This window comes from Arvicanthis niloticus, chromosome 10 (genome assembly GCF_011762505.2).
Source record: "Arvicanthis niloticus isolate mArvNil1 chromosome 10, mArvNil1.pat.X, whole genome shotgun sequence".
Taxonomy (NCBI): domain Eukaryota; kingdom Metazoa; phylum Chordata; class Mammalia; order Rodentia; family Muridae; genus Arvicanthis; species Arvicanthis niloticus.
In genome coordinates, this window is record NC_047667.1 from 74802697 (window position 1) to 74863644 (window position 60948).

The 60948-nt window shown below is 42.6% G+C and overlaps 1 long non-coding RNA gene across 1 annotated transcript; it reads right to left on the minus strand.

Moving 5' to 3' along the window:
• Positions 1-37809: 37809 nt before the first annotated feature.
• Positions 37810-51874, minus strand: LOC143443826 (uncharacterized). Its single transcript, XR_013113122.1, has 3 exons — positions 51683-51874; positions 43711-44019; positions 37810-38029 (listed from the first exon to the last, which is right to left on the minus strand). It is a non-coding gene; the product is annotated as an uncharacterized LOC143443826 (long non-coding RNA).
• Between the last annotated feature and the right edge of the window lie 9074 nt (positions 51875-60948).

The following is a 60948-nucleotide window of genomic DNA, read 5'->3' on the forward strand; positions in this document are numbered from 1 at the left end:
TAATGTGGCGGTAGAGTCATTGCCTTGCATGTATGAGTCCCCAGGTTCAATCCCCAGTACCACAGCAAACAAACACACAGTGGGACAATGGTAAATGAAACTGAATCTGAGACTTGGAAAATAGTTGACATGGGGAGACTCAGATTTTCTTTCTGCTTCCTGGAACCCAAAAGTACAGCTCAGATTGGCCTTTGAAACATGGGAGGCAATCCACCACCCAGAAAAGACAGGGCCCATCTTAGTGGATGACACTGGCCAATTCATGTGTGGAGAATTTTTCATGGGAAGAAGACCAGGGATTGACTAAACTATTCCTGAAGGAAATCTCCACAGATGGAAGGAACTGTGAGGTAAATTGAATGGTAATTGTTTTAAGCTATTTAATTTAAGGGAGGCTTGTTATTCAGCAGACGCTAACCAGGGGCATCAGTGTCCTCTATTAAATAAAGATCCATTTGTGCCTAACAACTTTTTAAAATAAACTGTTTGTCTTTCTACTTAATTAGACCAAACGTACCTGTAAGCTATAACCTTATGAAAGGAATTCCATTTCATCCTCAGGACTTATGTGATCAATAATATATACTTTAATGTTTTACCTCTTGTAGCTCACCTCTATCAAATTTTTTCTAAAGTCAAAGTTCCAAAAGTAATCGATCAACATTTAATTAATCCATAATTAATTGCCACCAGTGGCAAAAGCCTTGTTTGAAGTTTTTATTTATTTATCTTTAATTTAAAAAGATTTATTTGCTTTTAATTCTTTGTCCATGATTGTGTGTCTACTACACGTGTGTCCATGCATCATATTGTCCCTCGTACCCACGGAGGCCAAAAGAAGATATCAGGTCCCTTGGAACTGGAGTTGCAGACAGTTGTGAGTTGACACCTGGGTGCTGGAAACTGAACCTAAGTCCTCTGCAAGAACAGCAAGTGCTCTAAAGTCCCCTCAGTGCTTCTATTTTTTTTTTTTTTTTTTTTTTTTTGTCTCTAGTCCTTCAGGTCTTTAATTTTTAATTTTTTCCTATTAAACAGCCCAGAAATTGTTAAATTTATTTGAAAGGAAACAGAACTCTTCTTAGGTGCATTTTGATAGACTTAGTAAATTTTCTTTAGGGTAGCTCGGTCAGGAAAGTGCTTGCCACACAAGGGCCTGAGTTCAACTACTGGCACTCACATAAAAAGCTGGGCATGGTGCCACAGGCTTGGAATCCCAGTTTTAGGAAGGCTCCCTGGGGCTTTCTGGCCATCTAGCCCAAAGCTAATCTGTGTGCCCCAAGTCTAGTAAGAGACTTGATACAAAAACAAGATAGAAGGCTCCTGAAAATGACACCCAAGGTCCCCATGTAGGAGCACACACTACATGTAATAAAGGATCTCTCTTCTAGGGATCATACATGAAGATGGCTCAGGGCAGGAGACACCCAAGCCTACTTCCCTACATGGTCTTAGCTCCTCAAACTTTCTGGGGTCCAGTGTCTGTCCTTGAAAAAGTTTATACTGTTTTTGTTTGTTTAAAATGGTCCCAGTTCTTCTAAGCCTCTTTTTCCCATCTTTTGCTGTTTAAAATCAGACACCAAGGCTTGGTCTGTTTCTCCTTTTCATGTTAAGAATCCTTGCTTGCAATCAGTCCTTTCCTTTGGAAAGAAGCCATTGCAGTTGCTGGTAACACATTCAGTGCTGCTAAAGGTGCTCTGTTCTTCAACCATCTGAACATTCGGTGCTGATGCTGCCGATCACGGGTTTCTCTGGTGCATTTCCCTACATGTCTTTCCGGTGTCAACAGGGTACACACGTTGCCATCAGTCAAGCCCAGGCGTTGGGGGTAGACTCTTCTAACTGAGGTGTAAACCTTCTTAGACTAGACCAGGAATCTCCCAGGAATATGGGGCTCAGTTGTTCTGGAGAATTCTCTCTCCATGCCACTGCCGAGTCTTTTATTTTTAATCTTAGTATTCATATGATGAGGGTCCTTAATAACATAATGTTTTGAGGTTATAATATTTCACATTTCCAAAAATAGTGAACTGGTCTTAAGCGTGGTGAGCAGTGGTAACGAATGGCTCTCTATTCTAATGCTGTCTGGATGGTAGCTCCCCACAGCCCTGTGCTTCGCTGGTTCCCAGCACCTATAATACACATGGTAAGTGCTTAATGTATTTGTTTAATGAGTAAGTGAGTAACTGAGAATCTGTAAAGACTCCATTAAATTATAGCCCCCTTTAAGGTATGAAAGATGTTTCTTCAGTTTCTCTATCCTTTGTCAAATGGATTGTTGCCTGCATTCTTACTTACTTATTCTTCCTGCTTGATTGGTAATGCTAGAAGATGTTCAGATAGCCTCCTTTTCAGAAGTAAAATGGTCATTTTTCTTAAGTTCAGAAAATCACCAAGCGTTCCAAAAGAGCTCTAGATGGACACTGCAGGAATTCTCTCTATTTATACTCCCTTTAATCTAACAAGGAAGCGAGCCCGCCAAGACCTGTAATAACTGATAAGACCATTCATTATGCAGTCTCCAGGCACAGTTCTCGGTGGCAGTGGTGAGCACAGACATCTGCCAGGGACTTAATGCCAGTCACGTGCTCACATGGGCTGCTATATTAAGAAAAGGTATTGAGGAAAGTGTAAACGTTGAGCTGTAGTTTAATCAGAAATCATTTTCACAAAGGGCTGTTGGATTTGGCTACATGGGAATTGTCAAACGGTTGCATTAAAACTGAGATTTTAGTACTGCCTGCACATTAATATCCCTCAGGTTATCTATAACAAAGCTTCTATGTGGTATTTTGGTGTAGTAACAAGGCAAAAATTTCCTGCTTAATTCTTCTATAAAGTAAACCACTGTCTACCAGTGCTATAAAAGGAAGAATAGGAAATAAGTGTGTGTGTGGAGGGGGGGGGTCGGCAACACACAGAGATACATCGGAGAGACAGAGACAAAGAGAGACACAAAGACTGATGATGTCTGGTACCCATCTCAAACTAAAGGAATGAGGATTTCTGATGCCAGGCCTGGGCATCAGAATTTGGAATTTATTGATGCTCCCTTCGTGTAACTTGAGAATTTCTTTGAAAGTGGGACTTACTGTAGGTTCTCTGGATAATGCAGTAGCTTCCTGGTAGGAAATAGGTAAAAGTGCTTGAGGTTGGGTTTTGGGGGCTGGGGTGGTATTCTGTTGCAGTCCACTGATGTGATGCACAGAGGCATTGTGGGTGTGGATGGTGCCAATCTGTGGAAATAAGAAGCACTATGAAGCAGTGCGTCACTGCTGAGCCTCCATGAGCGTTATCAATGGATCTCCTCATCTGATTCACAGCTTGGCTGCCTGTCTGTGTCTATACAGGATAATGGGCTTGGCGTCTCATCGCTGAGCACAGTGGCTTCAAGGAGGCAAGCCCCTTCTCCTGCATGTTGCAGTGAGACAGTCTAAGTTGGTCCAGGGTCCTAATTACAGCAATAATGGAGCACCCTTCACAATACGCTGTTGGTAGGAGCCTAATTAAAGAGCTCAGTGCATCTGAAGGGAAGTCCTCCTACTGTGTACGAGAGATGCATATCTATCATGCCTGAATGAGATGTGGGGCCTGCAGAACGTGCTCTGTTAATATCATTTTAACATCTTTACCAGCGTCTCTCGGAACATTTTGTAAACATTAACTCTCTTGTACTCTCGGGAAAGTTTATAATAGCGTACTGTCTGGCAGGCGTGTAAACCGGAGCCTTGGACCACAGCAGGAGCGCTGCTCTGCAGTGGCTGAGGGCTCAGGAGCTTTGGCTGAGGAGGCTCAAGGAAGGATTCAGCAGTGTTGCTCTGGGCAAAAGAAAGTGTGGCAGGCAGTGTTGCAGACGCACGATTTGATTCTTGTCAGGACAAGGGGCAGTCCCTGTCCCGTGTTTCTGTTGAGGAATGAGGATAGGGGCTGGCACAGTGGGCACAAAAGCTTACAGTTTAATCCCCAGGACCCACACAATCAGGTGTGGCTGCAAACATCTGGCATCTCAGTGCTTTAGAACTATAGGCAAGAGAATGAGAAATTCAAGGTAACCTTTAGCTACATAGCAAGTTAGGGGCCTGTACAGGATACGTGAGACCCCGTCTCCAGAGGGGGTGGGGAATGTCTTCTGTGTTCCCCCCCCCGCCCCCCGCCCCCGCCGAGGTTCAAAGGTTCTTTGGAGATACATGCTTTGTCTTAAGGGTTCCATTTGGCTCTTTGAGCCGTGAACTGTGACTCCTCCAGAGAATATCATAGGACATTAGTAACGTCACTGTTGCTGTGACCGAATACCAGACAGTAGCAATCTAATTATTTTGACTCACAGTTTGAGAGTCCTGCCCATCATGGCAGGGAAGGCATGTCCGCAGGGATACGAGGCAGCTGCTCACATTGCATCTGGAGTTGAGAAGAAGAAACACATGAATGCTGGTACTGAACTCTTCTTTTTCCTTTCTACTGAGTGTGGGACGTGGTCCCTGGGACGGTACCTCTCACAACTAGAGTTGGTTTTCGCTCGTTAATTATACTAATCTATAAAACCCCTCACAGACGTTATCTCCTTGATGATTCTAGATCTTGTCAAATCGGCAATTGACATTAACCGTCACATACAGCAAACACTGGGTCAGTCAGTGCGGGTTTGAATTCTATCTGTGTAGCCCTGGTCTCACGACCTAGTTCTGATCTGACTTCTCTGGTTGGTGGCATCTTTACGGCCCTCAATGAAATGCATTGTGCTACCGGTTACAAGGGGTTACAATGCTGTGACAAATAAGGCCAAGGACAGTGACTCCTTAGGAAGAGTCTGCACTTCACACATAGTGTTTGCTACTTAAGACATTCTAGCCAAGTAGCACTAAATGAATATGATTACAGTGAAGGCAAGCTTCATTCTCTCCTTGTATGAGACTAAAGCAGAGAGGGCATCACAGAGCCCACCATACAGTTCAAGAAAGGTGACTTGAAAGTCCCGAAAAACAGGTCTATAAGCTACCTGAGAAGCCCAAGGTTGGTTAGGTTGTTACTTGGCCTCTGAGGAGTTTTGACAGTCTGTCTTTCAGCTACTATTTTTTGCCCCATCTAAGGATAAACCACTGTATTTATTTCTGGGAGTTTCTGAAAAAAAAAAAAAAAAAAAAAAAAAAAAAAAAAAAAAAAAAAAAAAAAAAAAAAAAAAAGCACACAGAGAGTGGCTTAAAAACAACAAAAACTTGTTTAGTTCTAGAAAGTCAAAAGTCTAAAAACAAAGCTTTGTTTGAGTTTCTGTGGAAGAGTTTCTCTCTAAGCTTTTGGTAACCACTGGTGTGCTCTGGTTTGTGGTCAGATGTATCAGATCCCTTTATCCATATTCTTTCTGCATGGCTTTTTTCTCTCTGTGCTGTGGCTCCCAGGTTTGCTCTCATATGGTCATTGGATTCAGATCACCTCTACCACAGTGTGACCTCAATTTGACTGTAAAAACTTTCCATCTAAGGCTGTATTTACACCACACAGAAATGAGGACCTGGGCATGTTTTGTTGTTGTTTCAGGATGGAGGAATATGTTTACACTTATAACACCCTTGGAGAAGTGTCAGTCATAGCAGAGGCAACCCGGTGACATTATCCTCAATAGGACCTAGAAAAGGGCTCTGGCAGATAGGATGCTGGAATCTCCTTGGCTGCCTCTGAGACAAGTGTTTGATCATTAAAGGGCTCACAACATTTGTGTCTGCCTGTAGCTGGCACCTTACCACCCCTTCCCCAAAACAACCTCACAGGCAATTGTATCCTGGCTTCTGGACTTTGAGGCATTAAAACTGGGTACCTTATCACCCAATAACAGTTGTTACTCCTGAGGGTTCCAGAAGTAACATCACAGTTATCATATTAAATGTGTGTTTACAATAGGTACAATTCTATTGCTTCAAAAGCAGATTTCCAAGAACACATTTAATATTCGGGTTTCTATGTCATTCCCAAAATTCCCTTTATTATGAATAAATGTCAATTCAATTGAATATGAAATCTCATTTTCTCAGTACACAAACCATACACCATCACTTAAGCGTCTCTTCTTCACATGCTACTGAACTTATCAGTTGTTTTCCAGAAGATAAAAAGAATTATAAACTTTCTTTTTAGAAACTCTGGCTCCCCTGGAATTCTAATGCACGAGAAAAGGTGCAATGAACAAGATTGTACCTGATAGGAAGTGAACAGGGGCAAGAGAAATAAGTTAAAGATGGTGTATGCTACCAGATATGGACAGTTATAGGTATTTTGGCCATCTTATTAAATGGCATAGTGAATGAGGAGTTTGAATATTTGGTGGAGATAAGCCAAAATAAATGAAAGATTGAACAAGTTCCATTTAAGATGAATATGGTCACGTGAGTGGAGATGTTCAGAACGCCAATTATTCTGAAGAGTTCTCCAAAGAAGACCTCTGAAAGTCTTTGTTCCAACTGCCCGAGATTACACTCAGGTGTTCATGACCCAAATGTAATGCTAAGTGTTTAGGGTGAGAGGTTTTTAAAAGCAAAAACCACATCCTGGTACCTTGCTTGGCAGCTGCAGGAGGAGAATTTTTGAAAGCAAGTAGTTTAACAGAAGCCAAGGGGCATCTTGACTTCAGCTTCCTAGAATAGAGATGAATAATCAAAGAGGTTCTCCATCAAAGAGATAATTAAACTTAAAACGACCTCAGCAAGAAAGAATACAAGTTGGAGAAATCCCTGCCCTGTCCTTCCCTGTCATACAATCTCTTTGTTCTGGAATGATACTGACTTAACCCAAAGAGTAAAATGTACAGAGCAAGAACAAACTTGTACCTGGGATTGAACTGCGCTCATTTATGCACAGAGAGTGAGGAGGCCATAATGAGGACAGAGAGCATCAGGCAGGGAAGATACAGTGGCACCAAGGAGGAGATAGACCTGATATTGGTCTGACAGGGAACATAAACAATTAACTACTTAAGGAAGAGAGGATCAGGCAAGCCAGGCAACGAGCAAAAGGCTCTCAGTGACTTTCAGGAGCAATGTGTGCTTAGTAGAGCAGAGAAGCATCAGGCTGTCTAATTGAACACATTGGGTTCTCCTCTTTGTAATTGCAAAGCCAATAAGCACAACCAGAAGGTGGAAAAATGGAGTATTTATTAACTGAATCAGGTAAGAGGAACACCAAAGCTATTCTAAATGCCCGACAAATGCAACATCGGCATTTTATTTAGGAAGCCTATGCAGACTCATATAAGGATGCACTTTGCAGGTGGGCCACATTACTGAACATGCACAGTTTACGACGTCTCTCATGCATCATGCTCAGTTTATCCTAATTCAAGAAATAAGATGGACAAATTCCTGAGCATGCTCAGCTCAAGGTTATGGAGCAAGTTTGAAAGCTTAAAATGGCAGAGAAGAATTCTAGGAATGTGCAGCCTGCATCATACTGGCAGTGGATAGGAACAGTTGGGGAGAGGGCGGGAGGCTCAGGCATTTCCATACATGCAGATGGTGGAAAGCAGCTGGACAGAAAGGTTGGAAGGTCCGGGGGAAAGGGATGACTCAGGTTCCAGACAAGCCTGTGGAACGTGGATCCAGAGCCTTGGACTGAGGCAGGTCATTTTTTGTTTTCATAAAGAGGTGTTTCCCACAGCTGGGGATTTAGGATAGCCTTTCATACTTGGTTTCCCATCTAGCACTGCAAAGAGATTTTTTTTTCCTCCTCTGCCCTCTCCTCCCCTTCTTTCCACCGTCCTGCTTTCTTTAAAACACTTTTCATATTTATTTATTTCATGTGTATAAGTGTTTTGCTTATATGTATGTATGCTCACCACGTGTGTGCCTGATCAGAAAAGAGGTTAGATCCCCTGGAACTGGAGTTACAGACGACTGTGTTCTGCTATGTGGTCACTAGAAACTGAACCTGTGTCTTCCACAAGAGCAAGCAGTAAGTGCTCTTAACCACTGAGCCAGCTCTCTAGCCTGCACGTTCCCCTTTTATGTCATTCCCTACCATGTCTCAAGAATTCCCACTAGTCACAGGCAACAATTTACTACTAACATTTTGCTACCTGGATGTAGTATCAAACCACCTCCTAAATACTGATTTTTCTACCTACAGATGAGCACAGCCCCCAGCCCTCGTGGGAGAAGCTTCTTTGTGCAATGGATGGTGGTTAACACAGAAGCTGGTCAAAGTGTGTTCGTCTATAAATGGGACATCAATTTCCCACTAACTTTCCTCGAGGCTCAGGAAGCATTTTGGATAGATTCTAAGAGCCAGAAACCAGGGGAAATGCAGAAGTATTTTCTGTTCACGATAGGCTATGGCATTTTTGAACTCACAGAAGCTCTGGTTGCTTATAGAAGACCTGTGCAAGACCAAGATGATTCATGTCCCAGCATGGATGGCGTCTCCTGTGTCCCCACCTTAGCTGAGGAACTATTGACAGCTGACAGCTGCTGGTGCAAGAAGAGTTAGTTGCCCATAAGGATGTGGCTCTTACTAGATTGTCATGCTCCAGTGGATAGCCCTATGCTCATGTGCAAGCGGTGGCATTAAGTGGCCTCAGTTGTATATAAAAACACAAAGAAGACATGAAGTTGGGAGGAGATGTGGTAGTAGGGTCTGGCAGAGGTTGGAAGAGTTAGATATAAGCAAAATATAATTGTATACATGTATAAAAGTCTCAAGGGATAAATAAAACATTATGCTAAAAATAATTTATGTTAAACAATTTCCACTCTTTGCCCTCCATCTGCATCAAGTGTAACTGTCCAAGGTATTCAGTGTCTTGGATATGGCTCGCTATCACCTATCGTGTCAGCCTTATACCCGAGGACTCACCAGTTTTATATCATGCATATAAGTTATTGTTCCCTTCAGAAAACATATTTTTTCCTGACTCCATTTATGCCACTCTCAGTATTGGAACAACTTTCCTGTGCCCCATCCCTAACAAGCCCTAAGTATCTTAGATAGCTCAACTCAAGTATCAGCAGAGTTCTCATTTGATTGGCTTTGTTCGGCCTATGCTTTCTTCTTGATATGGACTTTTTTTTTTTTTTAATGACATGGGAAATCGGTTAGTTTGATGCAATGGGCAAAAGGTAGAGGGTAAAAAGTGAAAAGTCTGTGTTAGCTCAGAGGAGTAAAAAATCTTGTATAAGACCCTACAGTTATTTAGTGGCAAAGATAGGATGTGAACTCAGAACTCCAAGCTGTCCTTAAAGCTCCCAGGCAAATGTTTGAGGTAACAGGAGCTTCAGGCTGGGTTTGCTTTCATCTGACGGGTCACAACTGGTTGCTTTCATGTCACCCGTCCACGTGTGCAGCTCATCTCTCACTTAATGCCATGTATGTAGAGAACGAGGACCATGGTTTGAAGATTCCTCTACATATCCTTAGCTCATTGTTAAATATTTCTGTCACTGAGCAGCTTGGGTCTCCCAAGAGGATGTCATGTCAATTACATTGACATGGCCGTCTTATTAAAAACAGAACAAAAGCTATCAACTGGGGTTCATTTAGAAAATCACCTGAGACTTGTCTTGGGAGTGCAGTGAGCAGTGACAGTCTGTTAAGTTTGTGACCATTAGGCAATCCAGAGTGAGTCTTGTTGAGATGAACATCCTTTGTCAAGTTACCAGATGAGGTTGATGGCTGTGTGAAACGAGGCCACCTCTTGTGGAACTTAGCTCCTCCACAACCACCTCCTCAGCAGAAACTGAATGTTAAGCACTTTCCTGCTAATTTAGCCAACCTGGGTTACCTTAATAGGTCCCCATGACTGTCCAACAAGTTAGTCATGTTAGAAGTGACAGAAAGCTGGACATGATAAAACATGCTTCTAATCTCAGCACTCAGAAGGCTGAGATCAAAGTAGGGTCTTGAGTTTCAGGTCAGCCTTTACTGAGGACTTAGACTTCAGTCCCTCAAAAAATAAAATACAGATGTCACCATTGAGGGTGTAACAAAAATATAAAGTCTGACTTAAATTTTGCCTAGCATTTAATCTCTCCTAGCAAATCAATACTTGATTCCAGCAAATGACAACTCCCTGTTTTTGTATATGTCACTTTCCTTTTTTGTGTATGAGAGTATTCTTGTCTTCTGTTCTCCAGCGGCATAAATGTACACTGCGCCTGCTCTGTTTTAAAAGAAATCTTCATTTGAATGGTTTTAATTTCTTAGCTAAAGGAAGAAACATTTCTGGAGCCTATCAGCACTTCCTAGAAGACAGGCAGCCTCTACAGAGGAAAAACCCAGTCTGTACACTAGTGAATGAGAGCACTGTATTTCTTCTTAGTTGGTGATATGTAATCTCATTTGTTTCTAGTGCCTTCTCTGCTTCAAAGTTACAATTGAATTTTAGTTTTCCTATGGAAAATTGTTGAGATTTTACTGCTATTGACACTGCTCCTCAAATTATAAACCAGAGGACACACATTCTAATCCCATTAAATATAAATCTGGCATTACAAATTGTATGTAGAAAGAATTGTTATGAAGTGTTGCAATTTATGGCAATTTATGATAGCCATAAAGCAAGTTATCTTTTCTTATGAGAACAGTGCCATAACTTGGGTCGTGTTTCTGATACAGAATGCAGTATCTAAGAAATAACAGATATGTGAAATATGTGCCCTAAAGTCTAATATACAAAACAATTAACCTCTTCAGTTAATTAAAATAGGAAGGCCTATAAATCAAGCATGATCTACTGTGCAGTTACATAACAAACTCCCAGTGGGTGATAAAGTACACCAAAAGCTCATAAAAATCATGAGCAGCAACCAACCCAAAGAAGTGATCTAAAATAGGAGTTGAGGTTCACTTTGTCACACATCAACCATAACTTCTCTATGTTTTGGTAGCCTGAGCATAAAGCTCCTGTGGGTGTTTATTCTACAGGATTAAAGAGATAATTTCAGAGGACAAGAGTTGGGGGTCTGTGACTATCAGTCTCTGCTATGACAGGAACTAGAGAAGTACCCTGGGATTCCAGGGCACTTGAATTCCTCCCAGTGTGAAGTAGACAACGTACAAGCTTCAGAGCTGGGTGGGCTAAAGAGTTTGCAGCCTACCTTTCTTAGTTCAGAGATGAAATGTGAAGGAATGTTCTTCCACCCCACCCTTCAGTGAATCTAGAACCTAGAAAACTCTGTGAGTCTGATTGGATGCATAGGTTTCATGAGAAGTCTTTTAAAGGTTTTTAGACCTGTGTTGATATTTTTCTGGATAGTCATTTCATTCATATTAGGGTTATTAAACACTTTTAGCCTCGCTCCTCTTCGTAGAGATGGATGTTGGGTGAGGTTGAGTACTGAGACTCAAATCTTCGTAAAATGTTTCTTTTTGATGACAGGAAAGTAGAGTGAACTTCCCTTTCCCCCAAAGCTCCATTTGCACATGCTTTGACAAATCTGCGTATGTGTCACTGGAAAACAATAAAGCCTTTAAGTGATTTTATTAGACCCATAGTTGAATATTCTAAGATTAGTTAACACTTCATTAGAAACCTGCAAATATTGAAGAATATTTTTTGGTTTCTGGAAAAAGGCTGCGGTCAATCCCATACTACTATTATAAGCAATTACATTTTATTTCAACTCCATTAGTGAGCTAGTGAGAAGGCAGTAGTGTCATGACTAAAATCTAATGCGAGCTTTAATTTGTCGAACAAGATGGACCATTAACCAACTGAGCCTCACAACTTGAGCAGCATATCTCTGGCTTACTGAAAGGGAAGGAGGTGTCCAAGCCTGGAAGGGCTGGAGACCTTGAAAACCTAGGACTCACCTATCAGCATCTGAGATAGAGTGTCTTATAGAAGGTGAAATATCAGCAGACAGTGTCCTGGTGGTATTGACAGACTAAGAATAAATCTATACAAGGACTGAAAGGAAGAAGCGTTTATGAAGAGGCTGCAAATCTTGAATGTTAGAGGTGAGCTGAGGGAGAACAAATCTTCCTTAAAAATTCAGAAGAATAGTCCTACCTTCTTAGGTTATTTGATTCCAAAACTTAGAATATTGTTTGGTGATGCCTAAGACCACAAGGCGAGGGTTGGTTAAGGTAGACCAGGATCTACTGGTGCCCAGGTGTCTGGCAAAAGAATTAGATTGTTTTCTGAGGAACAAACTGTCTTGACCATGGGCCTGAAAAAGTCTCCACATCAATGTTCTGTGCACTGTAACTATACAGATAAACATTACAGACTAAGGAAACAGTGTGTGGCCAAAGTAAACCGGCAGGAATGTCAGAGCCTAGAGAGGCACGAAAGTTCAGACAATAGAATGAGTAAGTTTACCAAATAGTTAAGGAAAAAAAATAAGCATAGACTGAGAAATGAAAATTCCCTAGAACAAAGGAAATATTTGAAACAATAAAATCTGTAAATTTTCTATTGCAGCTTTCTTTTAAGAGAGGAAGGCCAAGGTGCAGGCCTCCATTCTTTTATGATCTAGCTATAAAGATGATGTCTTACCAGTGGTGTAGTGTTTTGTTCTTTGGAAACCATCAAGTCCAGTTAAAAACCATTTTAGAGTATGCCAAACAGGTTATCAGGATATTTTAAACTAAAATCAAAGTACAAATGCATTGGATGTGGTCTCTCTTTCTGTCCTCGTCCTCGTCCTCCTCCTCCTCCTCATCTTCCTCCTCTTCCTCCTCCTCAACCTCCTCCTTCTCCTCCTCTTTTCCTTCTTCTTCTCTCTATATGAAAAGCTTTTTTCAAAAAGAACAACCAACCAGCCAACACACTAAGGTGGAGTGTGGGGCTGTAGCACAGATGTGTCCTGCTCATGTCTTGAGTTTGAACTCTGTTACTGCAGATTTGCTGTACATCAATAAGAACCACTAAAATGATTTTTAAAATTAGAATAATTACCTTGCCAAAAGTATAAGGCAAATGAAGTTGTTGATATGAATATATAAGATGGCAAACCTTTTAAAAAATTCTGGTTCTTAAATAGTTAACCAACACTTACCTTATGTCATTTTACTATTGTGTATGTATGCCAAAAAAAAGTGTGTGTGTGTGTGTGTGTGTGTGTGTATGTGTGCATTTGTTACAGAAAGATTTAATAAGAATGATCTTATCATATTTATTATGCCAAAACACTAGACCTAATTTAATGCCCATCAAGAAATAGACATAAACAAGCTGTATCATGTTTACACAATGGGGTGTGCTGCAGTCATAAATATGAACAATTGTTGATATATACAACAATGCAAGTAAACCTTGAAATAATTACAGTGAGACTGAGAAATCAGTTCTGATAGACTGCAAAATTATTTTATTTATAAAAGATTCCACGGAAAAGAAGCTGATCTACAGTTGTAATAATACATTGATTGTTGACTGGTGATTGCTGGAGACTGCTGTATGGAGGGGATTGAAAATTTGGTGCTGATAAAAATTTTCTGTATCTCTTGGTGACTTAACATTCCTGTTAAATCCAAAGAATGGTTGACTTTAAATATGTGCAACTGATTATATTCAAATTACACTCTATTAAAGTTGCAAATAGAAAAAAAAGAAAAGAGAAGATAAAATTTTAAGACAGAATAAAAATGTTCTTATATGGAGGGTCTGGTGTGAAACAGAAATAACAAACAAGTGGATAATATTTGGTATATTCGAGAATACTTCATTATACAGAGGAAATGCCACATGTTTGATCTTAGGGGTTAGAGTAGAGCGAAAATAGTACCCAGCAGAGACATATAGTTTAAGGAGGGGCCAATAGGTGTATAGTTATGGTCATTATTGTTCACTAGTCGTACAAAGACTAAATAATCTAGGCTTTAAATAAATGTAGTTTTTAAAAAGGACTATCCAAAGAATGTAAATACAGTGTAAACCTTCCCAAACAGAAAAATGAAATGATTAAAGCATAATGTTGGGCCTGGGAAGATGAGATGTTCAGTTGTTAACATGTTTGCTGTGCAAGGATGACGATCTGAGTTCTGATCCAAAGCACCTCCGTAAAAGACCAGCTGTGTCTGAGTACCAGAGAGGTAGAGGCAGGAGGATTGCTGGGCTAGCTAGCCAGACATTCTAGTTGAATTAGTGACACTCCAGCTTCAATGAAAGACACTATCTCAAACAATAACAGCAAGAACGACGACAACAACAATGACAATGACAACGACAACGGGGAGAGTAATAGAGAAACATGCCCAGTGTGCATCTCTGGTCTCCACACACATCTATGCACATGTGCTCACAAGCATATAAGCACCTCCCCCAAACCTCATATTGTGCCAAAGACAAGGCAAGGCAAGAAAATAACAAATATGACTTTTTTCTTTTTAGAAAATGCCGTCAAAACAACAAAAAACCCCACAAAGGTCTTAGTTTCCGATGGTTATTAGAGCATAGCAGGGCTTCTTATTATGAGAGTTGAATGGAAGATTTTAGTTTCCTATCCTTATATCAGAAGAAGGGCATTAGCAGTGTCAGGCTAGGATTGTCTAATGCAAAACTCAGAAAAGGACTGGCAGAAAAGTCTAAAGAAAAAGTAATAACAGTAAAGAAGCAGGATTTGGCCTTAAAGAGTAAGGTAGGAAAAGCACAGTGGGTGGGGTTAGAGGGGTAACCACAGTGAGCTCCTGCTGGGAAGATCCCTTGCCTTGGATGCATGAAAGCTATCAGTACTCTGTCAAAGAGAGGTATTGTTCTTGCCATTTTGTAATTGCCAGTGTGAGAGAAAGTCTCGGTGAGGTGAGAGGTGAGGTAGGCAGGCATTGTCCTTGGAGAACAATAGTGGTCATTTTCCATAACTTTCTGAAAAGTCACATCCGGTGTGCAGAAGGAGGTCTCCGGAAACTGACTAGACATAGCAGTAACTTCATAGGAAACAGAATGTATTCCGCTGCACTCATAGGCAGGTAATTTTAGCTCCTGTGTGCTTTCTTCCATCAGGCACATCTGATCTTGTTGTTGTGTTTTTTAAACAGGGTTTCCCCGTGTAGCTCTGACTGTCCTAGCGCTCTCTCTGTTCAAGGCTGGCCTTGAACTCACAGAGATCTGCTTGCCTCTGCCTCCTGGATGCTGGTACTAAAGGTGTGCTCCACCACTGCTCAGCAACATCTAATCTTTTGACATCATGCTATGATGTTGTCTTTGACAAAGTCCATACTCAAGAACTATGCAATCAAGTTACAAAACTAATGGAAAAAATGCAAAAAAAATTAGAATTCACATGTTTGAAGTCAGCGTATAACCTTGGCTGGGCTGCAGTTGTAGGCGCGCTGGGCCTCACGTGGCCCACGGACTACAGGTTGGACAAGCTTGGAAGTGTTCCTCATCATCTTGATGGAAGATAAACAAAATTAAAGGTACTACTACAATGTGAGGAATATTGGAGGGGACATAACAGTTGGATAGCTCCACATGGTTCCCGTGATATGATTTCTTGTGTAGTCCTTCACTCACCTCCATGTCTCTATCTTCCCAAGTACTGGTGGGGGAAGTTTGCATTCCATGGCCACTTTTATATAACAGTTTAAAGTGTTAATCTAGTTGTCTTGTTTAGGCATACAGACAGGGCATGAAATTAAAATTATAGATAAAAAGCTAGGAGAATGAACCCCAAATTAAAATATTTTTTATCTGGTGGAGAGGGTGAAGTGGGGATGGGGGCTCGCAATGATCTGTGGATTCCATTCTTAAACTGATTCATGTGCCACTGTGCTGTTATTTTTTTATACCTTAGATGCACATGAACATATGCACACATGGACACATACACATATGCACACACACATGCATTTTGTTGCATATATGGTATTTAAACAATGAAAAACATGAGCAGTGAGCAGGCTAGGTAATCAGACTCCAGGCTGTGACTATAAAGACACTGACCTTGATTAAGGGGTCTAGCTACTTGGGGTATTTTTTTTTACTTACATCATTTTATTGTTCCTAATCTTTCTTTGAAACAAGTCTCATGAACGTGACTTTAGAGCAAAGCCATGTGGAATTATAGTTCAGTCAGGGACTTGACTGGGATGATCAGCGGCAGAGGACAGTGTGGGAATTCCAACTGACACCTATTGACACTGAATAAAACAGCTCTCACCTCAAAGAAATAAAAGACATGGTTTATTCTGGAATCAAATTTGAGTGGCTGTGGCCTGCTAATCTAGATTTATGTCTCCCTAAATACAATGTTTTAACAAGGAAGCAGTTTCATGAAATTTTTATAGTAACAGAACAGAGAGTTATATATATATGGGATTTAAAACATGGAGTGGTTAAGCCTTGTACAATAGCACATGCCTTTAATACCAGCACTGAGGAGACAGAGGCAGGCAGTCTCTAAGTCTCACGACAGTCTGCCCTACACAGTGAGGTCCAGGCCAGCCAGTGCTGCCTAGTGAGACTTGTCTGAAAGTGTATGTGTGTGTATATGTATGCATGTGTGTGTTTGTGTGTGTGTGCATGTGTGTGTTTGTGTGTGTGTGTGTGTGTGAGAGAGAGAGAGACAGAGAGAGAGAGACAGAGAGACAGAGAGAGAGAGACAGAGACAGAGACTGAGAGACAGAGAGACAGAGACAGATACACACACACAGAAAACAGACATGTACACATACACTGAGAGACAGAGACTGGTAGATAGATAGACAGACAGACACACACACACAGTGGGGGGTGGAGAGAGAGAGAATGCATTGGTAGAAGCAATAAGTGGGGAGTTCCAGCAGAATAGGGGATCTCATTCACAGGCTTCAGATATCACCTGATAAAATTCTTAGCCCTTCAATTGACGGTGAATAGAATTCTGTTGTTTATACATCTCAACTTTCAAAAATCTGTTTATAAGGATGCTAGGTATGAGAGAGATGGGCAAGGAATGGCTCTTTAGGGGCTAAGGATAGCCTGCGAGCATAGCCTGTGAGGATAGCCTGCGAGCATAGCCTGCGAGGAACTGTAGTTGGATCCCAGGTTTGCGACATTCCACACCTACTGCGAGATCACTGAAACTTTAATCAGTCTTTGGATGCATGGCTCTTCTTTAGGAATTTTCTCTTCAGAATCCATCTTTCACTCCAAACACGTGTAAAAGCTAAACCATCTGAGGAAAACAAGGCATAGCTCTCCCCTTGGCAGATGAAAGCTGGGGTCTCTAACTTTTTCCTTTTGAGACAAAGGTTATGTTCTTCAGACTGGCCTTGAACTTGAGATGGAAATGACCTGAAGCTTCTGACCCTCCTGCCTCTACTTCCCCTAGGGCTCCTTCAAGTCAGCAGAGAGCCTAGCCATCCACACTGCCACTACAGTCACTGAAAATGGCAATTTGCCAGTGGGGTGGGAAAACCCTCTTCTATAAATACTTCTGTAAAACCAACAACAGGAGACCCCGCGGATAAAGCAAACAGAGTCTAGCACAGTTGGCCCGCAAAAAGTGCATGCTCAGAAAGCCACAGAACAGCCCAGGTAAGCGGTGGGGAGTCAGGCTGCTTCCTTGGTCTCATGTAAGGGGCAGTCAGTCCCCAGCTGAGGTTGCAAAAGCAAAGACTACAGATGCTGCTGGTTGTCCTGAGGCTGCTCTGCAGGTTAGGCCATTCATCAATGCAGGCATCCCCCTAGCTTTCTGAGGAGAGCAATTAGCATCACTCTTGGAGATGGATCTCTTCTCAGAGCTGCATCTTTTAACAGTGAGCAGGAAGAGAACAACTTTCAGAGGTGATGTAGGGTGGCAGAATTTAGCGAGAGGCAGAGGTTTCTGATCTGGTGTGTCTACTGGAGACGTTGAAACGCTTTTCCTGGGGCAAGTTTTATTTTATTTGACATGCAGGCTCGAGTCTTCAGATCCTCTTGTCTTTCCTTCTGTGACCCATTTTACTCTCCACGCCACCTTTAAAAAACTTGGCACTGAAGTTGTGACTTTTCCCGAACTGTGGCTCAAACACACTTCTGTTTTGAAGTGGGACTCTGGAATTATTCAGTGTTAAGTCTCCCTGTGGCTGGTTCCCTACATTAGTGAGGCAACAAAACTCCAGGCTCTCCCATTAGTTGGAGTCCCTGGATTTCCTGTTGCTCACTCCTTCCTGTTTCCTGCAGAGTTCCACAGCCCCTTCCTCCCTCAGAGCAGCAGCAAGGGGGCAAGGTTGGCTTTTCCTGAGGAATCTTCTGTCTCCTGCTTACTTCCAAATATCTGTTCAAAACCTTCTCACCCCCAGCCACATCTAACCCAGTGGAAAACAGCTTCACACTATGTAATTGAACTTTCTGCATGAGAAGTCACACCTCAGACATTTAGCTGTGGTTTTCACAGTCAATAAATGAATAAATTGAAACACTCATGCACAGCTGTGGTTTCTGAGGCAGAGAATCGCTGTGTCCAGGTCACGTGACTTCACATTTCACCCTCCCTTCTAGCATGGAGGTAACTTGGGTGAATCTAGTCTAGGCTCCTTTTCCTATTTTAATTTTAAAATTAATCAAATGGTCAACCAACCAAAATTTCATCATAGTAGAGAATTCAGTAGCAGAGAATTTGGAGGTAAGTCAAACAATGAACGTTCCTCTAGTCCATTTCTTATTTTGTTGGTAAAGTATGCATGATACGGAACGCACTGTTTCAACTTCTTAAAAAGTTACAGCTTCAGGACATTAGGTATGCTTACAATGCTTGGCAGCCACTATCAGTGTCTGTGTCCAGGATTTCAAGGTCCAGAACAGAAACTGTGTCCATTTGTAATATAGCTGAAACTCTCCCTCCTAGAGGGAGAAGAGAGGCTAGTGGACTCAGGAAGCTGAGGAAATGTAATTATTTATTTTGATATACAGTGTTGGGTTTTATTTATTGTATTCTGTTTTATTTATCTTTGCTAATTTCATACACTTTTAAAACGTATTTAGGAAATATTTACTATCACACTTTCCCATTCTCTTCTCTCATCCCTCCTTCTCTCTGGATTTCTTCTTCCACTTAACATGCCTCCCTCCTACTTTCATCTTTTGCTGTCTTAAGAACCTACCAAATTGACCTAGGGTTGCTTGTATGTACATGGATGTGGGGTTATTTATTAGATCATGGAGAGCCTACCCTTGGTTACACCACTCAAGAATTTCTCCAATGCCCAGCAACTGCCAGGCTCCATCATATGCAGTTCTTGTGCAGGTAACCACAGCTGCCGAGTTCATGAATACCATGGCTATGCCATCATCAGACGACAGTGTTCTACAACACCCTCCGCAGCCTCTGGCCCTTCCATTCCTTTGGTTTCAGAAGATCGAGATAGAGGACCCCCACCTGCTCCGGGGTGTGTGTGTGTGTGTGTGTGTGTGTGTGTGTGTGTGTGTGTGTGTGTGTGTGTAGATGTCCCATTCAGGATGAAGTAATCAATAGCCACTTATTTTCAGCACTCTAACCAGGTACAAATCCCTGCATTACCAACCGAACAACAGCAAAAAAGCTGAGAGCAGCGCAGAGGATGGAGTCCGAGCTTGTGACGCACCACAGGAAAGTTTAAGCGTCCATTTAAAGACTTTTAGTCTTTAAAGACTCCGCTGGGGCCATTTGATATTTTGAGTTAAGTAGTCGTGCCGTTCTTGTCATCTGGGGAAGGAGAATTGGCTGTGTTTACCAAGAAGCCCGAGCAGGAATATGGAGCCTTTGTCTTGCTGGGACAATTGATAATGGTGAGCTGGGGCTGAAGAATCAGCTTTGGTTAAGAAGGGGTGAGCATCGTTGAGGGAAAACTTCTTAGAAGTGTTTACTTAGGGTCAAAACACAGAAGCTAGGTCCAGAAGGGGTTGAGGCTGTGCCTTATACTGGCAGCCAAACTTGACAATGTGTAAGAGTTCCCTAGGTAGTATTTGATTTGTTGGAATGAACGGGTCAAGGAGAGAGGCTAAGGCTTCGCACTATGAGAGGACATGGGTGAATGTGTAGCCTCAGTTGCAGTAGAACCCCAGGACTGAAGGGTTCATGGAGAGAAGTTGAGGCTGAGAACAATGTTTCAGGGTTTGGAATTCCTGAAAAGAGCCCATTGGTTAAAGAGGAAGGCTATTGGTGAAAGTACAGCCTAATCGGAGCAAAGACTCCAGGCGCTTAAGATGTAGCACATGGGAGGACCACCAAGGGCAGCTGCAGCTACGGAGTGAGCTGGCGTAAATCTATGAGACAAGCTCTGTGTGCTACAGATGGCAAAGCTGGAGAAATGGACCTCCCAAGACCCTTTGGAGTCAGAAGGCCACAACTGGGTCCCAGATATCAAGCACTCAACTCTTTACACTATTGAATATTTATTCTGCTTTAATTTGAGAGTGACTATGCCCTGATTCTTTCTACTTGGAATGAGAAAGTGTGTAATTCATTTTTGATTTTATATGAGCCAAGAGATAAAGGTACTTTAAAATTTTAGAGAAACTTTGGAATTTTAGAGGTACTATGGATCTTTTACTTTTACTTAGGCTTCAAACTTCGAAAGAGACTTTGAATACTTTAAAGAAAGTACATTTTTAAAGCATTTGAATTTGTAAAGACTGCGGGACTTTTAAAAGTTGAAGTGTTTATATTGAGATATTGATCGTAATATGAAATATTGGAGGTGAGAAAAGAAATGTTATGGATTAATAAATGCCATGTTTGAGTATCAACATGTTAATTACACTGGTTGACTTTGTCAACTTGATGCAATCCTAGACATATCTGGGAAGAGAAAGTCTTAATTGAGAAAATGTCTCTGTAAGATTGGCCTGTGGGCAAGTCTGTGGAGAATTGTCTTGATTAAAAATTGATGTGGGCGGGTTCATTTCACTGTGGGTGATGGCACCCTGGACAGATAGTACTGTATTGTGTAAGAAAGCAGACTGGGCAAGCCACTAAACAGCATTCCTTTGTGGTTTCTGCTTCCAGGAGGCTGCCTTGATTACCTGTCTTCTCTTAATGCTGGACTGACCTGAGTATTGTGAGCCGAAATAAACTCTTTGTTTGAACATTTTCCTTTCTGTGTCCTTAGGTCTTGGTGTTTTAGCACAGCAATAAAAAACTTAAAGACACCAAGCAGAAAGCAGCACTAATCTATGGGTATAAACATAACCACTTAGAAAGCAGTCTGACAACATGCTCATTTGCAAAAATCAGCAGTCAGTGACCTATTAGGGCCCATGACTTCCTTAGTCATAAGCTTTTAACCAATGTCACAATATCAGGCATGATTTTTACCCCTGTATAGCGGGCTTTGAATCGAATAGAAAAGCAACTGGTTATCCCCACAACATCCTGGTCATTGCTGCACCAGTTAGCATATCTTATCTGGCAAAATAGTACTATAGAATGCAAAGAGGTCACCCACCATTGGTACAGCCATTGATGGCTTTCCCCTCTAGATCCTGAATAAAATCCAACACTGTAAAAACTAACCAGAAAATAAGAAGATTCCATGTCTGTTCCAGTTTAATTTCTCTTGATTTTGCCTTCAGTGGTAGAGTCTTACCATCTAGTTCTGGCAGACAGTCAAGAGCCATGGCAAGAACTTGCATTATTTTGAGGGGCTTCTAGGGCCTCCTTGACCTCACAGGGGGGAATCCTACCCCGGGCTCTGGAACTTTTGTCTAGTCTCATGGCTTCTTGGAGCAGCATTGCTGATCCACGCACAGCACCTCCATTGTATTCCTTTAGAAATTAAGGAAATGTGTTATGAGGCTCAGAAACATAGAATTCAGGGAAATCAAAGAGTTATAAGACACAGGACATCTTTATTTAAGATTACCAGTAAGGGAAAATCCCTCCACTTCACCCCAGGCCAGTGCCCTAAGACAAGCCCAATGTTCCAGGAAATGTGTTCCCCCATAGAATTTCTGGAAAGTGGCTAACTACCTCCTGTCTCCCCCCCCCCCCACCAGCTCAGCAGCTCAGAGACTGCAAAACAGGCAATGGACTCACCTGCCACCCACAGTCCTGAAAAGCAGTTTATCTAGAAAAACAGTTTTTAAGGCTGGCAAAGCCTTGCTTTCCCTGATCTTATTCTCAAGTACAAAAAATTACTCTCAGCCTTTACCTGGTCCACTCTCCTGTGCTCTCGAGAAGCTGTGCCCCTGAGTCTGGGGGCTTCTCCTCTCAGATCATGAAAGATTGATCTCACTGTTAGATGTCCGATGAAGTCTTTATTCTTTCCTATCCCCCTACCCGATTACTTCTTGCAGTGAATACAAACTGATGGTCAATTGATGGGGAAGAGGAACCCCCGGTGGAGCTGCCTGCAGCTCAGAGCTAAGCAGACACAACTTGAGTTAATCTTCACCCATGCTCCTGTGGAGTTTTCCAGGATACAGTTCTCTTTCCATAATCCCAACAAACGCATTGGCTCACCAAGCTAGAGTGGAATAATTTCCTTGGTCTGTTATATATACATAAGGTAAATAGACTTTGGTTCATGTCTCCCAGGAAAAGTCCCACAGACACACAAAACACAGTTCACGCAGATTGCAGGATATGACAGTATTTCATTTTTTTTATGGGTGAATGCCATTTCATCGTATATATAAGCCATACCATGATTATTTATTTATTGGTGAACATTTAGATTGTTTCCAGCTTTTGGGTCTTCTGAATAATGTTTTTAAAAAGACTAGAGTACATATATTTAAGCCCCTGCTTTCAGGTCTTTGATTCTACACCTTGAAATGAAATCTCTGGCTCACAGGGTAAGATTTTGCTTGCTATTTTGAGGAAACAGTCTCTCCTTTTCAACTCATAAGCACAACGCCTGGTTGTTGACACTGAGTGATAGCAGACATGAAATACTTCAACCTGAGGGAAAAAGTCTTTCTCTGGAACAAGGGATTTCAGAAGTCTGGGCAAGTTGGAGAGAATTGGGAAACATTCTTTTTGTAAGATGAATTGGAAAAAACATTTCAAAACATACAGTCACCACCAATCGCACTCCCATTTAAACTTGGATAAAGGACAACTGTCACATTTATCTCTGAAATAATAGGTACAACTCCCTTGTTTCAGTTCAATGACTTTGGATATTATCAAAGTCCTAATCTAGTTTGAGGAGAGAGCATCTCTTGCCCTTAGTGTCTCCAGCAACAGATGGCAGATCTATCATCTTACCTGGTGGTTCTTCTCACCGTACTGTCCAACATGTAAAAAAAAAAAAAAAAAAAAAAAAAACACCAACCAACCAACCAACCAACCAACCAACCAACCAACCAACCAAAAAACCTAAAAAAACCCAAAAAAACAAAAACCGAAAACCAAAAACCAAAAACAAAACGGTGAAGAGAACAAAACAATGACGTCATGCTTCCTACATTTCTGATCCTTTAGAACTCCTAAGTTGAAACACTTGTGATGGGAAACGTTGAGCAATTGTCTTATAAATACCAGGTCTCATCATAGTTTATTTTGCAGATGCTGTATGGAACATCCAAGCTTCTCAAGAGAAATGGATCTGTTTTTACACTATTAGACACCCTGAGGGAGGAGAGTGTGGGAAGATGAGTAAGACGTGTTTCTTGTTCACAAGTTCTCATACTACAGGACAGTTGTGCTTATTTTGAGATTACTGGGTCTTATATGAATTATGTATTCTTTAATACTGTACTTTGCCCTAAGTAAAAAACACACTGTTGGCCTATATAATGGTTGGATAAGCTAATCGTTGGTGAGTTGTGATATGAATCTGGGGTATTATAGGAAAACTTAAAACAGAGGGAAAAACAGCTTTTGTTTTGATTTTTTTCTCTTTATTATTATTTTTTTTTTAAGATAGAATCTCTCTGTATAATTACTCTCCCATCTCCGGCTAAGTACCAAGATTATATGTAGGTTTATACCACCAGTTCTAAATAAAAACTAAATCTTTATAGATCAAGAACTTTGTGGACTTCATGTAATTGTAAATTATACATTAATGGCCCTATTTCACAGTGATGGAAATCAGTACGTGGTGAGATGAAGGCAGTTGTCTACAGTCACCTAGCCAGTAGTCTGAGCTGTGATACCACCACACTAGCTCTCAAGTGTTCCTCTTGACAACCCTTCCAACACTAGGATTCTCTGATGATTTCATCTGGTCCTTGCTGGGCTGCCATGATTTTTCTCTGCAGGTCAGATTTGCTCCCTAACTGGTAAACACAGGTATGAGAGAGGATCATTGTGCATATTTTCCTCCTATTTTGACTACGTTAATGAGACTTTTGGTTTACAGGGGAGGTGGACTCCCTGTGCCTACGTGTCTTTTGCTCCATTACCTCACTGCTCTGTAATCCTGGTATGCAATAATCAACAAGCATTGTCTATCCTGACTGTGGAAATGATGGAGCTAATATCTACCTTGTGGTAACTGTGGTGCTACACCAGTATGTAGATGTGTGTTCTACTGTAACAGTGCCTAGTTTATTTGTTTGTTTGTTTGTTTGTTTTTAACACTTCTGGGACACCCATCCTCCCACTCATCCCAAGTGTGTCGTACAATCTAACAGCTGCCCTCTGGGTTTTCTTTACCTTTAATTGATTGTCAGACTGTCACAAACCACGATTATTCCTTCCTTAGACTCTTAATCTCAGGATCTTTACGTAATTATTAATCACCTTTATTTTCAGGTAATGAAATGAAATTCAGAGAGATGCCCACAGCTAGCAAGCAGCAGATCTGAGATGCACAGCACCCATCCTGCACACCGTGAGTGCACTCACTGCTCTGCCTAATATGGTTGAAGGAAGTGTTGGGGTCCAGTCATTTCCAGGGAGTTGGTTATCAGTGGGCATCCTCAGGGGTCCTGGAAATAATCCTTCAAGTGTATGAAGGAGCAAGTAGATATGTTTGTGATTCAAGGCGCCGTTGTACAAAGATGATGGAGTAGATGTGAACATAAATACATTTTTCCTGAGCTGGAGAGAAGGCACAGTGAGTTCAGATAATAGAACCCACATGACACATTGGGTATGAACACACACCCACCCACACACACACATTTTATCATGCTGCTGAGCACATAGACAAGAAGATTGCTGGGGTTTGTGGACCACCAGCTTAGACCTGGGTCTATTGAGGAACTCAGTCTCAAAGGAATAAGGTAGAGAGTGCTAGAGTCTGACAGCTGATGTCTCCCTCTGTCCTCCATATATGTGCTCACCCACAGACACGTGTGTGCTTACCCTCTCCCCAACACATGCACAAGTATATCACAGTCACACTCTGTCTTAGTTTGGGTTACTATTGCTATGATGAAATATCATGACCAAAGCAATTTGGGGAGTCAAAGGTTTACTTGGCTTACAGGTCCATATCTCTGTTGATCATTGAAGGAAGTCAGGGTAAGAACATAAATAGGGCAGAAACCTGGAGGCAAGAGCTGATCCATACACCATGGAGGGCTACTGATTCCTGGTTTGCTCCTCATACCTTGCCCAGCCTGCTTTCTTATAGCATGCAAGACCACCAGCTCAGGAATAGCACCACCCATAATGTGCTGGGCCCTCCCCCATCAATCACCAATTACTAAAATGCCCTACAGCTGGATCTTAGGAAGAGATTTTTTCTTTTTCTCAATTAGGTTCCCTCCTTTCTGTTGTCTGTAGATTGTTTCAAGTTTATATAAAACTAGCCAGGAAAAATGACCCCTTGTCAACTTGACACACAAACAACAAACTGTTAAGCCATAACCTTTCCTATTTTGTTCATCCTCAAGGTCACTCACATAGTAACATCAACATCATAATATAAACATTTTATAAACTCTAAAAGTCTCAGTCTTTAGAAATTCCCTTTAAAATCTAGTCTCTTAAAACATCTAAAGTCTCTTTTTAAAGCTAAAATCTCTTTTAAAATTCAGTCTCTTAACTGTGGGCTCTTGTAAAAGCAAAACTAAGTTAAATATTTTTTTACTTCAAAAGGAAAGAACCAGGGCACAGTCACAACCAAATTAAAGCAAAATTTAGTTTGTGCTAAGTTTATGTAAAACTAGCTAGGACATATATTTAGGCATAGCAACAGTGTTTTCTTATTTATCTTATTCTTTGACCATTTTGTACATGTATTTAATAAAATACAATCAGATATACACTCCCTCGCCACTCCCCTTAGAGCCCCCCACTACCTCTTCTTTCTAATTTCATGTTTTTATCTTTGGTGACCAAATAGGTCCAATCAGGGCTGTCCATATGTACAAGGATGTGAGGCCATCCACTGGAGCATCGGGAAGACTCAGTGACTCCACCCTCCAAGAAGAATGATTCTCTCTCCCTCAGCAGTTAGTAACCTCCAATAGCTTTTCAGTAGGGGGTGTGGTCTGGAGATCATCTTTCATCTCCCAACTGTGCGAGGATTTTTGCTGCCTTGATCTTGTGTAGATCCTGTGCAGGTGACCACAGCTGCTGTGGGTTTATGGAGTGTAATAATCATGTCATATCCTAAGGAAACACTCCTGCTCATTCTCTGGCTCCTACACTCTCTGTTTCCTCTTCCACAGTGTTCCCTGAGACTTGTTGATGGGGAGCTAAGCACATTTTCTATTTGTGGTTGGTTGAATCTGCACACGTGGAACTCATCCATTTGAAGGTCCAATGGTATTATTTCGGGCCATCAAATGTTGGTATCTCTTGACCATAGGACAAGGCCCCTCCAAATGTTGGGTTTTTTACATCCCTGACTGCATTCTTGCTGGCTAGAAGTGATGGGTTCCATCAGCCCATTAGGCATTACTAACTAACTGGATTTTATTTTCAGTGATGGGTTATCCTCTGGTGACCTCTCCTCTTCTTGATTAGCTGCTGACAGCCGTGGCATGTTGTCATTCTTTCCCGCTGCTGCTCTAAGGCAGTTGATGGTGCTGCAGTTATTCTTGGTGCGTAGAGAGGAGGTATAATGGAAGAAGCACTGCAACACAGAAACAGGCCTTAGTCAGGCAAGCTGGAAAACACCAGTAATCCCAGCACTCTAAAGACTGAGTTCTAAGTTAGCATGAGCTATGTAGTGTACCCAAGGTGAACCTGAGATACATATCAAGACATTGCCTCAAGAAGCCAAACAAACAAACAAACAAACAATAAATACATAGGCATGACTTTCACTGCTGTCTTTGCCTAACGTTTTACCTGTAATGTCTCCAGCTTTGAGCAACATGGCTCCTGTCATGAATTCTTGCAAGCAATGGCATTTTCTCTGACAGTGTCTGGAACACTCATTAGCTTGAAAAGCCTTTGTGATTGGCAGGGAGCAAGGCCCAAGAATATGGGGCAGGTTGGGAATAAGCATTTGTTCTCCATTTCCCCTGCAGCTTTCTTGAGGGTCATGTTTCTCTCTAAAGGGTGGAACCGAGGCCATGATCTTCATAGGAGCATGGAGTGGACTTTAGTCAAAGCATCTCCCTGTCTGTTTTATTTACATGCAGAGGATCTTGTACTCAGACACCAGAACCTATAACAGAATTTACCGAGAGAGTTCTGCCATCTGACTCTACCAAGACGCAATGGAGAGCAACCAGTTCTCTTTCTTGACCAGCCACCAGATGCAAAAATAACATCTATGGTCTGTAGCAGTCCTGTAGTAGGCTATCAACCATCTAAAGTTAGGTCTTGTCATTCTTCATCCTTAATTTTACAAATAGCTAATCTCTGAGGACCCCACAGCAAGGACAGGAAAGAAGAAGGCAGCAAACTACTACTTCAGTTATAGTGCCTACAGCTGCATGCTTCCTTCTTACCCATCCCTCCCCCCTCCCCCCAAAAAAGCCTGCTAAATTATATAATTCCTGGAAAGTCCTTGAAGACACCAGGAGAACAATCTTGTTTAAATGAATTATAACTCAATCAAAGACTTTAAATGGTCCATATCTTTCCGTGTCTGCCTTGCTTCTCCCTTGGCATGTTTCGTTTAAGAGTTATGTGAAGTCTTTAATGGCCCAACAGTATAAAAAAGACACTTCAATAAACTTTAGAATCATTTCTTTATATAGTCAGTCAACAAACATTTACTGAATCTGAGTTAGATGCAGCCACTATGTTGGGGGTAGCTGTTAGGCTGTCAAGTGGTTCCCAGGCTCAAAGGTCCCTGTAGTAATGTCTCAGCACTAAATGTTACATTCACCCATAACACAGGGGAAGTAGGTGTCACTGTTGGTGCTAGCTTTTGGATGGGGAAGCCAAGGCTGAGTGAGATCTGTGCTGCTTTTGAGTCCCAGGGCTCAGGTGTGAAGCTCAATCTTATTTCTAAGGCTGTAGTTTCACTTTACATGAACGTAGTTACTAGGTCTTAATCAAAACAGATCAACCAACAGAAATATATGAACCAGACCACTGGCATTTATAGGTTTAAATTTCTTGGCCTGGACAATTTGCTAGAGCATTCTTGGGCACCATTCATTAACCATTAGTGACCAATCTGGAAAGGGCTTGACTCAGGAATCAAATTTTCTGAGCTATAATCTGAATCTCTTGCACTAAGTGGCTGGACTTGGGAACTGGTTGCGCCCATCTGCAGAGGCTTACCAGATACCTGCATGTTTGTGTCCCTCCCGCCCCTCCTCCCCCCCGCCTTTTGAAGGGACTATACAACAGTGGCCCATGCATTATTAACGATGTTCATAAAAAATATGATTCCAAGGGAAACTCTATGTAAATATATTGACATGAAAGATGTTAAGTGCATTTTGAGACTTTGCTATCTGGTCCCAGTAGGTTGTGTCTCCTGGGCCATTTTTGGTCCCTGTAGCCTCCTTAACTGTCCTTTCCTATGTGTCAGGACACTGTGCATAGCAGTAGCTGGTCTGAATATAGGTGGAAACTGGAGTGATTCTGTCTGAGTGTGTATGACCTTCAAGGAAATTCTTCAGGATCCTTCAGATTCCATAGTTCCCAGTGCCAACATCTCATGCAGAAAAGCTTATAGGGTGGGAGTTGTAGAGAATAGGCCTTTTTATATGGCCTTGGAGATGGATGCTGGTCTTAGGAGCCTGAGATGGAGCCTGAGATTAGTATGGTGAGCAAGGCTTCCCCTAATAGTCTTAAGACTGCAGTGGGTACAGGCCAAAACCTAGAGGCTTCATCAAACATTCTACTCCCATAAAATGCCTCATTTGGAAGAACCCACCAGTGGGTATGAAGTACTCCTGATATTGAACTTCAAACATCTTCTATTTTGGAATAGTATTCATAACATAAAACACTTGAATATCAGTTAAGGGTGATTTTAATGGAGTAAGGGGAAAGAAAAAAATAAATCAGGTAGAGGTTGGCAGCTCAGAGAGTGAGGAAGGAATGGGTTTGAAGCAGCTCAGCAGCCAACACAGTCACCATCTCCAACAGCTGCTGGATGAGTGGTATTCCAGGCCCCTGTGATTCAACAACACCATATGCTTTGCCAAAAAGGGAAATTAAAAAAAAAGAATAGAATTTTTCATTATTAGTCACCAGTGACTTTAAGTGTTAGGTTGAGATTCTGTGGAAATGGTTCTTCCTGACTATGTGCTAGTATCTGTGTGAAGTTGTGTTTAAAGTTGTATGCTTGCTATAAAGATGGCACCTTAAAACCAACTACTATGCTTTCCATTTTAATTGTACATAAAAAATGCTTGAGAAATGTTTTGCAGGTATCATGAGCAAGGCCATGTCACTGTTTGCTATGAATGGCAGGTTGAGTAACTTTTGTCTGGTTTTTCTTTGCCCAAGAGAAGGGAAACCAAAGTTGCCAAAAAAAAAAAAAAAAAAAAAAAAAAAAAAACACCAACAAAAAAAAAACCCCAAAAACAAAGTCTGTCTTGGTTTTATGTGGCATTGCTCTCTTTCTGGGCATATTTGAGAGTTATGCTGCCCGAGCCTATCTATCAGTGATTCTTCCAGCACTAACAAAATGCTGCTTCTGCAGATCTGAATCTAGATATTAATCAAAGCTTTGCTGCAATTCCATGGATGTGCATAATGAGATTTCTTCGCTGTCAATCACTGTTACTCTGACAGCTGTAATGAGATTCTGGTTTAATGTGTATTCATCAATGACCTGGGGCCTGAAGCAGGTGTTGTCCTCTTTAAATGCTGGCTTGCACACTGCCAACCCATTTCTTCACATCTGGAAGCTTGCACAGGGGTCCACCAAAGTAGGGCCTCAGGAACCAGGACAGGTGAGGTGTTAACACCCTTTCCTCACTACCTCTGTCTGTTATTCAAAAGGAATGATGGATTCCACCTGTTACTAACCTAATAGTGTGACTACATAGTAAAAGACAGTCCCATAACAAAATGCAAAGTGCTGGAATCCAGAAGTTTTACTCCAATTCCAGTAACAAGTTTTCCAGTGAGAAAAACTAATTAACTATTCCTGGCAACAAGACACATTTACCACCACACAGTTGAGACAATGAAATGCCATTTAGATTACTTTCTCTTCCAGGAAAACTTGAAAAAGACAACAAGAAGCCTCTTTCTATTTCTGATAATTCCACAGCACATGAAGTCATCATGAGAAGCCCTGTAGTCATGAGGAGTAGGTACAGAGTATTTAGGAATCACAGCACCACTTATTTCTAGAAGCAAAACCAGAGTTATGGGAATCTGACAGAGTTATGACAGCCTGTCAAAGTGGGATGGAGACTTTACAATCCTTCTTATATCATTCTGGACCAAATAAGACACACTATGGTTGGGAAACTGGCTTTCACCCTTCCTCTAAGGCAAATGAGTGTCTGTACTCAAGAGCTTAGAAAGGTTGGGGTCCTCATTCCTTGTCTCAGTTCCTACCCCTCAAGATGGAGTTAGCAGTGTCTCCTAGGTTCTAGAACTGTATATAGTAAACTTCACAATAAAAGATGTTACCTGGGGACTCTGATAAACCAGAAATTAAAAGCCAAAAAAAGTATTATTATTTTTTAAAAAGGTTTTTAGGAGTAAAATTGCCCCAGGAATGTCTCATCTGTTTCCATGTTGTTTGTTCCTCTTACTAAAGACTTCCTCTTTGTATCTTTGGGGGAAAGAAACACAATTCTCACTGATTTAGGAATAGCTGAGGCTTTCCAGGCAACCTTGGTCATGATACCTCAAAAAAAAAAAAAAAAAAAAAAAAAAAAAAAAAAAAAAAAAATCACCACTAGGCTGTTCCTGTTGGAAAGTTAGGAGTTCAGTGTGAGGTCCGTGTGGAAGGCCACTACAAACCGTCCTAAATGAAGTCTCTCTCCTTCCCTGATTCCCATCAAGTCTGGGGGAGAATGGTCTGCTCGCCCTTAGCCCCTGCTTGACCAGGGCATCTTTCTTCATCTTGCTTTCTTCAGCAAACATTCACAGTCCTCTCCCAACAAGACCCAAAACCATCTTCTGAAACTCATTAGCCTTTCAGGACAAGTTGGGTGCTGCCTTCCCTCTTGAAACTGTCAAGAGCTGTTCATGTCAGGTAAAGTTCAGGCTGGCAATGCTCAAATCTCACAATTCCTTACTTGAGCGGATAGAGAGAGGAGATTTACCCTCCTTGCCTTCATCCACAATGGCATCAGAGACAGTGAGCTGATGGAGAATGGGGTTGATATTACATGAGACCATACATTTGGGAACCCAGAGAATGGCCTGGAACACAGAAGAGTGAAGGTTTCCTCTTTATGTGGCCAGATGTCTTGGGATGCGGTGAGGTGTGGCTGCTCCATTGTCTTTACTGTCCCTTTCTGCTCACACCCTCAACAAGCTACCATTTTTGTTAACCCTCTGTTCTGTGTTACAAACATACTGATATCTTTGTTATCCTCACTGGCTTGCACCTCCAGGCTTAAAATGTGTAGTCAGGACTGGTGGCTAACTATCTGTCTCCAGTGCAGTACCCAGCTTCTGCAGAACCTGTAGAGCCTCATAGTAGGTTCCATGGATCCCGTTCTGTGGGGGCACTTAGGAAGCTCCTATTCGTCCTCGTAGATGGAGAAGCCAGATATCGTGTGCTTGACATTGTGCTTGTTACCTTTTGCAGGTAAATGCGTCAAACGTGAGGTGGGCAGAGGCTGTATTTCATGTCCTAAGTTCTTCTTCATTCTCACGTTTGGTACTTGTCAATGCTAGTGAGTTCCACTTCTTCTTTGTCCATAAGAAAAAACTAAAGTACAAGGTATGGTATAGGCAGAAGAATGGCAGTTACACTCAATCGACTGCATTACAGCTTCATAAAATCACAGTAGTCCTTACCCTGCATGGGTGGATAATGCTCTCACAAGTCATAGGTTTTTAAATGGCATTCCAGTGCCAGGTGTCAGATATCTGTGAGTTGTTGTCCAGGTATCCCCCCTTCAGGCTCTTTTAGTTAGTGTTCTTTAGGGGAACAGAACTCTCTGTCTGTCTGTCGTGTGTCTCTCTGTGTCTCTCTCTCTCTCTCTCTCTCTCTCTCTCTCTCTCTCTCTCTCTCTCTCTCTCTCTTTCTCTTTCTCTCTGTGTTGTGAGCTTTAAAATACACCAAATCACATATGAGATGCTGTGCTCAGTCCTTGAGGTTGAGACCAAAGTGGCAAAATGGCTGTCAATCCCTCCACAAGGCAGGGTGCCTCAGTAGTTCCGATCTTGTATGAGGAACCTGGAAAATTCCTGGTTCTCTGTGGCCTCCTGTTCCAGGATGAACACTTGGAAATGATGATTCTGTGATCGGTGAAGGAATCGGCAGGTAAACCAACTTGCTGGCAAGAGGGAGGTCAAGCCATCCAAAGGAAAGGGAGTGAACTTCCTTTTGAAATACTCCGTCCCTGGGCTCCCACCACAATCAGGGTGAACCTGTCCACACCAACCATGACAGGTCTCTGGTGAGGCTTCCTTCTCAGGTGACTCTAATGTGTGGCAAGGCAACGTTAAAACCACCATATTACTGGCTATTGCTGCTACTCGATTATTCACTAGAAAGGCATAACAGCACGATTACCGAAGACACCACCGACAGACTCAGCACACAGAGAAATCAAGCAGGAGCTGAAAGGGAAGCTTCCTTCCTGCTTTGTGGAGCTCCTGGTGCTACGTAGGCTGCCAGGATTAGAAAAAGGAATCAAGATTCCTACTCAGTGAGGAGCTCTGCATGCCACAGCATTGACCTGCCTGGCGAAGCCTCCCCACTGCTGCAGTGGTATTGTGAGTGTTTGGGGGGTAGTCAACTACTTTATGATTAGAATTGAGGCCTGCTTCATGGGAAGGAATACATGCCTGGCCCTGGAAACCTAGTTGAAAGCCTGTGGCTGTAGGCATCACAGGCCCTGGTGGTGAAGTTATTGATGATGTTTTACTAATTGGAGACGCAGCCAAACTGCCTTCTAAATATTTGCATTTATACCCGCAGACCCAGGTTGTTCTCAGCCTTGGACAGAGAAGCTTCTTTTTGCAGTGGGCAATGGTTACTCCAGAGACATAACTGGTCAGAGTGCTATGAATATGTAATTTTTGAGTCCCCAACCCTTTGTACGACATCTATATTATTGATGACATTTATATGATCTAGGGAATGTCATAGAAGAAGGTTAGGAGATATGTTCTTGTTGGAATAGATGTGGCCTTGTTGGAAGAAATGTGTCACTGTGAGGGTGGGATTTGAGGTCTCCTCCTATGGTCAGGCTCAGCCCAGGGTGGGAGAGCCTCTTCCTGGCTGCTTGTAAAAGACAGACTTCCTTATCAAGGATGCCTGACTTTTCTGATCAAGATGTAGAATTCACAGCTCCTTTTCCAGCCCCAATTTAAATGTTGTCCTTTATAAGAGTTGCCTTGGTCATGGTATCTCTTCACAGCAATCAAACTCTAACTAGGACAGGTTGTTAGGAGTTCTGTGAAATGCTGTCTTCTGGATACTGCATGTAATCACCATCATGAAGACACAGAAGCTGTGACTCCCTTCACAAGACCTTCTCCCAACAAAGTACATGATAGCAGGGGCCTGGTTGGAAAAGAAGAGGGTCAGCAGGAATGTGAGGGGAGTAAGACAGGGTAAGAGGGGGATAGAATTAGGATACATTGTATATGTCTATGGAATTACCATGCTTCTTAGTTGTAGAAGAGCACCATGGGCATCTTGACACAGTCTGGAGCCGGCCGCTAGCATCTGCAGCCCAGGGATAGGATAGTTTGTCTGTAGACAAGAGGCCAAACTGTATGTTCTATATAAACAAGGTGTTTGTGGGGAGAAAGGCAGAAAATAGAATGCTTACGCTAACTGGCAGCTGAACAATAGGTGTAAAGAAAGGCTGGGAATCTGGTTGTGTAGGTGAGGGCTGAGAGAATGAGGAATGAGAAACAAATAAAAGGAACAGATGCCAGGGCAGGGACAGCTCCTGCTGGCAGGCATGAGGCTGCTGGCTAGCTGCACTCACCAAGCCAAGAGGGAGCTGGGGGAATTTGTATGCACAGAGAGTTCATTTAACTTATTCCATAATTACACCAGGAATTGATGGTAGAAGCCGGAATAGTGGGCAAAGTCCTTGGCTGTCTGTAAGACTCTGAAGCAGAACTGAGAGGGAAGAAGATAGGTAAATGTCTTAGGGTATTATTTCTGGGAACAGACACCAAAGACAATTTTTTATTTTTATTTTTTATTGGATATTTTATTTACATTTAAGATGTTATTCTCTTTCCCCATTTCGCTCCCATCAGGAACCCCCTATCCCATCCCCACTCCTCCTGCTTCTATGAGGATGTGCCCCCACCCACCTGCTCACTCCCACCTCCCCACCCACGCATTCCCCCACATTGGGGCATCCAGCCTTCACAGGACCAAGGACCTCCTCTCCCACCTATGCCCAACAATGCCATCCTCCTCTACATACATAGCTGGAGCCATGGGTCCCTCCCTATGTGCTCCCAGGCTGGTGGTTTAGACTTTGGGAGCGCTGGTTGATTGGAATTGTTGCTCTCCCCAAGGGCCCCAAACCCTTTCATCTCTTTCAGACTTCTCTCTCACTCTTCTATTGGGAACCACATGATCAGTTCAATGGTTAGCTGTGAGCATCTGCCTCTGTATATTTCAGGCTCTGGCAAACCTCTAAGGAGACAGCTATATCAGGCTCCTATCAGCATGTACTTACTGGCATCCACATCAGTGCCTACCTTTGGTGAGTGCACCCAGGTGGAACAGTCTCCAGATGACCCCTCCTTCAGTTTCTGTCCCACATTTTGTCTCCATATTTGCTCCCATGAATATTTTGTTACTCCTTCTAAGAAGGACTGAAGTACCCATACTTTGGTCTTCCTTCTTCATGAGCTTCATGTGGTAGGTGAGTTGTATCTTGGGTATTGCCAACTTTTGGGCTAATATCCAATTATCAGTGAGTGCATACCATGTGTGTTCTTTTGTGATTGGATTACCTCACTCAGGATGATATTTTCTAGTTCCATCCATTTGTCTAAGAATTTCTAAAATTCATTGTTTTAAATAGCTGAGTAATATTCCATTGTGTAAATGTTCCACATTTTCTGGATATTCCTCTGTTGAAGGACATCTGGGTTTTTTCTAGCTTCTGGCTATTATAAATAAGGCTGCTATGAACATAGTGGAGCATATGTCCTTGTTATATGTTGGAGCATCTTCTGGGTATATGCCCAGGAGTGGTATAGCTGGGTCCTCAGGTAACGCTATGTCCAATTTTCTGAGGAACTGCCAGAGTGATTTCCAGAGTGGTTGTACCAGCTTGCAACCCCACCAACAATGAAAGTGTGTTCCTCTTTCTCCATATCCTCTTCAGCATCTGCTATCATCTGAGTTTCTGTTCTTAGCCACTCTGACTGGTGTGAAGTGAAATCTCAGGGTTGTTTTGATTTGTATTTTCCTGATGACTAAGATGTTGAACTTTTCTTTAGGTGCTTCTCGGCCATTCGAGTTCCCTCAGTAGAGAATTCTTTGTTTAGCTCTGTACCCCATTTTTAAATAGTGTTATTTGGTTGTCCGGAGTCTAATTTCTTGAGTTCTTTGTATATATTGGATATTAGCCTTCTATAGGATGTAGGATTGGTAATGATCTTTTCCCAATCTGTTGGTTGCTGTTTTGTCCTATTGACAGTGTCCTTTGCCTTAAAGAAGCTTTGCAATTTTATGAGGTCCCATTAGTCAATTCTTGATCTTAGATATAGGCCACTGGTGTTCTCTTCAGGAACTTTCCCCCTGTGCCTAGGTATTTGAGGGTCTTCCCCACCTTCTCTTCTATTAGTTGAAAATGCTGTCCTTTATCCACTGGGTGGTTTTAGCTCCTTTGTCAAAGATCAAGTGACCATAGGTGTGTGGGTTCATTTCTGGGTCTTCAATTCTATTCCATCGATCTTCCTGCCTGTCTCTGTACCAATACCATGCAGGTTTGTGTTTGTTTGTTTGTTTGTTTGTTTGTTTGTTTGTTTTTATCACTACTGCTCTGTAGTACAGCTTGAAGTCAGGGATGGTGATTCCCCCAGAAGTTCTTTTATTGTTGAGAATAGTTCTAAATATCCTGGGTTTTTTGTCATTCCAAATGAATTTGCAAATTGCTCTTTCTATCTCTATGAAGAATTGATTTGGAATTTTGATGGGGATTTCATTGAATCTATAAATTGCTTTTGGCAAGATGACCATTTTTACTATATTAATCCTGCCAATCCAGGAGCATGGGAGATCTTTCCATCTTCTGAGATCTTCAATTTCTTTCTTCAGAGACTTGAAGTTCTTGTCATACAGATCTTTCACTTGCTTGGTTAGATTCACACCAAGGTATTTTATATTATTTTTGACTATTGTGAAGGGTGTCATTTTCCTAATATCCTTCTCAGCCTGTTCATCCTTCGAGTAGAGGAAGGCTACTGATTTGTTTGAGTTAATTTTATATCCAGCCACTTGGCTGAAGTTGTTTGTCAGGTTTGGGGCTGATGTATAGGTTTAGAGGTTCAGTCCATTATCATCAAGGCAGGAGCATGGCAGCATCCAGGCAGGCACGGCACAGGAGGAGCAGAAGGTTGGCTTCCAGGCAGCTAGGATGAATGTGTTAAAGCCCACATCCACAGTGACACACTTCCTCCAAAAAGGCCACACCCACTCCAACAAGGCTCCACCTCCAAATAGTGCCACTCCCTGTGCTACACATATTTAAACCACCATAGGAAGCAATAGAAGAGAAAATATTAGCTTCATAAACTACTTAACCTAGAGGTGATGCTTAAATGTCTGACCTTGTCTTTTCGAAGGAGGTAGCTTTCTCCCAGGATGGTTACAGGACATCCACTGAGCATTCTCAGAAACAACATGGGGGGATCCCTTCTTTGTTTATCCAGGGGTTATGGGTGAGGTAGTTGCTTCCCCATCCCACAAAAGAAGTTCAAATCCTAGCCTGTGGAACTTGCAACCCTAGCTTCAGTACTAGTCTTGGAGAAGTGCATTGTCAGGGTGTTCAGATGCTGCCATGGGGTTAAGACTGCCATGTGTGTAGAAGTGCTAAAGCCAGAGTAGGAGGGAAAAAGACAAGAGACAATGGTTCCCCTAGCTCCTTCCCCATTCTCTGGTTGTATCCACCATAACCTCTGCCACTAAGGACTGAGCTCTTTTTCTACAAAGAGGAGACCATTCCACATCCGGCACATTAGAATTGCTTTAGGCACACCTGCTAGTTCTGTAGGACTGGTACCTATTACTCTTGCACACTCGGGATGAGACTCCTGGGAACTGTCATGAATACAGTCTGAAATCCCATATGTGAATCAAACCCAGAGGGAATGTCACTCACCGGCTGCTGCTGTGTCTGTGGCACCCCATAAAGGAAACTCTATGCACCACATAGGCATTTGCCTCTTGAAAGGAGGATGAGCAAAAAGCATCTGTGTTTACCAAATATCTGACTATGAGCATCTCCTATATTCCTTAAATCCTACTGAAGTGTAAAGCAAGACACTCACTAGAGCCGAGCAAATGCTTTAATTGTCACATTTCCATCAAATTTCACAAAAAGAAGCCTGAAGAGGTGAATTTGAATTCCAAGCATATGTGAAAAAAGTTGAACATGGGGGCACTTCTTTATTATCCCAGTATTAAGGTGGCAGAGGTAGCTGGATCCCTGGGGTTCACTCAGGCAGGTAGTATAGCCAATCGGTGAGCTCCAGGTTGCAAGATCTCATGGTAAGAGACTCTGTCATAAAAAATAAAATGGAGATCAATTGAGGGAAATCACCTGACATCAACTGTTGGTCTCCATGTACACGTGTACCCATATGCACATATACACACACTTATAAACACACTACACACACGAACATGTAAGTGCACATAGAAACCACGTTATTAGTTACTTTTCTATTGCTGTGATTAGTCACCGTGACCAAAGCAACTTACAGAAGAAAGAGGGATTATTTAGGCTATAGTTCCAGAGGAACTATAAACTATAAAGAGTTTAGAACCCATCATGGTGGAAGCAACACAGCACAAGCTGAGAGCTCACATTCTTGTACAGCAAGCACAGAGCAGAGAAAGTGAACTGCAAATGCTGAGTCTTTAAACTCTCAAGCCCACTTCTAGTGACATACACCTTCCATCAAGGAACCAAGTGTTCAAATGCCCAAGACTATGGGGGATGTTTCTCATTCAAACTATTTTTGCCAGGGCCACTACTGTGGCCCAGTCTGCTGCCTCTCCTCCTCCCCAGCCACCGCCACCACTACACACACCCACACAGAACAAAGAGAATTGTGCTGGGTTGAAATGCTATGTTCTGTTTTAATCAGATAGAAGTTTCTCATATCAGCTCTTGTTGACAGCAGTTTCTAGATTTTTTTTTTCTATAACAGAGGAAAGGTGAAACAGATTCCATTGTACAGTTGCATAGCTTGGTGTTCTGTATAAGATTGTTGCTCAGGTTCATGGGCTGTGAGGGCAAGTAGCACAGCTGCTAGGAGTGTGGAGCCCAGATTCTGCCTGTGCAGCTCACGAACCTGTGCAGCCGGCCCTCCTCCTGACTGATATTGGGCTGCCAAGCACTTCCCCTACCAGGTTGTTGGGAAGGTTAAAAGGGCTGGCGATTGCAGGTACACAGAGTTGTGCAGGGCACAGTGTCAGCATGTAAAGTGCGTTAGCTTTAATTCAGTTCACACTTACGAGTGTGTCCACGGTTTCCCGCTTGGGAAGCCACTATTGGCAAGGAGCAGGCACACGAGAATACCCCTGTTGTCATTAGTTTAACTGCATCCCCCTTATCCCAACACTTGTAAACCTCTAAAATTCTTTGTGTGGTCATCTGCTGTTATTGTTCCTTGTAATATGTCCCGCTCCACTGCAGACACTCTAAGAACGTAGAGACCAATAATTGCTTTGAGGTAATTTTGCAAAAGTGCATCTACAACTCTCTCCTGTGTCAGTTCACAAGGAAGACACAAGTACAGTGATTTGATTTCACAGGGAAGTTAGACCACAAATGGTTGGTTTGTAGCCCATGTCCCCTGAACTTGGACAGTGAATGTTGTCTTGGCCAATTCTTTTTTATTAATTAAAAATACATTTATTTGAAGTGTGTATAGTTTAAAGGACACTTAGAGGGTATTGATTCTCAGGCATCAAACTCAGGTCATCAGGCATGATGATAAGTAAGTATCCTTTTTCTGGTGACCCATGTCATTGGTGCTTGTGGCTCAAAAATTGCCATATTGGGTGTTACCTTATTGGGTCTGGCATCTTAGTTGGTATTTAATTGGGAGGTCCCTTTGATCTTATAGAAACTTCAGGTTGTATGGAGATCTGTTCATTATTATTTTTGTCTGTAGCCACTGAATCCATCACAGTACCAATGTTGGCATGTCCAGACAGCACAAAGAACATCAGGGGGGCTGGAAATTCACATTCTTGTTGCTATTGTGTGCATGTAAGTGTGTGTATTTGTGTGTGTATATGTTTGTGTGTGCATGTATGTGTTTGTGTGTGTCTGTGCTTGCATGTGCATGTATATGTGTGTGTTTGTGTGTGTCTGTGTTTGCATGTGCATGTGTGTATGTTTGTGTGTGCATGAGTGTGTTTGTCTGTGTTTGCATGTGCATGTGCCTCTGTGTGTGTGTGTGAGTGTGTGTGTGTGTGTGTGTGTGTGTAAGCTATCAGGAAACCTGTGTTTCACCCCTCTAGAACCATTCATCTTGTTTTTAGATGGAGGCTTTCATTAGCCTGGAGCTCAATGATTAGGGTAGGCTGGCTGGCCAGTGACTGTCAGAGATTCATCTTTGTATGTAGGTCAGAGCCTCTGCAGCCCTAGGATTACAAATGCATAGCACTGTAGGCAGATAAGGTTTGTTTTGTTTGTTTGTTTTGCTTTGCTTTTACTTGGATTCTGGAGATAGAATTTAGGTCTTTATGGCAAGCTATTCACCATGTGAGCTGTCTCCATGGCTATCTTGTTAGTTTCTGAGAACTCCAGGACTCAGGATTCTAAAGTCAAGGAAGATAGTGACTTAACAGGGTTCAAGGAAAACTTGAACTTGAACAATTAGTTAGCTTCACACAAGACTTCCATGCTGGACTCTGCTGTGGAATGTTATCCTCTAGAGTAATTTTTTCTATGTGGCTAATTGCCAAGACACTAAACCAATTATTGTGAATACCCCACCCCCAAAGACCTAACTTGTACAGAATATTCCAAAACTGTCCTTTTGGCCTCCTAGTTTGTTACAAGAATGTACTATTCTCTGTTTTATCTACTGGGAAAATGGTTGCTCTTTTAAATACAACTCAAAGAGCTTCTGCATGGGCTAGGAACCATTGGTTAATGGAATATACAATCAGAGAACGCTTTATATAAACACTAGTGTTCCTCTACTGCAGGACAATGACCACATTGCCTACCCCTGACCTTCCACACATCTTGGCACTGGTGCAAGAGTCAGCTGTGAGTCACTCATTCAAAGGGAGGGTCCTCAGTGTCCTCCCGCTTCCTCTTGTTATGAGCTCAAACTTACTACCTACCCGCTATTGTTCTCCCTTTGCTGGCGAACGCCCTTGCACTAAACCTCCCAGCCACTGTGACTGTGACCCCAGGAATCAGAGCCAAAGAGTCCAAGAGGATCCAGATGGCTCCTCCATTCTCTTGTGCCAAACCTGGCATTTCTCTGAATCTAAGATTTTCACACAGATGCTAGAAAATTATTACTCTGGCAAAAGAATCAGTGTCCTACTCTCTAGAAGGCACGGCTGCTTATGGCTGGGGCTTTGCAAAAGGTTATCCCTTTGTGCTGGATGAAGACCATGTAGTAATAATCCTAGAAAGCCAAAACATTAATATTTCTAGAACAAGTCGAGCCCTGTGTTTTCTTTGACAAGAAAAGACATTCCCTGATGTACTGGTGCATATTCTGTTACAATAATGAAATATGCAAAGCTGGGTAATTTAATAAAAAAAAAAAGAGGTTTGTATATTTCAGCCCACAGTTTTAGAGGTGGAAAGTTCACAACATGTTAGTGGTTCTGATGAGTCTTCTCTTGACTATATCCCAGCATGATGGATAGCAACACAAGGGGAACCCACGACAGACTGAGGAGAGGCATCATTATTACTCTCTTCTTTATATGCTCTCATAAGAAAGATCTGAAATCCCATGGACACTACTGGTTGCTATCCAAGGACATCAACCTTCTATTAGGCCCACTCCCTCAAAGTTTTTTTTTTTTTTTCAAAATGGCCATGCTGAGGACAAACCTCCAATGTACACAATGGTAATGTGTGTTCCTTAACAGAAACTAGGAAAAACTGAACGCTTCTGTCTTCTGTCTTCTAAAACATGTTCTATCTGTTAAAGTATGATTTATCTCATTGTAAATGAACAGATTGACTGATATGAAAACACTGTAAATATCTACAAGAGACATGGATAGTGTTTGCACAGCTGTGTAAGTTTATGTACCAACATTTTTCCTTCAAGAAGAGATATATGTATTCTCAGGACATTGTCCCCAGTGAGAAGCAAAGATTTCCTAATTCTGTACTCTCTATGAAGGTTTCTGGTTGCCAAAGAGAAAACTATATTTGACTTTGGTTTATTTAAGAGTTTCCTTTGGGAGTGGAAAGGTTTGTTCTCATAATTTGAGCATAGTATCTGTCTGGGGAAAACGTTAGTAATGTACTTACAAGAAACATCCTCAAGAATAGAACCTATTCCCACTATAGCCAGCAGACAACCACATAACATTTCCTAAGACCAGGAATTATAGGAAAAAAAATAGAATATATTGTTCAAAACAAACAAACAAACCAATGAAACATCTGAGAAGGTCAATGCACCTTATTCTGAAAATCCTATCACAAAAATCAGGTGAAAAGTCAGGGATGTGTCTTGAGGAAGCATCAGAAGGTAAGACAGTTTTGGACTTGTCGGGTCATAGAGTCTCCATGGAAACTACTCTGCTATCTCTCTAGGACACAACCACAGATAATGTGTGAAGGAACAGGTTCAAATAAGCCTTACTTGTGGATTTCCAAAGTTTTAATTTTTATATAGTTCTCATAATCATGAAATATCACTTCTTAAACTTTTAAAGCATCTGAAAAGTATTATGTTTTATGCTATACCCAACCCCCCCCGACCCCACCCCCACACTCTCCAGGATCCCATAAACTGGTATAAAGAAACATCAACCACCAGATCTGCCGTGGTTTGGATATGAAGTGTCACCCCCATAGGTTCTCATGTTTGAATACTTCCCCCCTTCCAGCTGGTGGTACTGCTTGGGAAAGTTGTGCCACCTTTAGGAAGTAGAGCAACACTGGAGGAAGTGAGTCACTGGGGGTAGGCATTGAGGTTTTGTAGCCCAGCCTCACTTCTTCCTGTTCTTCCCTTCCTGACTGGAGACACAATGTGACCAGCTGCCTCAGTCTCCCCACCACAATGGACAGTGTCCTTTCTTAAACTGTGAGGTAAAATAAGCACCCCCTTCCTGCAGCTGCTATTGTCAAAGCATTGGGAAAGTAGCTGTAAGATTGTAAGACCCATTTAGTAGTACATTTGTAAACGTGTACAAATCAACAAAAACAAAAACAAAATTCCCCAAACCCGTAAAGTTTACATCATATGAAACATTGAAAGTAGTCTAAAGACTGCAAGGAGAAGGCTAAGGTTTTCCCCTTATTTCCACATTGTACCATATTGTACTTAAGATCATGCTTGTCTACAGCATCCGTTCTCAAAGCAGGGTTGGCCCTGAAAAAGCATCCCTGGACAGTCTGTTAGAAATCCATCCCCATAGGCTCTAGCCTCTTCTACAGAATCAGAGACTAAAGCACAGAAACCCGAATCTCTCTTTTTTTGGCGTTGTTGGTGAGGGTGGTGGTGAGGTGGGGTGGAGGGGTAGGGGTATTGTTTGTTTCATATTGTTTTGTTTTGAGACATGGTCTTACTATGTAGCCTTGGCTGACCTGGAACTCATTATGTAGATGGGGGTGGGGGAGATGGGGAGTATGGGAGTGTCTCTGTTTCCCAAGTTCTGGGATTAAAGGTGTGTGCCTCCACATCTGGCCCAGACATCTGCTCCTTAATAATGCTGCCAATTCTCACTACTTCTCAAGAAGCACGGAGATAGACAAGGCAAGATGGGTGGCTCAGCCTGAGTGTAACCCCCTCTGCCACTCTTCACTCTGACATCCCTGAAGATCAGCCATAGCTTCCTCCTTGTAAACTGGGGGCGGGAATAGGATGGATGGGAAACCACACAGTGCTGAGCCTATGGCCAATTCTGCAATACAAAAGAAATAGTGAAGTAGAAAAGCATTATCCAGGCTTCTTTTTCTAAAGACATGGCTAGAGGAAGGAGAAAGACTAAGGTTTGAAAAGTTCCGTGTGATACCTCCACTCTCTTTGGGTATCTGTGGATGGACACAGAAACACAGAGCTAACTTGTCCTTGGAGAGCAAGGAGTGGCTAAGCCCCAAAGGTGATCAAACACGTAGTTAGAAACAAAGATGCAGGGAGGCTCCAAAGCAGGCAGGAAAGCCCTGGTAGCTGGACCAGCTCAAAGGCATGCTCTGTATGCCGGACTGTTGCTGAGCAGTGATAGGAAACTTGTGTAGGACATTGGGGCACAGTAGAGATGTCAAACCAGAGGTGCCTTGGGAATTCCATCTGCTGGAGACTTCTTGGGATCTTGACCTTCTCCCTAAATTGAAGAAAGGAGGTCAGCCAATTGTGCTTTAGTCTTGAGCAACAGAGTATTCTCCCCTGAGCTTGGTTTGTGTTGGCATCCATAATGAGGCTGCTATGAGCATCAGGGTGAATGGTGGCACCAAATCTAGTACTTCACAGACTTTGGACCAGTGAAGTGTTTATTTCTGAGACTGCCAAGGTTGTCTATAAGGAGAAAAAAAAAATCCCATTTTGTAGTAAGACTTTTCAAAAAATTGTGTCTATTACTATTATATTGTTTATGTGTGACACACACACACACACACACACACACACACACACACACACACACACACACAAGCGTATGTGATTGTGGGCCTATGCATGCCACTGCAAGCATGTGAAATTAACCTTTTGGGAGTTGGTTCTCTCCCTCGACTGTGGGTTCAGGGATTGAAGTCTGGTTGTCACACTTCCAAAGGAAGAGATTTTACCATCTCTTTGGCCTGCAATAAAGGCTTTGAATGGCAACTTCCACCGACTCTCACTTAAATATGACCATAAAGGGGTGCTTGCTCATGATCCGGGAAGGGCTTCTCATCAGGAGTTATTAACTCACAGGGCCACTAACCCGAGAGCAGCTTGTTTAGAACCATCCTAGGGACCCCTCCTTCCCACTTGCTCTAGGCTTTAGAAAGTACACTATAATGTTTACAGCCTAAAATATTTGTCTCTTCATGTAAAGCTTGCCTAGTCTTGATTTTAGTCCTGGTGGACATCAGATTTCATGGTGACATGTGGAGATTGCTGTGTGTGTCTGTGTGGTGGGGGGAAGGGGGAAAGGAGGAGTCACGCTTACTAACTCTAAGTCCAGAGTTGGCCCTTGTGTAGAGCTGTGTTCATTCCCATAAAAGGCCTGAGCTTGCATTATCTCGATTTTTGATCTCATGACCCCACAGAACATGATCCAGGATGGAAAAAAACCAGATTTCTGAGGCTGGTTGGTGCTGGACTGCAGAAACACACCCTCTGCTGAACTCAGATTCCCCAGGAGGGAACCTGGCATGGACAACCAGCTTAGCCTGCAGAGGGGTACGTTGAGGACAAGGAAACTGACTGTTAAGGACCTCAAGTGAGGATGAAATGAAGGTAGGAGGGGATTCCAGTGAAAGCATGTTTTGGGGGCTGAGGTCTAGGCTACCTCAGCCTTCTGGTCTCCTGTGCACAGTGGATAAAGATTTCCTACTTTTCTATGGGAGCCTGAGCCTCAGCGCTATATCCTTCAATATGCCATGCAAGACAGCAAGTGACAGACCTCTGCTTCTACTGTTGGAGAATGTGGCTAGTGGTCTCATCTCCCTTAACTTTCCAGGCACTAGGAGAAGAGAGTGCATGCTTCTCAGGGCCTCCTTCCCCCCGTCACTTTCACTCAGAATCCATCAAGGTACATGTCCAGTGGTCACAGGTAGCATGTTAAGCTTCAGAGTAAGATAGACCATCAGATCTGGAAACTGTATTTCTCATCAAATGCTCTGTGCTGATTTTTTCCCTATTTCTTTTGTGCTACAGTCAGTCCTACAGAATGGAATGTGAATAGTGGAAAATTCTTCACAGAGGGAAAAAAATCCCATGACCTGATCCATAGCCACCCAGAGCCAAAGCACACAGGGCTCTGGGTGGCTGTGCTGACACAGCAGGTGTGGCCTGCTCTGGGACACTTTAGAAGTCACAGCATATCCCCTGAAAAAGCCCTTGATGGCCAGATAAGTAACTACTTAAGATCCCTGAGGGTTGGGATCTGGTACGATGATGGCATTGGCTGGGTGGCTGTGATGGTCTTGTGGACCTAAGTGGGACATACAGATGTTGGACTCATACAAGGGTGGTCATCCCTTGCAGATGCCCAGCTGCTGGTGTATGGGGGCAGCTGCATGTCATTTCCTTGACAGTCTCAGAGTACAAGAGGTCAGGTAAGGAGAAGGTTGTTCTAAGCTCTCTAACAAAAGGGACCTTGTCCATTTTATTCCCTGTGGAATTTCCTCTGCCCAGAACAGTGTGTGCCTCATGAAAGATGCCCAAATAGCTGTTGATGGGGGGCAGGCTGTAAACCCCATTTCCAAAGAGAAAGCTGCTTACAAAGAAGGCTAGTCACTATCTGGGTAGTGGTTGGTTCAGCGACCTACTCTGGGAATTCTTTTCCTTTTAGCTCAGTCACTCGGCTCTGTTGCTCCTCCACTGAGCATTCAGCTCCTCCATGGTAGCTACACTCAAGCTAAAACATGCATCAAGTGGCCCCTGCTCCATCCGGCTGAATTCCTTTCCAACTGTGCATCACATCATTCTGACTTTTGCTTCAGGTTCAGACCCGTTTAGTTTCTCATAAGTTAGAGTTGGATAGATGATAGTGTATATCTTAGGAGTCAGAAATATGGGTTCAAATCCTGACTCTGCCACTTCCCAGTAGGACAACCCGTGGCAGATTATTTTTAGGCTTCAGCCTCAGGTGTTTAATCTATAAAGTAGGAATATTAATAGCATCTCTTGGTATGTTTAGGAAAAAAGGATGGTGTACATAATTTCAGATCCTGTTAGTTGTATGCATGGCTTTTCTAAAGGAGTGCCTCTACCAGGTGAGGACTTAGTAGATTTTAATTTTATTGATCAGCTGTTTTCTTCTATGACTGGAGGAAGAGGGAGATGCATTAATTTGTGGGGTTTGTACAGAGACAATTTAGAGAGCAAAAAAGAAAGTTGACATGTGCCATGGAATACAGTCTGAATGTCTGTGGCCACTTCAACTGTATATGCCAAAGGCCTATGACTGAAGGTAGCCTTTCACCTTGTGCAAAACAAAAGAGGCATCAGAGGGCTGCCTCCCCTTTTCACCGTGTGAGGACAGAGAATCAGGAATCAGGTCCTCAGCTGATATATTCTGCTGGTGCTTAAATGTCGGCCTTCCCAGCTTACAGACCCACAATGACAAACGTCTGTCAATCACAGGCTACCAAGTTTATGGTATTTTCTTTGAGAAGAATAGGACAACATTGCTATATTATCTACAACTTACTTGAAAAAACATACCATTTAACCACATTTCAATGGTATGCATTGAAATCTGTTTTACTCTAAACATAGCTAAATGTTGGAAGCTGTATGATGTTCTTAAGATTACTTCATCTTTTCATAGTCTATAGTTTAATACTACCATTTTAGTAATAATTATTTGCTAATTTGCTAAGAACAGGAGATGTTTTCTGCATTAGTATCCTGGGTGTAAAAGTTTGGTTGCATTGGCGGAATGAGCTAGAACTGTCAACGTAACTGTGTGAGCAGCTTGACCTTGGTGTGAACAGTGTATGAATACCTCATCACTGGACTGGCTCCGAGGTCTCCCATTGGAGTCTATGTCTATCTGCTTAAGGAGATTTCTATCATCTAACCACTTAGTTGATTCGTGCTGGTAGCTCCTTGTAACACCCGCTTCAGTTAAAGGGCTGAGAGCTGGGGTAAAGCAGGCAGTCTCAGGTTTTGGTTGCTGTTAGCTCGGAAGGATCTTTGTGCCTCGGAATTGGCCCTGACACTTGGCACTTTCGATGCAGTGGAGTTAGAGACAGGACTATGCACCTCTATCTATCATTTCTAACAGATGAAAGCTACCAGGCAGCCAGGCACCTGACTCTAACAGAGAATGACCACTGGGATAAGCCAGTGGGAAACAGTAGTGCCGGAGGCCCGTGTTTCAGTGATTAATAAAAGCAAGAAAGCGTTGGAGAGACCCAGAGGAGACCAGAATCAGCAAGAGTCGTTGCTGATTCAATGTGGCAGCAAGCTAAAGGGAACACTAGAAATGCCCATACCAGAGTGGGGTGGGGTGATGTGCAATCCTAGCACTGAGAAGTTTAAGAAAGGAGAATCATCTAAATTATCAAAAAATAAATATCAAAAACAAAACAAAAAAAAGGAATATAAAAGACTCCCAAAATAAGTTCACATTGCCTGTCCAGCAGCTCTGAGAGATGGATGGGTCCATCACTACCAGGAACAGAAAGCTATACAATTGTAACCATAGTGGTTTAAATTGACTTGGACAATGAGCCATTCTGTTGCTATTCAAATTCAGGGTTCCTGGCTCTGAGTTAGTCTCTTTGCATTTTGCTTCCTGCAAGTAAAGAAACAAAGAGAGGCAGCAAGAAAGTAAGAAGGACTGAAGTGGCCTGAAGAAGGGGTGCAGCCAGGAGGATGCTGTAACAGAAGGAGGAGCCCTGGAAAGATGGGGCCTTCTACCCGCTGTGGGTGCTGACAGGGGCTCCTCACAGGAAGTAACTCCCTTATACTGTCATCTCCACCTCATTTCTAAATGTGGGGACAGGTCTGCGTGGGAATCCAGAGTCCCTGCAACTCACTGTCCAGTACACAGACCTTCTTGGGTACTCTTTCCTGTAAGGAGTTCTCTTTCTTATTCCCAGACTTCCCTGACTCGGAAATTTCCTTCTGAATGCCAATGGAGAGGAGGAAGACACAGCTGTATGGTATCTGTCATAGCTAGCACTTGGTGACTGCTAAGACTGTGAGGTAGAGGACCCTTTATGGTCATTCAGAGCTGCCCTGCACCTTCCTGCCACTTAGATAAATAAGCCACTGAGTGAGATAGATGGGGCAGCCTATGCTCTCCCAGGAATGAAACTGACACAAAGCACTGGCTTTGGCTTCTCTCTTTTGCCCTGAGCAGTCATTTCCAGCACTTTTGGGGGCCTTTTAAGACCCGTAGGCCTGGCTTCTGCCGGATCTGACTTTGCAGGTACATAAGAGACGAAGTACTTCTTCTAGACACTGAATGGTTAGGAAGACTTTGTTCTTTTGTTCTAAGGTAAGCTACAGGCTGGGATGAAGACAGAATCTTCCCAGCTAACGTCTAAGGCTCTTTGCCAGTGTGCATGGCACATTGTCACCCGTTGGATGAGTAACGGCTCGCCTTCAGGCCTAGGCCAACTCAGTTCTCCACTAGTGCATTCCCAGTATTTCCATTTGGCCTCAGACTTTGGTTTCTAAATTGGCCTTGACATATTTAGAAGGTGCCTTGGAGGCATTCGTGTGCCTGCTGAACAACTTCACTCGGCACAGGGCAGGATAGATGACGGGTACCAGTAGGGTCTACTTGATGAAACTACCCACAGAGAGAAGCTAAGTAATGTCTAAGGTCTGAGGAGTGCAGACGGAATTTGATTAGGAGTCGTACCTGATTTGTGGTCCCTATAGTATAAAGCCCAGGGAAAAGAGTGGGAATAGTATAGCCCACAGCCATCTCTCTGTGTGAAGTCTCCTGTGAAAAGCTTAGCTGTCTTAAGTATCCCAGCACGTAGTACCTTTGCTGGGTGGGCGGTAGACATCTTCTCTGCAGTTGTCTGAGAATGAGCAAGGAAAGACTCTCCTGAAATTGGGCACACAGAGAGAACGGTGCCTGGAGGCCAGCATGTCACCCTCAGGAGTCTCAGCAATGCCACTTGGGTGTAGAAGGCAGATGCGCACACAGTAGGATGCCAACAGAAGGACCTGGGCACACATGCTCACTAGGAAAAATTTCACACGGCCACCTTGAGCGGGACGGACGGCAGGCACATCTCATTCTTTGAAGTCCCTGTCTTCTAGGCATCTCTTGGTAACTAGCATGTTATCAAACAAGGAGACACCTCAGGAGTGATGTCTTCATATCAATTATGCAGGGAATAATTTTGCAATATATGACATGGAAGTTTTCTTATTAAGGCAAAAATATGAAATATATAGCTTATTGTAACCCCTTTACAATGCATCCTCCAATGAGTGACACTGAGTACATCCACATTATCACAAAACCGTCACCGCAACCCTCTTTCAAGGCCAGTGAGGTCCCTCAGTGGAAAAAGGCACTTGTTTTGCAAAACTAACATCCTGAATTCAATTCCCCAAATCCATAGTGACAGGAATCAACTTCCAAAAGCAGTCCTCCGAATTCCTCTGCATGCTGTGAAAATGCAACATCTAGTATACATTACAACACACACACACACACACACACACACACACACACACCATCATCATCACCATCACCACCATCATCATCATCACCATCATCATCTCCATCCCCATCATCCAATAACAGCTGTTAGATCAGGAGTGGCAGCCATGAGATTGACTTGTATTCAGAAGCAGTTTATCTTTATTAGATTAATGAAGTAGGGGAATCCGTCTGAAGGGAAGGAGACTGTGTGCGCAGGCACAGTGGGCTTGAGGGCTTTATAGGAAAAAAGGGGGCACTTTGAGGATGCGAAAATTTCATCTGCAGGTCTGTTTCTTGCAGTATCAGGGTCATAAAATGCCATTTAGATGTTCTTATCAATATGTTGACCTTCTTGTCAGTGGCTTCTCAGCTCCTAACTGCTAGAAGACGTTATCAGTGAGCTAACGTTCCTGTCTGGAGTCTCTGGCCTCACCGGAGGCTTTAGTCATTAAACAGTAACAATAAAATAATTATTACTATCATAAAAATAATAAGATACAAAATAAGTATTAAATCCTTTTTTTTCTCGGTCTCTGGAATGCATTCTGTTCTATGAATGACTCCAGAATTTTGTAGAATAAATCTTTGAGCTGGAAACCACTTGTTCATACTGAGAATGGCTTTCCTTCATAACCATCCATCGTTCCTTTTGCTGTTTAGCTAACTGTGCTTCCGAGTTCCCTCACTGTAGAGGAAACCACTTGTTCATACTGAGAATGGCTCTTTCCTTCATAACCCTCCATTGTTCCTTTTGCTGTGTTTTAACTAACTGTGCTTCCGAGTTCCCTCACTGCAGAGCAACTTGTAGAGCAATGACCTCACTTTGTAATTGTTCTCAGCTGGAAAGCTTATTCTTCGTGGATAAGCTAGGAGCGGAAGAAGCTAGTTTCCTCCTTAAAAGTCCAGGGATGCAGGAAATCCTGGACAAGTCTGTGCAGGGTGAGGTGATGGCCCCAAGTCTTCCTTCCATTCTACTTCCACCAAGACCAAGACAAAGCAGCAGCACAGAGACAGCGTTGGTCATTTCCATGTGTCTGAGATCTGAAGCCACGCCCTTTTTATTTCTGACTTTTCACTGGCCCTGTCATCTCCCAGCATCCTCTGTGAGTGCTGAAGACAAGAAGCCATGGCCCAGCTTCTGGAGGAGGGTTAAGTTAGCCTTCTCCCATTGGTGGCAGATGTCTTGGCAGGTGGCCAGTGGGCCTGGTCATCTAGTGAACCCGGGGCCTGTGCCTGGGCAGCTCAGTTGTTTAACCACACACACAGCATGCTTATGACCCAGGTTCTAGGACCACAACAAACAGAAAAGCAGATAGCTCCAGCTCTGCTGGGACTGATGCTCAGGGAGACAGGTACAAGGTAGCTAATGAGTAACTCGATCCTATTTTTTTTTTAAAGCAACATGAACCTAACCAGCAGCAATTAAGCTGAACCATGTAATCACAAATTGGACCCTTTACAATTGTCACCTGTCACTAAGAGAAAAATGCTTGGAGCGGAGACCCTTTTTTTCTGGGTTAACACTGAATCAAAGAGGTTTTTAAAGCAAGGAAGGTGAAAAGAACGTGCATTTATCTTTTAATGTAAAACCCTTAAAGCACTAGCCTTGCCTGAAGCAACCAGTTCCCCACTCTCCCTTCTGCGTCCCGAGTTAGCTTACCAGTGAGCTTCCAAATCCCACATACTGACTATTGATCAGCATGCTTGTTTAATTACCCAGCAGAGTGGGTTCTTCACCAATCAATTTCTCTTCTAAAATGCCAATCCTGCTCCAGAGGGAGGAGGGGCTCAGCTGGTCTTTGTTTGCTTTTGAATTCCTGTTCTGAGCAGAGTCTGCTCACACACGGGTCAATTTTTAAAGTGTTCTCTTCTTATTTCATTGCCTCTGCACTTCACCCTGGATACTCGAGTGGCTCTAGAAATCCTTTTGCCTCTTCTTACTGCTAATTTAGCTTTGTTCAATTGTTTCACAATCACCTGGCCTGATCATTTCCCTTATTTCTTTTAGTCAACAACAATCCAAAGCTCTTTTCGTTTTTTTGCATCCCAGGCTGAAGTCTTTGGGTGTAGTGAAGAGAGGAACCACTGATGCCTCTCCATGCTCATCTCCAGGAGAGAAGAAAGACACTTTCTGCCTGGGGACATCTCCTGGCTTGCCCCTAGAGCCTTACTTATAGGGTCCAGGAAATTTGTGAGTTCAGACCTCTGTGTTTTAAGAGCTTTGTGATACAGGAGTATGTGCTGAGTGTCTGAGCCCCGTGGACACAGAGGAAAGGCAAGATCAGGGCACTGCATTTCTCTGCGGAGAATTAAATGTTGACAATGACATTCCTAGGTCTTTAGAGAAAATCTCACCTTTTGTGCCTAATGCTAATTTTTACCTAAATCTAGGCTCAAAATGTTGGAGTCACATCAGAGCTGGCGATATGGCAGTCAGCAGAAGAAGCATCTGCTCTGAGACTCATTTCTGTTGTTAACACTGACCTTCTGGTTCATAAACTAGTGAGTTACACACACACACACACACACACACACACACACACACACACACACCACCCGTAAGCCTACAGAAGGCCTAGACTGGCTTGATGCTAGTGAGTTCTTGGCTGCATCCAAATGCACCAGCTTCCATTGTGCCTTGGTTGGATCTGGCCTGTAGTTTAAGATTAGCCAGAAGAACATTAAAAGGTCCTGTTGACATTTGTTCCTGCACCTAAAAAGCCTGCCTGTGTTTGGCTATTATGTATTTTCTTTTTCCAGATAGAGTGTAAAAATTCCTTTAAAGCCAGAAAAGCATCTCAGAGGAACAACTGCACTCTCTTCTTTCCCAGGGTATTAATGGTTTGGGACTTAGCCACTTTGAGTCTCTAAACAGCATGACTCCAGCTGGGAAGCTAATAGGCAACCTTTAGGGTCTGTGATCTTCTATTTTTTTCTACTGGGATATTTAATATGATAGCTAAAAATAAACAAACTAATGAAGACTTTAAAAAAAAAAATAAGGCCACACATAAATATCAGAAAACTACCAGGAACTAAAAGCTCCTAGTCTTTAAGTATCTGAGAGAGGAAACCACAAGACTAACCCTAGATCAGTTTCAGCTGCCCCCAGCTCCCAGGAACTGTGACTAATGCAACCCCAACCTTGTACAAATTGTTCCAGAAGGAACTGATAGCATGTCAGAGACTAGAAGGACTGAGCTGTGTATGAAAACACATATTGAACTAGGGTGGACACAGAGTCATAGAGCCAGGGTTCAGGGAAGACGGCAGCTTGCCAGAGGACAGGCTTTCCACGCCGGTTTCCCACAACATCATGTCATATCCTTCCACTCTTATTTGAAAAGCCACATGATAGAGATGGTGTGTGGGTTTTTTTCCCAAGGCAGTTGGTTGAGAATGAAAAGAGTAAGTGCTGAGCCACAGGGAGCAGGTTCAAAGTCCTTTCACATTGATCTGAAAACACTGTCGACTTTAACCGTGCAGACTCTTAAAAAGTATTATGAGAGTCAATGTTTATGTTACAGGTCCGGTGGCTTTGAAACCCAGGGCAATAATCCAGCAGTAACTCTGACTTATGCAAACTCTAAGGTGTGTAAAACCATGAGGAAGGGAACAATTGTTTGAGCAGGGAGGTAACTCTGTCCCACTACTGGGATTGAATGAATCAGTGTATCCATCAGTTTCTGAACTCAAGATTGGAAAAGCAAGAAACAAACACACACACACACCACAAACACACACAAGGACACAATAGGGACAGCAAAAATTAGATTGCATCATTTAATGCTCAATGCTACAGGTAGTTGGTGCTTGGCCCGTCTGGAACCTTCTGAGGAGCCACATGAAATGTTCTTCCAACTGCTAGCCAGGGAGCTGATGAGGGAGGCAGTTGGCCAAAAGTCTTGGTCTTGCTATCATGGGTGAAAAGAGAAACAGGGACTCTTAGACAAGCCATGATAGAGGTAGGAGTTAAGGAAGAAGATGAAGTGAATCACTCTCAGGCTGAGTCTCCTGGAAGCTGGTGGAGGCTGAGGAGACTAGCCGTCATAGCGGTGGCTGGATCAGGGGTGAGGCCAAGAGGCCACTGCATAGCACGAGCCCCACACATCAGGCTAATAGAGAGTCTGAGGAGGAAAGACTGAGTGGCCGGAGCGGAGCAGAGCGGGCTGTTTCCAAGCCCAAACCGAGCACATGGTCTGACAAGTATAAATATATTTAGAGAGTCACATGATGTATTTGCTGTCTTGAAAAATACATTGAAAATGAGACTCCTTTTAAAACTGGTAGAGACTCATGTTTTGCACAAAGAGTGGCTGTCAGTTAATCAGTTCATTATACCAGCACATCTCAGGTAACTTAAACTGTGGCCTGAGTTTCTTGTCACCAGAGAGACCTGATCTAGAAAAATGTGTCTGAAATAGTGAATGTGAAAGATGTCTTGGGATTGTGGGATCTTCCTACTGGCATTTAAATAAAGAAAACCATGGAGCTGAGAGAGAAAGCCTGTGTGTTCACTGCTGGTCACTTAACTGGTCAGAACTGGACCGGGGTCTCTCATCAGGGATTGTGTACAACAGTGAGAGAGAACACTTATAAACAGTATCTTGAACAACTTCAGGATTGGTTTTCTCATATGAAGTAGACAGTATTTGGCCGGGATTGGTGGTTACGGCACTGGGCAACAGTTTCTGTGAGCTGCTGGCTTTTCTCTAAGTGTCAGTCACAAGATGGTGGCTAAAGGAAGATTGCCTTGTGCTGGGGAAGGTAATGACTTCAAAACCCAATCGATGACCTCTGCTTAATTTATATTTGTTTGAACTGTGTCTCGTGCACACCGTATTTCTGTGCGGAAGGCTGGAAATTGAATCTCTTCAGCCAGGTACACCCAGTTATACCAGGTTTTTCTAGTAGAAAAGAATTGTAAAATGGATAGTGGGTGGGCCTCTGACATACTCATCTTTAGTCACCAAAAATACCAGTTTTTTTTCTCCATTTTTGAGTACTTGCAAAGTTACTGGTGTAGACAATAGAGATAGAGCTGGTGGTAAAGGCTTGCCTAGGATGTGCAAGAGCCTGGATTCAATTCCCAGCATTACCTGGGGTGTGGGAGGGGGAGAGTTAAAGAAGGATGAAGGCAAGAGAGAGGGGCAATGAAAAGCTATGCTGAATGCTGTCTGTGATGTATGGCTCCAAACACTACTGACATAATCCCACTCACAGTAGGACCTTGCTATGAGTTTCTAGCTTAAGTTCTTCTGTGAGAACAGTGCTTGAGTAAACAGTGGGTACCATACCACAAGGAGCTTCTGGATGAGAACATTCTCAGATTTGTTTCCTGCAAAGACCCCAAAAGCCAAGGAGACAGTGTCATGACACTCCCAGTTTGAAAAAGTCATGATTAGGTGTTGTGGATGGCTCTGTGCTGCCTGCATTTTGATGTTAATTTCCACTCTCCTGAGAGGGGCTGTGAACAAGGAGTGAGTCATATACTCAGGTGACTTCTTGTGAACCAATCCCCCTAAGGAATAAAGGAGCAAATCACTGGGAGAGTAGGAGGGACTTCCAGGTTGGATAGGGGAAGAGAGGAAGAGGAGAAAGAGGGGGTCGTTTTGGACGGAGACAGAGTGAGGACAAGAGTGTCTCCCGGCTTATATGGTGAACCACTGGAGGATTTAGATTTAATATGGCTTACAAGTTTAGCATTCTAGTTGTTGCAACCAGAGATTGAGTTATCATTGTTTCTGAACTAAGTTTGTGTGGTGTTTTTCTTCACGTGGCTGCTTGATTGGGTTCCAGAGAGAGAGGTACATCGGCAAAGCCTGGATTTGCCTGATGAGCACCACAAAGGCCATGGGGGTTTTGAAGCATGGGGTTGGTGTGGTAGTGACCTGCTAGTGGAAACTTAGTGAGCTGGATAGAGAGATTTTGAGAACTCCGGGCCAGAGAGTCTGTGGAGATGAGAACACCAGGCTGGTGCCATGTGGCCCGCCAGTGCTGGACATAGTGCAGGAATCTGCAGATCTTTTTAATATTTCCGGCAACAATTAGGGGTGAATTTCAGCCACAGAGGAACAATCAGAAGCTTCACATTCATGCTGCAGTTGACAACAGCATCAGCTAAAGCAAGCAGGTAGCACGAGAAAGGAGGGATCTGGAATCCATAAAATGCTAGAAACTGGATGGGGCTGGAACACAGCTCAGTGGTGAAGTAAATGCTCTGCTCTCACTCAGGATCTGGGGTCAGTTCTTAGCACCCATGGTAAGTGGCTTACAACTGCCTGTAACTCTAGCTCTAGAGATCCAACACGTTACACTTCCTTCTGGCCTCCTTGGGCACTTGCACTAAAGGGAACCCCATATATCTCTATGTCTGTCTATCTATCTATCTATCTATCTATCTATCTATCTATCTATCTATCTATCTATCATCTATCTATGAAAAAATGTTTAAAACAATAAGGAGAAAGTAGACAGTAGCTTCTTTTGAAGCCACATTATGGAACCCTATGTTGTATGTTCCTATTGCATTCCTGTCTGGAGGCTGCTTAGCAGTTGTGGAAATACACGAGGCTCTGGTTTGCATGTCCAGGAATTATAAATTCATGAACACGTCTATGTCCTTTCCCATGTAGTATACCAGGAGAAAACATCCTTACAAAGACTTGTACTTAAAACTCAATAAACACTTTTATTCAAAAATAAAAAAAACCATGAATACAAACTTCACCCTATAAGATGTCCTGATTAATTTTAAGTCTACTTGACACAAGCTGGAGTGATTTGGAAAAAGAGACTCTCAACTGAGAAAACTGCCCTATAGTTTGCCTGGAGGCAATGTGTAGTGCATTTTCTTGATGAATTATTGATGTGGGAGGGCCCAGATCTTCTGGTCTGGTGGTCCTTGGTGCTATAAGAAAGCAGGCTGAGCAAAGCATGAGGAGCAAGCCAGTAAGCAATGTTTCTTCATGACCTCTGCATCAACTGCTGCCTCCAGGTTTCTTGTCCTGACTTCCCTCAGCGATACACTCTGATGTGGATCTGTAAGCTAAAGTAAACCTTTTTCTCACCAAGAAGCTTTTTGTCATGGTGCTTTATTTCAGCACTAGAAACCCTAACTAAGACAGATGTACAGGTGACAGGTCAGTAAGCAGAATTGCCGACCACTATGGAATCATGGCAGAAACACAGTTTAAAGCTATGAAGAGATACCTCTATATGCTCCTGGGAAAACAACAGAATAGTTTTTGAATACACAGGCGTTTTTAAGAACACGGCACTTCTACTGCTCTTGTGGGGATGAAAAATGCAACAATCCTTTTGGAAACTTTGGACTGTTTCTTATAAAATTCAGCATACACTTTCTATATGAATTAGCAACCCCACCTATTCATACTGACTGAAAACCAGAAACTATTCAAACATACATCCAACGTATAAATGCACTGCAGTCAATCAGTACCATGGATTATTATCGGTAACAAAAAGAGGATGAACCACTGATACAATCAGGGGAAGCCTGTGCTAAGTAAACTCTACCAGCTGTGAGGGTTAACGGCTACACAGTTCTATGTATGTTGTGGAGAGAAAAATATTTTCTTCAACTATAACAGGTTCTCAGTCTACATGAACCCCTGTAACAAAGACAGATTAACAGGAGAAAAGCAATCAGAAGTATACTAAAATGCACATTTCATATCAAGACAGGAGTAACCCAGAAAATGAGTAGACAAAGGGTTTGGAAAGTGACATGACAAAAGAAAATGACTTTAAATCTTTAAGGGTGAAAATTGTAGTAAAAATAGCAGGCAAAACTAAACCAAACCAAGACAAACCAAACCAAAAAAACTAAGTATAGGAATAGCTAGAAAGCTCGGTCGGGTAAAACATTCTGCCAAGTCTGACCACCAGATTTCAATGGCTGGAACCCACTGATGGCTAGACAAAGCTGACTCCAGCAAGTTCACACACACAAGAGAGAGAGACAGAGACAGACAGACAGAGAGAGGCAGAGAGAGAGAGAGAGAGAGAGAGAGAGAGAGAGAGAGAGAGAGAGAGAGAGAGAGAAGCACAATTTCTTTTAAAGCCAGATATGGTAGCACATGTTTTTAATCCCAGTGCTACAGACGCAAAGACAGGAAGACCTCTGTGAGTTCAAGGTTGGACTGGTCTACATAGGGAATTTCAGGCCAGAATGAAAGCAAAATTATAAGAAAAAAATCTTAATTAGTGAAGTTTGTTAAAGTAATCTCTGTTTTTCTCAGGAGAGTGGAAAGTTACTTATGGTCTTTATAAGACAGTATCTTAGATTTAGGAAAATAGAAGGCAATGAGTTACCAGCATCTGCTTGTTAAGTACTTTTAGCTCAGCAACCCTTCACATTCATAGTTCTACCTCCTACAACATGTAGAAGGCGTCATGAAGAAACAGTTCCCTGGCAATCAAATTTATTTTTCTGAGCACCTTGGATAACCACTGCTCAAGTAGCAGGTGACTTCTGGACGCCAGTCACACGCATGCCTCTTTGGAATAGCTTTGCCCTTGTGAGAATAAGGAAGGGGCATCCCAGAGCACAGTGCTTGCTCAAGGTAAAATTCTTGACTCCCGAGACCATTCTATCTGTCCATTCTCCAGGCCCCAGAGGTCAGAAGAGGATGATAAATCACACTAATACCAATACTTTCACAGCTTCAGAACATAAACGCTGCCTTGCAAAACATCCAAGCTTTCTGCATTGATTTTTTTTTTTTACACATCGCTTTTCCCATACCAACAGTGCTATCTATGAATGGATAGCTGAAATAAGCTCCTACATCATTTTTAGGAATCATGTGGAGGCCAACAGCAAGTAGATTTTCAAGCTAAATTTTATGTGGCTAAAGCAGGGGGAGAAATCTGACACACTTTGTATTAAACCCTCGCTCTACAACACACTGTGTGCCTTTAAGTAAATTACCTCATCTTCATAAGCTACCCTTTTCTCTTGAGAATGTGGTTGTTATGAGAGCAAAATGGAAGCTGGTATAAAGCATTCAGGCTAGCGACTGACAAATAGGCAGAGGTCTCGGAATAATTAACTGCAAACTCATGAGTAGGTTCGGTGTAGTCAGGGCGATGTTCATCTGTTTCTGGGTACTGTGCTGCCTGCCTGATTTTTATCCTTAAATTTGAAATAAATAAAGAATGAGTCTTCAGGGGATGTAGATATTATTACCATCAAACGATACCCTGTTTGTCTAATGAATTCTATCACAGTATATCTCTCTAAACCAACACCCAGGAGACAGTTCTGTTGCTTGGTTTTTGGTGGTCTATGGTTCTTTCTATTCTTATTTACAGTTATTATATTCTTAGAAATTAACAAGTTTCTCTCTTCCTTTGTTCGCTCTTCATGTATTCAGTGTAGTGCGTTTAGTCATCACTGGTTTCAGATCTTCAGAGAAATATAAAGATAAAATGGGATTTGTTTGTTAGTTTGTGATGGGGTCTTTTGATGTAGCCCTGGCTTGCCTAGAACTCATAGAGGTTCACCTGGCTCTGCCTTCCAAGTGCTGGAGTTAAAGACACGTGATACAACACCCAGCTAAAATTTGATTCTTCCTCTTATATTTCTCATAATCTAGAGTGGGAAAAAGATAAGACTAACAATGATAATGTTGACTTCATTTTCTGAAATAACTTGAGCAAGGACTGGGTGCTTAATACTCCACTCAAAGAAAGTAAAGGGCTTCCTGAAAAGGTGGAATCAGAGCCAAGTCTTAGAAGATGGCTGCTAAGAGTTGGGAGGAGCTATTTAAGGGCATTCTAGGTTGCAAACACAGAAACCCAGGGAGTGCGTCTTGTGTGGATGCCGTTATGTTTGATGATGTTGAAATTTGAGATCAGAGGCAACTTTGGGGTTGATAGAGGTTTAAGTGAAAATGGCACCCATAGGCTAATATGTTTGAATGCTTGATCCCTAGTTGATGGGCTGTTTAGGAAGGATTATGAGGTATGGCCTTGTTAGAGGATGTGTGTTACCGGGAGATGGGCTTTGATGTGTAAAATGCCCATGTCATTCCCACTTAGCCCTCTTTGCCTTGTGCTTATGGATAAAGAGATGAGCCCTCAGCTACTGCCCACGTGCCACGCCAATCTGCCTGCTGCTGTGATCCCTGCTATGATGGTCCTGCACTCTCACCATCAGGATCCATGCGTCACAGATTAGATGCTTCCTTTTATAAGATGTCTTGCTCATCTGTGTTTTATCACAACAGAAAAGGGACACTAAGACAGAAGTTATTCTAGGAAGTGGGCTATTGCTGAGAGGCCTGACCATGCAGCTTTTTGGAGGAACATGGAAGACTTTGGTACTTGAGAGCAGAAAAGCAGTAGAACTCCGTAAGCCTAGCGTAATGGGCTACCCTCAAAGGGGCGTGAGAGACAGTAGAGCACGAAGCAATGTGAACTATGGAAACCCATCTCAAGAAGTTTCAAAGCAGAGCAGTATGAGCGACTGGGCGAGAGGCCATCCTTGTGGTTTGGCAAAGAAAGTGGCTGCTTTTTGCCTGCTTGTTTTCACTGCCCCTAGCAAGTTCATTTATTCTGTTCTTGAGGTATCCATTGGTGTTGAAACTCACTTCTTTGGGACTGCAGTGTAGACTGAAAACTGACAGTTCTCTAAAACTTTCCTAGGACTCCAGTACCAGATTGGGACTCTTGAGACATCCAGTTTTGTGGACCAAACAACTTCTGGGTTCATGACCTTTCTCTCAGGAGACTGCCACTGTTGGACTACAGCCTGTGAGCTGTTTTAGTAATCTTCCTTTCAAATATATATATTCCATTTTGAGAACCCTAACTTACACAAGGGTCAAATCACAAAGGTTGAAGAAGATCAAAAGCATTAAGAACTTTGAACTCACAAAGAAAATGAAAGGTAGAGGT